Source organism: Nicotiana tomentosiformis, chromosome 3, assembly GCF_000390325.3.
Source record: "Nicotiana tomentosiformis chromosome 3, ASM39032v3, whole genome shotgun sequence".
In the NCBI taxonomy this organism is placed as follows: Eukaryota; Viridiplantae; Streptophyta; class Magnoliopsida; order Solanales; family Solanaceae; genus Nicotiana; species Nicotiana tomentosiformis.
The window spans coordinates 131,348,453-131,420,541 of record NC_090814.1 but is presented as its reverse complement, the minus strand read 5'-3'; the positions used below and the strand labels follow the sequence as shown (position 1 = coordinate 131,420,541).

General features: G+C 38.4%; 4 protein-coding genes and 1 long non-coding RNA gene across 8 annotated transcripts in view; 3 read left to right on the top strand and 2 right to left on the bottom strand.

Moving 5' to 3' along the window:
• Positions 1-690, top strand: part of LOC104106568 (probable N-acetyltransferase HLS1) — a 2,289-nt gene extending 1,599 nt beyond the window's left edge. Inside the window, exon 3 of the mRNA XM_009615138.4 lies at positions 1-690. This exon is cut by the window's left edge and continues 432 nt beyond it. Coding sequence (XP_009613433.1) covers positions 1-421 — 421 coding nt within the window. The 3' untranslated portion in view covers positions 422-690.
• A 22,850-nt stretch (positions 691-23,540) lies between these two features.
• LOC104090826 (putative cyclic nucleotide-gated ion channel 8) lies at positions 23,541-36,638 on the top strand. Of its 2 annotated transcripts, XM_070197610.1 has the most exons (8): positions 23,545-23,739; positions 24,581-24,727; positions 25,379-25,961; positions 26,335-26,547; positions 33,883-34,184; positions 34,387-34,498; positions 35,353-35,589; positions 35,764-36,638. In XM_070197610.1, exons 2-8 carry the CDS (start codon positions 24,672-24,674, stop codon positions 36,346-36,348), a joined length of 2,088 nt encoding a protein of 695 aa, XP_070053711.1. In that variant the 5' UTR covers positions 23,545-23,739; positions 24,581-24,671; the 3' UTR covers positions 36,349-36,638. The 2 variants fall into 2 exon arrangements, with proteins under 2 accessions (XP_070053712.1, XP_070053711.1); XM_070197611.1 differs by lacking the exons at positions 33,883-34,184; positions 34,387-34,498 and having other exon boundaries at positions 23,541-23,739.
• On the top strand, positions 30,578-33,454 carry LOC138907216 (uncharacterized). The gene is made up of 2 exons (XR_011414997.1): positions 30,578-33,024; positions 33,078-33,454. It is a non-coding gene; the product is annotated as an uncharacterized lncRNA (long non-coding RNA).
• A 235-nt stretch (positions 36,639-36,873) lies between the features above and the next one.
• On the bottom strand, positions 36,874-40,017 carry LOC104090828 (putative pentatricopeptide repeat-containing protein At3g15930). The gene is made up of 2 exons (XM_070197609.1): positions 39,895-40,017; positions 36,874-38,520 (listed from the first exon to the last, which is right to left on the bottom strand). The coding sequence occupies exon 2, from the start codon at positions 38,478-38,480 to the stop codon at positions 36,936-36,938; it is 1,545 nt and encodes a 514-aa protein (XP_070053710.1). The 5' UTR covers positions 38,481-38,520; positions 39,895-40,017; the 3' UTR covers positions 36,874-36,935.
• Positions 39,754-43,352, bottom strand: LOC104090827 (zinc finger BED domain-containing protein DAYSLEEPER-like). 3 transcript variants are annotated; one of them, XM_009596010.3, is made up of 3 exons: positions 43,100-43,352; positions 42,551-42,680; positions 39,754-41,936 (listed from the first exon to the last, which is right to left on the bottom strand). In XM_009596010.3, the coding sequence occupies exon 3, from the start codon at positions 41,924-41,926 to the stop codon at positions 39,899-39,901; it is 2,028 nt and encodes a 675-aa protein (XP_009594305.1). In that variant the 5' UTR covers positions 41,927-41,936; positions 42,551-42,680; positions 43,100-43,352; the 3' UTR covers positions 39,754-39,898. The 3 variants fall into 3 exon arrangements, with proteins under 3 accessions (XP_009594305.1, XP_018624512.1, XP_009594303.1); XM_018768996.2 differs by having other exon boundaries at positions 42,551-42,646; XM_009596008.4 differs by lacking the exon at positions 42,551-42,680 and having other exon boundaries at positions 43,100-43,351.
• Positions 43,353-72,089: the final 28,737 nt, after the last annotated feature.

Here is a 72,089-nt window from a genome sequence, read left to right as displayed (position 1 = left end):
CAAGCTACAAGTGAGCGGCATATCACCTTTAAAATATGCTTGTTGCCTAGGGACTAGGGTTTTGGATTCTTGGATGCCATGGTTAAGGGTGCCATCTATCCCGAATATTTTTAAGAGTTTTGGGTTTCATTTATTATATGGAATTCACATGGAAGGAAAAGAAGGTCCGAGACTAATGAAAAATCTTTGTGCATTCGCACACAACATGGGGAGAAATGATAGAGAGTGTAGTTTGTTGGTGGCTGAAGTTGGGGTTGATGATCCAGTAAGAGAGGCAATCCCACGTTGGAATAAATTTTCATGGGGAGATTTGTGGTGCATGAAAAACCTTGAATTCAAGAATGGTGAATCTGCGGATAATTGGGTGGAGTCTCCAGTTTCTTCTTCTTCGGTCATTTTCGTTGATCCACGTGACTTCTAACTACGTTAATTTGCAAGATTTTGCATGGACGAACTTTTGGATAAGCTCTCCAATTGTATAACAACCCAAACGAGAGAGAGAGAGAGGAAATGATTTGGTAGAATATTAACAAAATCCAATTAACTAGAAACAATATAGTAATGTTTTTTTTTCCTAAAGGGAAATTGCGGTTTTAGTCATGTAAATATCGGTAAATTCGGATTATGATTTTTGTGGCATCAGCACGTTTAACCTTCAAATTTCAATGAATTGAAGTGTGCCTTTTGATACTTTTGCTTGTGAATCTTTACAAATTAATGGCATTATTAATTGTTATATAATTTATTTATCTATGAGTTATCTTAAATTTATGTTAGTTACTCCATATTTGAGGGTGATATATACAGTTCTTAAACTAATCTAAATATAAAACACACACACACACATACATATATATATATATATGAATTTAGCCAGATAACACAATGACCAAAATCAATATTTATCAACACGAACTAGGGATCAAAAGGGATTATCCCTTTATTTTTTTTATTTTCATCTTATGGTTTAAGTTCTTGAGCAAAATATGGGAATATGGTCGTTTAACAAAAGAATAATATGGAATCACTAATGTGTCATATCCAGGAATGTTGTGTATGGTCCCCTCCCATTTGCGTACTGTATAAATAATAGTAGTGCGAGGGAGAAAAAGAGATGGACATTTGTAAAACTTTCGGCTGAATGACCAAAACCCAACGGCGCATGGATTAAAGAAGTAAAGAACAAAATTATACTAGTAATATAATGTTATTGAGTGATCACCAATTTATGTAATGACAGCAGGAATCTAGCCACGCGTTAGCTTTAGAGATTTGATCACACATATAATTATCATAAAATTAAAAAGCTAATTCGTAACTGTTAAAGCCTCAGCTTTAATTTAGCACTCATTGGGAATATTCATGAGGACCACAATGAACTAACGCATCACATTTATACTACGTCCAATGTGGTCCACAGATGAAAAATGTAAGTTTTACTTTAAGTTTGATTTAAACTAATCCCTAGTCTTACTTGTTTGTGACAAGAGTGGGTTGCTCTACTGGTAAACATCCTCCACTTCTAACCAAGAAGTTGTGAGTTCGAGTCACCCCAAGAGCAAGGAGGGGAGTTCTTGGAGGGTGGGGAGCCGAGGGTCTATCGGAAACAACCTCTCTACCTCAGGGTAGGGGTAAGGTCTGTGTACAAACTACCCTCCCCAGACCCAACTAGTGAGATTATACTGGGTTGTTGTTGTTGTTGTACTAGTCTTACTTGTTCCTTCCGTATTAATTACTGTTGGGATTAAAAGAATGGTGAATGAAAAATGAAGGGAAGAAAGTGGAGAGAAAGTGAGCTCCCTTTTGCTTTGGAAAAGAGCAAAGTGTCCATCATTGGTGGTGGAAAAAAAAGTGAATGTGCTTAACTGAGAAAGCAATTCTCTTGATGTTAAATGGGTTGGAAAGAAAGTAAGTCTCGCGCCGTCGTCGTCGCTCGCTCGGTTTCGGCTTCGGTCAAAGATCGATTGATTAATCATTTTGGACAAAATTTCTTTAAATTATTTAATTAATTAATTTAATTAATTCAACGCAAAATAACCCAGGACCCGCGACACGACCCGGTCCGGTTCTTTTCCGGATTATTTTAAATCCTTTTTTTCCCGAAATATTTCAAACGTGAAATGTTCCCACCTGTTCCAACAGCCATGGCTGTTTCTAAAAAGTTGCAAATCTTTTCAGAAACAGTGCTAGAAAATGGCTATAAATATGCCTTGATCCCAAAATATTTCCTTACGAAATTTTTTGAGCTTCTTCTTCTTCTTCTAAACAAAATTTTCTAATGTGTTTTACAACCAGTAAGTGGTTCGAAGTTCATAAGAGTTTTTGGTACCAATACGCTGATAAGTTAAATCGTTCTATCATGGGAGGATAATATTCCAAAACCTCGAATACTTGAGGGGAATAATTTTCTTAAGGACACACTATGCATTCGGTGGGCTCGATTTTTTCCGTATATATATATATATATATATATATATATATATATATATATATATATATATATATATATATCTGCTATACTACTGTTTTTCCTCTTTCTGTTTTTTCTTGTTACAAAAATATTATTGTTTCTTTATATTATAGCATTTTTTCTTTCTCAATCTTCTGAACAAAATTTTTTTAGTGTGGTTTACAACCAGTAAGTGGTTCGAAGTTCATCGGAGTTTTTGATACAAATACGCTAGTAAGTTAAATCGTTTTATCCTGAGAGGATAATATTCCAAAACCTCGAGTACTTGAGGGGAATAATTTCCTTAAGGGCATACTGTGCGTTCAGTGGGCTCGATTTTTTTCGAAATATATTTTCAGATTCTGCTTCTGATTTTATATATATATATATATATATATATATATATATATATATATATATATTCAAGATTGTTTTTCCTCTTTCTATTTTTCTTGTTACAAAAATATTATTGTTTTTTTATATTATAGCATTACAGTTTGACTAACAATCTTAAAGAAATTATTAATATATTGTAATCTATATTCTGCTTTGGAGATTAAAACCTTTATGGTTTTCTACTCCGTCTGAACTTTTTTATTTCTGATTTGAAGATATAAAAACTTTATCAGAGTATTAAAATTCAGAAACGATTTGAAAAATATAAAAACTTCATCGTTTTATTGTGAAACGGTATATACAAAACTTCAGTTTTTGTTTATTCAACGTACTGTTTAGCATTTATTACACTACTGTTTACTATTCTATCTTCTTCCATTAATTGAACTCTTCTGTTATGAACAGTGAGAAATGGCAATTGATAATGGAAATTGTTCTGCGACTGTTGCGGCAACAACGATAACCTCGTCAAGCCAAACTGTTGTACCACCGGTCGAGAAATCAGAGAAATTTTCTGAAGCCAACTTCAAAGGATGGCAGCAAAGGGTGTTTTTCTGGCTTACCACGCTTGGTAAGAAGAAGTTCACCAGTGAAGATCCTCCACTGCCTGCTGCCGACATTAAAGACAATGAGAAATTTATGATTGTTGAGGCATGGAAACATGCAGACTTTCTTTGCAAAGGCTACATCCTAAGTGCTTTGGAGGATGACTTATACAATGTCTATAGTGCTATAAAAACTTCGAAAGAATTATAGGACGCACTTGAGAAGAAGTACAAGACTAAAGATGCATGCTTGAAAAAGTTTGTGGTTGCCAAGTTTTTAGACTATAAAATAATAGACAGCAAAACTGTTGGAACCCAAGTTCAAGAGCTTCAACTTATTTTTTACGACCTTATTGCTGAAGGTATGGTCGTGAATGAAGCATTTCAAGTGGCTGCAATGATTGAAAAATTGCCTCCTCCGTGGAGAGATTTCAAAAACTATCTTAAGTACAAGCGCAAAGAAATGAAGTTGAAAGATCTTGTGATTCGTCTCAAGATTGAGGAAGACAACAAAATAGCCGAGAAGAAGTTTCGTGAAAAATATCGTTGAGGAGACTGCTCCAAAAATGTAAGAAGATCACAAAGAAATCTTCTCGTGTCACGACCCCAAATTTTCTCCGTAGGATGTCGTGATGGCACCTAGTCTCTAAAACTAGGTAAGCCTATCAATGCGGAATAATAATAAATATCTGAAATAATTAAACTACAATTCAAATAATTTCAACTCCCAAAACCCGGTAGAAATAAGTCACAAGCTTCTAAGAATTTATTCTCAATGTATCTATGTATCAAGGTCTAAAGAAAAATAAGGAAGCAACATAAAAATGATAGAAGGGGACTCCGGAGTCTGCGGACGCTGACAGATATACCTCGAAGTCTCCATGCGCAGGTAACTCACTGACGTCTAGGCTGGTAAGATATACCTGGATATGCACAAAAAGATGTGTAGAAGCTTAGTATGAGTACACCACAACGGTACCTAGTAAGTGCCAAGCCTAACCTCGATAAAGTAGTGACGAGGTCAGGTGAGGCCCTACTGGAATATAATAATGGCATGGTAAAATATTTAATAATATAGTAAAATAAAATGACATTGAAAATGAATCAAGTAGTGTGTCACCATTTAATTAAGTAAAATAATGGCAAATAATATCTCGCGGAAACAAAATAAAATTTCCTTTCAACTTTAAGAAAATCACAACAAATAATCAAGGCAATTGCGGCCATAAATCAATATCAACAAGGGCACTCCCGAGGTACCGCCTCGTAGTCCCAAATCATAATCAATTCACAATATCTCATTTTTTTATCTCACTGCGGGAGCCTTTACAATTTATTTGAAAGAAAATATTTTTTCTGAAATAGCATCCCGCATTTTAGCCATCCTTATCACACCGTATGACTTCTAGTAGTTCCCCCTACTAGCCACGAGTATCAAGCCACCCTTATCTCATCGCATGAGTTTCAATACCCAGACCTTATGCCACCGCATGCGTTTCAATACCCAGACCTTATACCACCGCATGCGTATCAATATCACAATATATCATAATTTGCACATCAAGTGCTCAAATAATGTAACTTGCCAAAATAATTCAACAATAATTTTTTTTCACAATAAAGAGCTCACGGCTCATGCCAAAATAAATCATCAATAATATTTTTCCACAATAAAGAGCTCACGGCTCCATCACAATGAGTACGAAAATCTTACAAAAATATTCAGGAACAAATAATTCAGGAAAATAATATTTTAAAATCTTTGATACGTTACTTCAATATCAAATTAGAAAAAAATGTCAAATATTTTAATAATATTTAATTTAAAGAAAATCAACCTTCAAATAATGCATAGAATAAAAAAAATCAAGTTTCAACTAAACAGGTAAAACAATTAGTAGGAAAAGGTCAAACAAATTTAAAGTATATATCTCAGATCAATGATGAAGAATATAACAAGATAAAATAATTTAATAAATGCGCAACAGTGATCTATACAATTTAAAATATAATCTTTCACATTTAGCCCGTGTACACACTCATCACTTTGTGTACATGACTTTCAACACATTTTAATAATCACATCAATATCAATCCTAGGGGAAATTTCCCCCACACAAGATTAGACAAGTCACTTACCTCGACTTGCTCTAATTTAACCAAGTATTATGCTTTTTTCTTGATTTTCCAACTCTGATCGACTCGTATCTAGTCATAATTAACTCGATACAATCAACAAAAATTATAGGAATCAATTTCATAAGAAAATACTATATTTCTCAATAAAATCCGAAATTAGCTCAAAAATCGTCCGTGGGGCCCATGCCTCGGAATCCGGCGAAACTCATAAAATCTGATAACTTATTCAATTATGAGTCCAACCATACTAGTTTCACTCAAATCCGACTCCGGATCGACACCGAAATCTCAAAAATTTGTTTCTACGAGATTTCTAAAAGTTTCTCAAATTTCTATTTCAAAACACTAATTAAATGGTGAAAATAATGATACATTCGTGTATACTGACCATATCCGAGTTAGAATCACTTAGCCCAATGTTTTTCCTTTAAAATATATCAAAATCACCTCTCCTCAAGCTCCAATTCGTCAAAAAGGCAAATGGGATGAAGTCCCCTATTTTTATAACTTACAGATTTGTCAGGGAGCTCGATTTGTCAGGGAGTCCGATTTATCAGGGAGCTCGATTTGTCAGGGGCTCGATTTGTCAGGGAGCTCGATTTGTCAGGGAGCCCGATTTGTCAGAGAGCTCGATTTATCAGGGAGTCCGATTTTGACAGAGAGCCCGATTTTTGACAGGCAGCCCGATTTTGACAGGCAGCCCAATTTTGACAGCATTTTCAGCAGAAAAATTGTAGCAGCTTTTGCAGTAGTTAAGTCCCACTTTTGATCTGTTAACCATCTGAAACTCACCCGAGGCCCTCGGGACCTCAACCCAATACACCAACAAGTTCTAAAACATCATACGAACTTATTTGAAACCTCAAATCACATCAAACAACGCTAAAATCACGAATCATGCTCCAATTCAAGCTTAATGAAACTTAGAATTTTCAACTTCTGCATTCGATGTCGAAACCTATCAAATCAAGTCCGATTGACCTTAAATTTTGCATCCAAGTCATAAATGACATAACAGAGCTGTTAAAATTTTCAAAACTGGATTCCGACCCCGATATCAAAAAGTCAACTACCCGGTCAAACTTCCAAACTTTAAAATCCTATTTTAGCCATTTCAAGCCTAATTTCACTACGGACTCCCAAATAAAATTCTGATCACGCTCCTAAGTCCAAAATCACCATACGGAGCTGTTGGAATCATCAAAACTCTATTCCGGGGTTGTTTGCACATAATTGGACATCCAGTCATTATTTGAACTTAAACTTTTAATTTTTTCATCAAATTCCGTATCTCGGGGCATACGTCCAAGTCTAAGTCCTAAATCACGATACGGACCTATCAAAACTATCAAAACACTAATCCGAGTCCGTTTGCTCAAAATATCGACCAAAGTCAACTCAGTTGAGTTTTAAAGCTCTAATTCACATTTTAATCCATTTTCACCTGAAAACTTTCCGGAAAATTTTACGGACTGTGCACGCAAGTCGAGGAATGATAAATAGTTCTTTTCAAGGTCTTAGAACACAGAATTAATTATTAAATTTAAAGATGACATTTTGGGTCATCACATCTGGACAGACTAAGGAGCAGAACAAAAAGAAATTCAAGGGTAACTGCTACAATTGTGGAAAAGCTAGTCACAAAACCCCTGATTATCGTCTCCCGAAAAGGATAAGAAAAAGGGACATGCCAACATAGTGGAGAAGAATGATGGCATTGATGATCTGTGTGCAATGCTTTCGGAATGCAACCTGGTTGGAAATCCGAAGGAATGGTGGATTGACTCTGGAGCCACTCGACATGTTTGTATTGTCAAAAAACCATTTGCGACTTAATCTATTGACGGTCCCGAAGAAGAGATTTCCATGGGAAATACTACAACAACCAAGATTGAAGGTTATGGGAAGATATTCCTTAAGATGACTTCCGGCAAGGTGTTAACGCTCAACAACATTCTTCATGTTCCTATGTAACGACTCGACCGGTCATTTTGAGCATTTACGCTCCTTTAAACTATTTGAAGTCTTGAATAATATCCTACTAGGTATTATGACTTGTGTGAATTGTCAGTTTTGATTTTTAAGGTATTTCGGAGTTAGCTTAGAAGAATGAATTTCATGTTGGAAGCTTAAGTTGAAATAGTTGACCGGATGTTGACTTATGTGTAAACGACTTCGGAATAGAGTTTTGATGATTCCAATAGCTCCGTATGGTGATTTTGGACTTAGTAGTGTGTCCGAAAAATTATTTGAAAGTCCGTAGTAGAATTTGGCTTGAAATGGCTAAAATAAAAAGTTATGTTTGGAAGTTTGACCGGGGAGTTGACTTTTTGATATCGGGCTCGAAATTTGATTCTGGAAATTTGAATAGCTTCGCTATATCATTTATGACTTGTGTGCAAAATTTGAAGTCATTCCGGATTGATTTGACATGTTTCGGCACAAGATATAGAATTTGAAAGTTTAAAGTTTATAGATTTTGATTTGAGGTTCGATTCATCGTCTTGATGTTGTTTGATATGATTTGAGTCCTCGAATAGGTCCGTGTTATGTTATGAAACGTGTTGGTATGTTTGGTTGAGGTTCCGGGGGCCTCAGGTGTGTTTCGGGATGAGTTTTGAGCGAGTTCGGGCATTTCCGGAACTGAGGTATGGTTCTGGTGCTTGGAATTTTGCGGACCGCGTCAGAATTTCGTGGACCGTGCTTGAAAGTTCTGCAGATCCGCTGGTTCGACTTCGGGAGCCTATATCTTTTGATCTACAAGGAATTTGAGATGATTCAAAAATAAAAGTTGTAGCCCTTCGTGTCTAGGTTCAAGAAAGGTAAAGAAATCATCATTTGGACATCTGTAGCGAAAGTTATGGCCAAAATACTAAAGCATGGCAGTGCAGCCACCAAAAGCGTGGCCGCGCTCAAAATTTCACGAACCGCGAAGTGGGAGGCCAGAGGTGCACTTTTTAAATGGGGTTTAGGGCATTATTTCACATTTTGGACCTAGGGAGCTCGGTTTATGGTGATGTTTCGTGGGTTTTTCAAGAAATTCATCGGGGTAAGTGATTCTAACTCAACTTTGGTTATTATACATGAATATATCAATGATTTCATCATCTGATTAGTACTTTGAGGTGAAAATTTGGGGAAAATTGTAGAAACTTCATAAAATGAATTGTTGGGATTTGAATGTCGATTCGAAATCGTATTTGAGTGCAACTAGTATGGTTGTACTCGTGAGTGAATGGGTGTTCGTAATTTGTGACTTTTACCCGATTCGGAGATGTAGGCCCGAGAGCCGGGTTTGAGCCAATTTCGGGTTTTGGGCTAATTTGATAGTTTTTCTTGTGGAATTCATTCCATTAGCATATATTGATGGTATTGTACTGATTGTGAATAGATTCGGAGCATTTGGAGGCCGAATCGAGGGGCAAGAGCATCGCGGAGTAGGGACTTGATTGGTTTGAGGTAAGTAACACTTCTAAACTTGGTTCAGAGGGTATGAATCCCCAAATTTTGTATGATATGAATTGTTGAAGGTGACACACACGATAGGTGACGAACATGTAGACGTGCACCACAGAAATTGTGTCTTGAATAAATCATGTGAAGTTGTAAAATTAAAGAATCGTGTCATTATTTGAACATGCGGCACGTGTTAGAGGAATTGAGCTGAGGCTTGTGATAAGGATCGTGTTTAGGCTACGTGCCGATATTTTAAGACCCATGGGGTCGTGTTGTTGTTGAATTAATTGTTCAAAAATATACATTTCACACTCAGTAATAGTTGTCCATTGTGAGGATATTTATGGGATTGAGCTGCGCAACGCAGCAGGCCATAATGACTTTATACATTATTATTGTTTTGGATCGGGGCTGCCCGCCTGCAGTAGGCCTTATTGGCTTTACTATTATATGGATCAGGGTTGCCCGCCTGCAACAGGCCTTATTGGCTTTACTATTTTATGGATCGGAGTTGCCCGCCTGCAGCAGGCCTTATAGGCTTTGTTATTATACTGATCGGGACTGCCCGCCTGCAGTAGGCCATATTGGCTTTGTATTACGCTTGGGCTGAAGGAGCCCCTTCAGAGTCTGTACACACCCCCAGTGAGCGTAGATGATCATCGACATTCAGGATGGACTTCCCAAGGCATGAACTTACCTTACTTACTGCTTTTATATATATATATATATATATGGGATGGATTTTCCCAAGGCATGGACTTGCCTTACTTATTTGTATTGTAATGAGTTATGTGGTCATGGATCTTGTCAGTATCATTTATATTTAGGGATAAATTATCCCAGGGCTGGATTGGCCTTATACGGTACTAGGTGACTGACTGTCAATCGATGTGCATATATATACGGGTTGGAACACCCCTGGGCTGGATTGGCCATAAACTGTACCGAGTGACCGGATAATTTGTGACCAGTATTTACATGAGGTCTTTCTATTGAGATGCCATATGCCTCATATCATGTAGTAATGATCTATTTCACTTGTACTGAGTTTAAATGTTGAACTTGAAAGCATGCCTATATTTCTGTACCATTATTTTTACTGGACTGTACCTGCAGAGCTCATCATTTCTTTCAGACCAGAGGTTAGTCTTGTTACTTATTGAGTTAGTTGTACTCATACTACACTCTGCACCTCGTGTGCAAATCCGGGTGCTCTCGGATACGACGACTGCTAGAATTCGGAGTTATTTCTGTTGGAGAGTATCAAGGTAGCTGCTTGACGACCGCAGACTTGATTCCCTTCCTGTTTAGTTATTGTACTGTTCTATACTTCAGACAGTGATGCTTATCAGTCAGACTTTGTATTCATTTAGATGTTCATGTACTCAGTGACACCGGGTTTTGGGAGTGATATATTTGAATTTTTGAGATTTCTTTTGCTGTATTTAATTATTTTGTTTTCAAATTTTAAAAAAATAGTGGTTTATTGGGATTTTTAGCTTGCCTAGTATTGAGATAGGCGCCATCACGACATGTGAGATTTTGGATTATGACAAGTTGGTATCAGAGCTTTAGGTGACATAGGTCTCACCAGTCATGAGCAAGTTTAGTAGAGTCTTACGGATTGGTACAGAGACATCTGTACTTATCTTCGAGAGGCTACTGAACCCTTAGGAAAATTTCCCTTTCTTGTATTCTATCGTGCGAAATTGATTCAGCTTGAAACATAACTCTTTGAATTCATTCCACGTATTCGTATACGCATATGAGTGCTCAGTATCAGTTGTGCATCGCTGGCTTATGATTTTATGAACGAGATTCAAGATGTGTATTCTGTGTTTTGGCGATGGGCCAGTCTGGAGGACTTGAGGCCAGGTTTATACCGCAGCTTAGGCTTGATAGATTTAGTTATAATCTATACATTTGGACTCATATGTCCGGTAATGTCCCTACGGGTGGAATTTGTGGCTCGATGAACGATGGAATGGTTTTGAGATGAGAATGATGTAACTGCAGGATATATTAAGACGATTTGAATATGGCGAGAAGTGTTTCCTTGAAATGTAAAGGGAGGCCATTGGGTGCTTTATTTTCGTTTTGATGTGACGTACAATCTCGAGTGTAAATATTTTGAAAGATCTTTCACGTTGTTAAATTTTGGAGAAAATTAAATTTTCGTGTGTGATTAATGAGTTTGGACTCAGAAAGATTAAGTGATTTCATAGTAATTATGGCTGCGAAAGGGTATAACAATATGCCAATTTGAGACTAAGTAGGTGGGTTATCCCATGCACAGTAATTTATGTAAGTGTGTTTCTTATGATGTGAATAGAGAGTTTCTTTTCTGCCAGCGGGGTGTATGTGTTGAGACTTGAATTTGAATCTGGTTGAGAAAATTGACTTGAGTGTTAAGAGAATGAATGTGAGATTAACGGATGATTGAGGTATTTTATGGTTGGTGTGTCTTGAGCTTGAGAAGAATTTTTGTTTAATTGACTGCGGTATTAAGGCAGTAATAAAGTATGGGTATTGTGAGTTATCAAGTATTTTAATCTATGCCTTTGTGCCAAGTGGGGGAGTCTTCTATTGACAATTCAATTTCATGGATATATGTTAAATTTTAGTTTTTGTTTGAGGCATACTTCTGGGTAGGTTACGACTTGCAGAGGTTGAGATCGGGGATGACTTGAGTAAGAAAATTTCTTGAATGCGGGTTATATTGCACTTTATGAGATGATTAAATTGTTATTTTGAAGGATGTAGTACGCACGAAGTATGAATTCGATTGGTCGTGTTAAGACATGGTTACTTCTTTGAGTGTTGATCATGTTAAAGGAGCACATATCTTTCGGCCCATTTGGGGCGGAGTAAATTAGATTTGAGCAGAGTGGATGACTCTCGAGAGAGGTTTCTAACTAATAGGCTATGTAATTTGCTGGTGACTCAGAGTTTATAATGAGATTCTCGTGCCATTCACATGATAGATGTGATATGTTGTGCCGGATTTAGATTTACATGTACAAGGTGGTAATTCATTCTTGAAAGGAAGATCACGAATTTTGGACAGAATGGTCAGTTTTAGATATTTAGATGAATGTTATAACTGCTCGATAATCCCTGAGAAGGTTGCGCATTTCAAAAGGCGTATTGTGTTTTGACTTACGGATGTTCATTGGTATTGCAGTACTCACCTGGTTGATAGACTGCTGGTATTCAAATTATTGCTATGTGGCATGAAAGAATTATAAAAGTATTCCTTATGGGAAGATCGTGAATGGAAGATGTGTTAGTCATTCTAGTGTTGGAGTTGGGATCAGTTACAGTGATTCATGTGTTTGATGAATTTGGAGACTAGGAGTTCTCAGAAGTATATTGTTTCGGGTTGCGGCCTGTTTGAGGTGAGTATTTTATTTTAACTCAGTGGAGGCACTAGTTGCGCTAATTATTTGTGATGGCTACGCGCTATAAGTGTGCAGATATGTGAGGTTTGAGCCAATGTGCGGGCATCAGGGCAAGTATTCATATTCGAAAGAATGCTTAGGCTATGATATGCCTAGAGTTGACTGTTAAGCATAAAGTTATAATGTTTCTCATGTTCGTACCTTTGTTGAGAACTACCTGGGCTACATTTGATGTTACAAAGAGGCTAATTCCCCTAAATAAATGGGGTAGTTACTATTTCTGCGTTAACTTGCCGATTTGAAGTGTGATAGCAGACTTTGCATATGCTTACGCTATGGCATGTTATTTATACCAGTCCAGGAGCATGAGAATCTTATTTCATTATCATATACATGTGTACTTTTAATTGCTCTTGTATGATATGCTGGGACTGGAGGCCTATGACCATGCCAGGCGATTTATATTATTGGAACGTGAGTTGTCCGTACGGATCCATATACTGATATTATTAGCACGTGAGTTGTCCGTGTGGATCCATATACTGATATTATTGGCACGTGAGTTGTCCGTGAGGGTATAGATATTGATACTATAGTACATGAGTTGTCCGTGCGACTGATGATAATGTGAGCTCTAGAAGAGCTGGTTACTCTTATTAAGTTCGTGTGTCTTAGTTCTACTATATATAATGAGCTTATAGCATTGAAGTTGTGGTGGCGCTTGTTGAACTTGCAATACGGTTCTTTACTTTGAGACATCTTCCATTTTGGGTACAAGTTGCGCAGTTATGGCTTGAGTTGTATTGGTATGGCATGTTAGTGGGATAGTTGTGTTTAATAATGTAAGGTCATTGGACCCAGAATGGGTACTATCAGGTTTGATTATAGTATATTTGGAAGGATAATATCGAAAGTCGGCTTAGAAAGTGATTATGGTTCGGGTTGGGGCGAGAGAGCTCCATGACTTGTTGATCTAATAATTGATTATGAGATTCCATATGTTTCTTTAAATATCAGCAGTGTACGAAGGTTTTGGAATGAGGTTTGTCTTGATATGGAGTTTAATACTATTACCGGGTTAGTTTGTAGTAGTTATTGTGATCGAAAATGGTATTGCGAGCATGCGAGTTGCGTAGTATGTTACGTGATTATATCTTGGGTTATGGCTATGGCTTGGTACAGCATGTTCAAAGTCATACAACGTGTGTTGATGTGAGATTCAGGTCTTGAAAAGAAATTCTGAATGTTGGAAATTGAAGTACAAAGTTTCTGGGCTAAGGTTAAATTAATGATTTTCAGTTATGTTGTGTTGTCAAGCCTATACAATTTATATAGAATAGGGTGATGTGAGATCACCCCGGATATGTACGTGGTAGATGGAATAGTGATGTGATGGCTTGAAAACAACTCTTGGCACGTTCGAGGACGAACGTATGTTTAAGTGGGGGAGATTGTAATGACCCGACCGGTCGTTTTGAGTATTTATGCTCCTTTAAACTATTTGAAGTCTTGAATAACTTCCTACGAGGTATTATGACTTGTGTGAATTATCGGTTTTGGTTTTAAAGTATTTCGGAGTTAGCATAGAAGAATGAATTTCATGTTGGAAGCTTAAGTTGAAATAGTTGACCGGATATTGACTTATAAGTAAACGATCCCGGAATAGAGTTTTGATAATTCCAATAGCTCCGTATGGTGATTTTAGACTTAGGAGCGTGTCCGAAAAATTATTTGGAAGTCCGTAGTAGAATTTGGCTTGAAATAGCTAAAATAGAAAGTTAAATTTGGAAGTTTGACCGGGGAGCTGACTTTTTGATGTCGGGCTCGAAATTTGATTTTGAAAATTTGAATAGCTTCGTTATGTCATTTATGACTTATGTGCAAAATTTGAAGTCATTACGGATTGATTTGATATGTTTCGGTACAAGATATAGAATTTAAAAGTTCAAAGTTCATAGATTTTGATTTGAGGTACGATTCATCGTCTTGATGTTGTTTGATATGATTTGAGGCCTCGAGTTGGTCCATGTTATGTTATGGAACGTGTTGGTATGTTTGGTTGAGGTCCCGGGGGCCTCGGGTGTGTTTCGGGATGAGTTTTGAGCGAGTCTGGGCATTTCCGAAACTCAGGTATGGTTCTGGTGCTTGGAATTTTGCGGACCGCGGCAGAATTTCGCTGACCGCGTCAGAATTTCGCGGGCCGCGCTTGGAAGTTCTGCAGATCCGCTGGTCCCACTTCGGAAGCCTATATCGTTTGATCTACAAGGAATTTTGAGATGATTCAAAAACGACAGTTGTTGCCCTTCGTGTCCAGTTTTCAGAAAGGTAAAGAAATCATCATTTAGACATCTGTAGCGAAAGTTATGGACAAAATACTAAAGCCTGATAATGCAGCCACCAAAAGCGCGGCCGCGCTCAAAATTTCGCGGACCGCGAAGTGGGAGGCCAGAGGTGCACTTTATAAACGGGGTTTAGGGCATTATTTCACATTTTGGACCTAGGGAGCTCGGTTTGTGGCGATTTTTGTGGGTTTTTCAAGAAATTCATTGGGGTAAGTGATTCTAACTCAAATTTGGTTATTATACATGAATATATCAATGATTTCATCATCTGATTAGTACTTTGAGGTGAAAATTTGGGAAAAATTGTAGAAACTTCATAAAATGAATTGTTGGGATTTGAATGTCGATTCGAAATTGGATTTGAGTGAAACTAGTATGGTTGTACTCGTGAGTGAATGGGTGTTCGTAATTTGTGACTTTTACCCGATTCGGAGACGTAGGCCTGAGGGCCGGGTTTGAGCCAATTTCGGGTTTTGGGCTAATTTGATAGTTTTTCTTGTGGAATTTATTCCATTAGCATGTATTGATGGTATTGTACTGATTGTGAATAGATTCGGAGCATTTGGAGGCCGAATCGAGGGGCAAGAGCATCGCGGAGTAGGGACTTGATTGGTTTGAGGTAAGTAACACTTCTAAACTTGGTTCAGAGGGTATGAATCCCCGAATTTTGTATGATATGAATTGTTGAAGGTGACACACACGATAGGTGACGAACATGTAGACGTGCACCACAGAAATTTTGTCTTGAATAAATCATGTGAAGTTGTAAAATTAAAGAATCGTGTCATTATTTGAACATGCGGCACGTGTTAGAGGAATTGAGCTGAGGCTTGTGATAAGGATCGTGTTTAGGCTATGTGCCGATATTTTAGGACCCATGGAGTCGTGTTGTTGTTGAATTAATTGTTCAAAAATATACATTTCACACACAGTAATAATTGTCCATTGTGAGGATATTTATGAGATTGAACTGCGCAACGCAGCAGGCCATAATGGCTTTATATATTATTATTGTTTTGCATCGGGGCTGCCCGTATACAGCAGGCCTTATTGGCTTTAATATTATATGGATCGGGACTGCCCGCCTGCAGCAGGCCTTATTGGCTTTACTATTTTATGGATTGGGGTTGCCTGCCATTATACAGATCGGGACTTCCCGCCTGCAGTACGACATATTGGCTTTGTATTACGCTTGGGCTGAAGGAGCCCCTCCGGAGTCTGTACACACCCCCAGTGAGTGTAGATGATCATCGATATTCGGGATGGACTTCCCAGGGCATGGACTTGCCTTACTTACTGCTTATATACATATTTGGGATGGATTTTCCCAGGGCATGGACTTGCCTTACTTATTTGTATTGTAATGAGTTACGTGGACATGGATCTTGTCAGTATCATTTATATTTAGGGATAAATTATCCTAGGGCTGGATTGGCCTTATACAGTACTGGGTGACTGACTGTCAATCGATGTGCATATATATATATATATATATATATATATATATACGGGTTGGAACACCCCTGGGCTGGATTGGCCATAAACAGTACCGAGTGACCGGATAATTTATGACCAGTATTTATATGAGGTCTTTCTACTGAGATTCCATATGCCTCATATCATGCAGTAATGATCTATTTCACTTGTACTGAGTTTAACTGTTGAACTTGAAAGCATGCCTATATTTCTGTATCATTATTTTTACTGGACTGTACCTGGAAAGCTCATCATTTCTTTCAGCCCAGAGGTTAGTCTTGTTACTTATTAAGTTAGTTGTACTCATACTACACTCTGCACCTCGTGTGCAGATTCAGGTGCTCCCGAATATGACGACTACTAGAATTCTGAGTTATTTCTATTGGAGAGTATCAAGGTAGCTGCTTGACGACCGCAGACTTGATTTCCTTCCTGTTTAGTTATTGTACTGTTCTATACTTCAGACAGTGATGCTTATCAGTCAGACTTTGTATTCATTTAGATGCTCATGTATTTAGTGACACCGGGTTTTGGGAGTGATATATTTGAAAATTTGAGATTTCTTTTGCTGAATTTAATTATTTTATTTTCAAATTTAAAAGAAATAGTGGTTTATTGGGATTTTTGGCTTGCCTAGTATTGAGATAGGCGCCATCACAACATGTGAGATTTTGTGTCGTGATATCCTACTATTAGGAAGAATTTAGTTTCTACTTCTTTACTTGTTAAGAATGGATTCAAATGTGTATTTGTATCTGATAAAGTTGTTGTAAGCAAGAATGAAATGTATGTTGGAAAGGGCTACCTCAAAGAGGGCCTTTTCAAACTCAATGTAATGGTTATTGACATTATTAATAAAATTTCAGCTTCTTCATATTTATTGGAGTCAAATGATTTATGGCATATTCGTTTAGGACATGTCAATTACAAAACCTTGTGGAAGTTAATTAATTTAGAAGTATTGCCTGAATTCTAGTGTAATAAATTAAAATGTCAAATATGTGTTGAATTTAAGTTTGTAAAACATCCTTATAAGTCTGTTGAAAAGAATTCAAATCTTTTAGATTTAATTCATACTAACATTTGTGATATGAAGTCGACACCATCTCGAGGTGGGAAAAAGTATTTTATAACTTTTATTGACGATTGTACTCGATATTGTTATGTTTATTTGCTTAATAGTAAGGATGAAGCAATTGAAGCATTTAAGCAATACAAGAATAAAGTGGAGAATCAATTGAATAAAAAGATCAAAATGATTAGAAGTGATATGGGTGGAGAATATGAATCTCCGTTTGCAGAAATATGTTCGGAATATGGAATTATCCATCAAACTAGTGCCCTCTACACACCTCAATCCAATAGAATTGCAGAAAGAAAAAACCAGACATTAAAAAAAATGATGAATTCTTTATTAATAAGTTCCGGATTACCGCAGAGTTTGTGGGAGGAGGCTATCCTTACAGCTAACCGAATACTCAATAAAGTACCCCCACAGCAAAACGCAATCTATTCCATATGAAAAAATGGAAGAAAACCCAACTTGAAATATTTCAAAGTGTGGGGGTGTTTAGCAAATGTACAAGTACCTTTACCCAAAAGGGTAAAAATCGGACCAAAAATTATGGATTGTGTTTTCATTGGATATGCTACAAAATAGTAAAGCATGTCGGTTGGTTCATAAATCTGATAATCCCGAAATTCATGTTAATACGGTAATTGAATCAGATAATGCTGAAATTTTTGAAAGCATTTATCCGTTTAAAACTGAATGCGAGTCGTTAAGTGAAAGAACTAAACGACCAAGGTAAGAACCAAAGGAAAATACTCCAAGTAAAGAAGATCCAAGGCGTAGTAAAAGTCAAAGAACATCTACTTCCTTTGGACCAGATTTTGTGACATTCTTGCTTGAAAATGAGCCTCAAACTTTCAAAGCAGCTATGTCATCTTCTGATTTAGCATTTTGAAAAGAGGCAGTCAATAGTGAGATTCAATCAATTTTGGATAACCATACATGGGAATTGGTTGATCTTCCTCCAGGAAATAAGCCTTTAGGTTCGAAATGGATCTTTAAACGAAAAATGAAAGCTGATGGCACTATTGACAAATATAAGGCAAGACTTGTTGTCAAAGGTTATAGATAAAAGGAAGGCCTTGATTACTTTGACACTTACTAGCCAGTAACGAGGATAACATCTATTAGGGTGTTAGCGGCACTGACGGTCATGTATGGTCTTCAAAATCCATTAAATGGATATTAAAACAGCTTTCTTAAATGAAGAATTAGAGAAGATATTTACATGGAACAACCTGAGGGTTTTGTGGTTCGGGTAAAGAAAAGAAAGTGTGCAAACTTGTTAAGTCGCTTTATGGACTTAAACAAGCACCCAAACAATGACATGCCAAATTTGACCAAACAATGTTGGCAAGTGGGTTTGAAATCAACGAGTGTGATAAATGTGTTTACATTAAAAACACTATAGGTCATGAAGTCATTGTTTATTTATATGTTGATGACATGGTTATAATGAGCAAAAATATGGCAGATATAAATGCTACTAAGCGCATGTTGGCGAGAAAATTCGAAATGAAAGACTTAGAAGTTGTCGATGTGATCTTAGGAATCAGAATTCACAAGACTCCACAAGGTCTAGCATTATCACAGTCTCACTACATTGAAAAAGTACTTGACAAGTTCAAGTATTTGGATTTCAAAATTGCCAAGACTCCAACTGACGCGACTTATGCACTTCAAAAGAATGAAGGTGAAAATGACTCATAATTGAACTATGCAAGAGTATTGGGAAGTTTGATGTATGTCATAAATTGTACGTGACCAGATATAGCATGTGCTATTAGCAAACTGAGTCGGTTTACAAGTAATCCCAATCAAATACATTGGATGGCAATGAAACGAGTTTTGGGGTATCTGAAACATACCCAAAATTATGCTTTATATTATAACAAATATCCCCCCGTGATCGAGGGATATAGTGATGCAAATTAGATTACCGGATCATCTAAAGTTAAATCCACAAGTGGATATATTTTCATAATTGGGGGTGGAGCAGTGTCTTGAAAATCATCCAAACAAACGTGCATCGCCCGTTCTACAATGGAATCTGAATTCATAGCTTTAGGCAAGGACGGTGAAGAAGCTGAATGGCTCCGGAATTACTTGGAAGATATTCTATTTTGGCCCAAACCTTTGGCACCTATATGTATATATTGTGATGGTCAAGCGGCAATTGGCAGGGCACGGAGCGTTATGTATAACGGAAAATCTCGCCACATACGACGAAGACACAATACCGTTAGACAACTACTCTCTAGTGGTATTGTCACTATTGACTACGTAAATTCAAGAGATAATGTGTCAGATCCACTTACAAAAGTCCTATCTAGAGAGGCAGTTGAAAGATCATCAAAGGGAATGGGGTTAAGACATAGGACAAGTCATCATGGCGGTAACTCTACCTAGCAGACTGGAGATCCCAAGAGCTAGGTTCAAAGAGATCATACAAAGTTATGAATGACGGTTCAACATTGTCAAATAACTCAACCCATTCTCGTGATAAAGATAATGTTCAGAAATCAGGGTAAAGCATTAAGGTTTTTTGATGAGTCAATAAAGCTTAAAGCTTTTTAGTGATTTGCTAAGTCTGGCAGGAAATGTTCAGATAGTGTGTCTATAGGATTACACGTTTAGAAATCACCAATGTGAGTGTGAAGTGTAAGCCGCTTCGAGGGGAATGAAAGTAAAGGCTCATTCTCTAAGAACTCATGAAATCAGACGGTGTTCATGGCTACAACGAACACAACCGTGAGAACCATAGATGGTTAAGGGTTGATTATGTGACTTATGTTGTCTAGGTATACAACAAATCTTGACGGTTCAAAGATATCAAATCTACCGATTAACCCAGTATATCCGATATAAGTTCACTACGGAAAGTTCAAAGGGGAACCTACTTATCCAGATGCAATTAATCCTTGTATGTAAATCACACACTCGTCCGTGCATTTCTTTGTCTTATAGCCATTTTTCATTCATGTGAGGGATTGTTGGGATTAAAAGATTGGTGAATGAGAAATGGAGGGAAAAAAGTGGAGGAAAAGTGAGCTCCATTTTGCTTTGAAAAAGAGCAAAGTGTCCCTCATTAGTGGTGAAAAGGAAAGTAAATGTGCTTATATTGAGAAAGCACTTCTCTTGGTGTTAAATGGGTTGGAAAGAAAGTAAGCCTCGCGCCGGCTTCGGCTTCGGATTCGTATTCGGATTCGAATTAGGTCAAAGATTGATTGATTAATCTTTTTGGACAAAATTTCTTTAAATTATTTAATTAATTAATTTAATTAATTCAACCCGGAATAACTCAGGACCCGCAAAATGACCCTGTCCGTTTCTTTCCCAGATTATTTTATATCCTTTTTTTTTCTCGGAATATTTCAAACGTGAAATGTTCCCACCTGTTCCAACAGCCATGGGTGTTTCTGAAAGGTTGCAAACCTTTTCAGATACAGTGCTAGAAAATGGCTATAAATATGCCTTGATCCCAAAATCTTTTCTTACGAAATTTTTTAATCTTCTTCTTCTTCTGCACAAAATTTTCGAGTGTGTTTTACAACCATTAAGTGGTTCGAAGTTCATTAGAGTTTTTGGTACCAATACGATGGTGAGTTAAATCGTTCTATCCTAGAAGGATAATATTCCAAAACCTCGAGTACTTGAGGGAAATAATTTCCTTAAGGACACATTGTGCATTCAGTGGGTTCGATTTTTTCCAAAATATATTTTCAGATTCTGCTTCTGATATATATATATATATATATATATATATATATATATATATATATATATATATATATATATATATTCCTGTTTATGTTTTTCCTTGTTACAGTAATATTACTATTTTTTTATATTATAGCATTACAGTTTGACTAATAATTACGACTTCATATATTCAAAATTATATACTCCATTATGTTATTTCAGTCAATGCACAAATGCACTCCATAACAATTAAGAAAACATATATATAACTTGTCTCTAATTGATGGTGTAAATGTAAATTATAAAGTCCTGGCCACTTGGGTAAAAGTAGAGGTTTTGGAGTTCAAGTGAACGAGGAGGATTAGCCAGAGAGAGTTTGTAAAACTGTATAAGTAGGCTATTTATACTTGTATCCCACATAAAATGAAAGGTGAGAGCAAGTTGTTTGGATCCTAATCCCAAGTGAATTGCCAAATTTGACAAAGAAGTTTTTACCGATGATAAATTAGACAATAACGAGTGAAATACTAAAGGAGCTAGACACAAAAATTTTAAGTGGTTCAAATTAAGACATACGTTTACTGAGCCAACACGGAGGTGAAGATCTTATCATTCCAAAAATAACATAGATGAGAGTACGAAAATATAAAAAGAATAACCTTATAAAGTTCACTTTTGAAGAAATCACATATGAAGCTAGTTAATAGTGATGTCCCAAAAAATTTCTCCCTAAATATTGAAACGTATATCACTGCACTACTGCAGTATGCTACCAAATGAGAAAAGGAGTCTCAATTTATAAAAAGTTTGTTGTTTTACCACACCAACTATAGTAGATTTATATTCTCTCTTTTAGGATTAAAAAAAAAACTAATTGTATACGGTAAATATATATGTCATATTCTCCCTTTAAAGAAGAGAGAAAATCCAATATGATAAGAAGTACAAACACACAACATGATTTCAAATGTGTCAATTGATAACATTTGGAGTTGACCATGTGTAATGTTCAGTAAGTGCGTGATGGTACCTTTAGGATTTGCATGCACAAAAAACTAAATCAGATCTAATTCGAATTAAACAGTATAAGATGCTTATTGCTCAAAATATTCCTGATTGAAATTCCTTACTAGAGAAAAAAAGAAGAAAATAAAAAGGTTCACCCTTGTGGCTACGGTGCTAAAATGTCATGTTCAACTTAATATAATCTCAGTGACTTTTTTCTTTTAAAGTTTACCTTACATATACCGCACTTAAAAAAATAATCTATATTATCAGGTCCATTTTACTTGTCGTCGTAGGAAACATTGGTTTTCAAATTATAAATTTCACTTTTTAAGAAGAGTAAACGAGTTTTTGACTAATATTGTCCCTTATCTTTGAGGGTAGGTCTATTTTGGTCCCTCAAATATAATCCTGAGCATATTTAGTCCCTTAAGTATGTTAAAGTGGAGCACCTTTAGTCTCACTGATACAATAAAAACTAACGGTGTTACCCAACTCTGATTCATGAAGTAAATCTTCTGCTTTGAAGCAAAATGTTTCCTCTCCTTTTATTGGATAACGTAAATTATCACTTTAATTCCTCAATTTTAAATAATGTCTTCTAAAATTTTGACCTTCAAAATATCCCCTTATGTGCCAGTTTTCAATGAAAAAATGACATTGTATAGCCGCTGTAAAAATAATAGCTGAAAAACATATAAAATTTGTATATTTTTTTGTATATATATACATTTTAAAAGTTCGGTTGACTTTTCCAAAAAGAAAAGTTAAAATTTAAAAAAAGTAGAGCTGCCAGGATCACTTCTAGGCATATTATTGAAGCAAACGAATAACCAGGTTGTATTATTATTTTTAACCCGTGCCAAAAATTATTTACATCTGGTAGCGAAAAAAAAATAAAATTGTATAATTTTTGTATATTAACATACAGAATGTGTGTGTGTGTGTGTGTATATATATATATATATATATATATATATATATATATATACAAAAAATGTACAAATTGTATATATTTTTCGGCTATTATTTTTACAGCGGTTATACAGTGTCATTTTCTCATTGAAAACTGGCACAGAAGGGGATATTTTCAAGGTTAAAATTTTAAAAGACATTATCTAAAAATGAGGAATTAAAGTGATGATTTGCGTTATCCAATAAAAGGAGAGGAAACTTTTGCTTCATGAATCAGAATTGAGTAACACCGTTAGTTTTTGAACACATTGTATCAGTGAAACTAAAAGTGCTTCACTTTAGCATACTAAAGGACTAAATTCAAAGTTATAATTGAGGAACTAAAATAGATCTACCCTCAAAGATAAGGAACAATATTGGCCAAAAATTAAAGAGTAAACACACACACACACATATATATATAAGTTAATCTCTTATTTATTTTATCACTATATTATTGTCCAGTTAGACTTTGTGTTACTTTTTCCAGTTCTTTTAACTACCCTATTTTCCCGTTAACTAGGTGGAGAAACAATAAAATTATGAAACTGAACGTCGTTACGACAACTGTTGACCCAAAATCCGTTATAACAAATCCTTCAAAAGTTTCTTTCCTATTTGGTATACCGGAAAAACTTCTTCCCTTAATTCCCTGTCCTTCTTCTTCTTCTTCTTCTTCTCCTTTTCACTTTCCTCTCATCCCTCCGCCTCTCCGAAAAGCTATTCTTTGATGTAATTCTCCAGCAATTTGATGCAGTTTGTAAATTAGAATCGTGAAGATTCAACGTTAAAGGACGTTCAGGTAAGTTCTATTTTTAGCCTTTTTTGTCTCAATTTTCCAATATCTTTCTCGTTTTCCTGAGACAACAAATTTGAGGTTGTAAATTGATCCCTTTTGAAAAAAATTGAGGGCTTGCTCCTTTTACCCTTTTTTATGTGCTTCAATTTGGTGATGATCGTCGTTTGTTGCTGTCTATCAGAGCGAGAAAATTAAGGGTTTTTTTTAATTTCTCTCACTTATCGATACATACTGATATTATCGTACGATTGCCTTTGAAACTTCAAATTTCAAGAAATTGCATTTTATTGAATTTTTGTATGTTGCCTTGTTACGCATGCATGCATGCATGCATAACGAGTTTTGAGGCTATTTCTCGTTGCCATTAATTAATTATCTAGCTAGCTATCTTTTACCACCAATAGGTTGTATCCCTCCGCCCTCTAAATCATAGGTCACGGGTTGAGCCCTGAAAATGAAAAAATTCTTGGTAGAAAGCAGTGCTTTCCCCTTTAATCGGCCTTATACGGTGCAAATCCGCATTAGTCCGGCTTCAAAGCGGGTATCGGACACCGGGTGAGAAACCAAACAAAATTAATATCTAGCGACCTGTTTCTTCCCCCTCACGTTTCATTTTAATTTTTTTGTTGGTTGAGGAAATGGGAAGGCATAGACTACAAAGAAAATACAATTCTGAAATTTCTAGGTGTTGTATTTTACTCTTTTGAGTAACATGGCTTTGGAACAATTGGAATTGGTTAAATGTTGTGGAGGGTTATATGCCGATTTACAGACTGTTGTACGGTTTGCAATGACTACAATCTGCTGACTCCTTATTTAATTTTGCCTCAAAATTGAATTGCAGTAACAGTGGTCAATACATAAGTAGTTGATGTGAATGGCCATATGCCTGATGTTTTGATGAACTCCACTCTCTATGCAAGTGATTTAATACAATGTTTGGTAATTACAAGTCTCAGCTTATTGGAGGACAAAAAGAAAAGTTTGTAAGGTATGCGTTTATTTGAAGCATTTCTTTTTCCCTATCTGTATATTCCCATATTTCTTCTCTATTCGGTCTATATCTGTGTCTGTATTTGTGCAAACTCTAAATGCTAAATTTCTTCTCCTGTCATCTTTGTACATCTGCCAGTTACACAATACAGAACATACCCCCATTTCGTTGCATTCTGAACTATGACCGATACATTTTGGCAAAATTACATCTTCCCGACTATGTAGAGGAGGAACTTTAACCATTAGCTTCAAAAGAAATTTGCTTAAGACCTCTCAATACCAAAGAGGACTTCCAAGAGGTTGAACAAAGTGCTAAAACATAATCATTGTGTATTATATTGGATTGTTATCTTATCCTAAAAAATTTAACCTTATCAAAAACCAAACAATTAAATTGCTGCATTAGGCAACTAGTGGATTCTTTATGCTCTTTCTTGTCTTTAAACACATTTTGCATACCGATACTTCTCTAATTGTGTCGCAGAATGTCAAGTACTGGGCATGCATATTTTATCACTTCAATTGTTTTGTCCTATATTGAAGCATATGCTTGTAATTGTTCAGACAGCCTCTAACCCCTAAATTCCTGGAGTGAACTAGTTGTCTATTATAAGTCAAAAAAAGCTTTCCTTGTTGTTTCTTGCAGGTTGGAAGACGCTAACTCTGACTTATCATTTAAGTCCGATATGGCTGGAAGGACAAAGTTTGGCTTTAATATAGAGGGGATGACTACTGGTGGGCGTCCAAACAACCCATCCAAGTCGATAAAACTAGGAGTAAAAAGAGGATCTGAGGGACTAATGACATTTGGCCGAACACTGAAATCTGGTGTTACCCGTGCAGTTTTTCCAGAAGATCTTAAAGTTTCTGATAGAAAGATATTTGATCCTCAAGACAAGTCTCTCCTGTTCTGGAATAGGCTATTGGTCATATCATGTATTTTTGCAGTATCTGTTGATCCTCTATTTCTCTTCCTTCCTGTTTTTAAGAGTGAAGGGATGTGTCTCCATATAGATGAAAGTTTAGCAAAAGTAGTAATCAGTATGCGGACAATACTTGATTTGTTTTACGTCATCCGCATGGTTCTCCAATTTCGAACGGCTTACATTGCTCCCTCTTCCCGTGTTTTTGGGCGAGGCGAACTTGTTATAGATCCCAAACAAATAGCAAGCAGATATATCCAGCGTTATTTTGTGGTGGATCTTCTTTCTGTTCTTCCTTTACCGCAGGTTCCTACTATTCCTTTGACCACTCTAATGTGCACATTCAGCATTCAGTTACCTTTCGGATCTACTGTTTTCTATTTGGAACTCTCTCTCTCAGACATGCATATAACCTATTTTACTAGTTGTACACAGCATTATACAAATGATACCTCTTTTTTCTATGCACCTTTTGTTCCAGCAATAGACAATCAAAAACAGAAAGTTAGAGGGGCACATATGCCTATAGCCTATTTTAGTACTAGTAGCCACAATAGACAGATAATATAAAAACATCTGGATTTCCTCAGGAAGCTTCAACTATAACTTTACCATTGTTTCTTTCTCCATAAGGTGGTATTTGCTTGATTTATGTCTTCAGTGCTTTTTTCTTCTTCAGCTTGCGGTAGCGAGATATCTTGATGGATCAAAAGGTTCGGATGTATTGGGTACAAAGAGAGCGTTAGTGGTCATCATCATCCTTCAATATATTCCTAGATTTTTGCGATTTGTTCCATTAAGTTCGGATTTGAAAAAGACTGCGGGGGTATTTGCAGAAACTGCTTGGGCTGGTGCTGCATATTATCTGTTGTGGTTTGTGCTGGCTAGTCACGTAAGTAACTTCTCAAGTCTGTTCATTATTGCATTTGGTAGTACTGTTAATTGCTTTTGTTTTTCCATTCTGGGACAAGAAGAATTACCAACTCATGTTGCTACAATTTATCGTGAATTCTTTTGCCTGATAAGGTTCTGACATAAAGTGACCAGTCATTACATAAAATAAGAATGTATATAATTAAAAAGATAAAACATCAGGCTACCATACTCTTAAGGAATCACTTTAGTATTTAGTGAAGCTTAGTTTTTTATCAAAATGCTTACTAAAAGACCCTTTATAAGTAGTTGGTTTTCCACTCTGCTTTTTTCTGGTTCTCGGACTAGAATATGGAAATTCTGTGATAGCTGTTCCTTTTTCTAGATTTCATAGTACAAATGTTATCCCCGCCAATATTGTTGTATTTGTAAATAATAATTCTGCAAAATATAAGTTAACGTAATGAAACAATAATAAATTCGAGCCCACTGAATTCACAGTGTTTCCTTAAGGAATTTAATCCCCTCCTAGTACCCAAGGTAATGGATTATTTCCTCCCAGGATAGAACGAATAACACACTGGTGTAGCGGTACTTCAAACCCCAGTGTTTCAGCGAACACAAAGTTCGGTAGCAAATCACACTTACAGTTGCTTTGTTTGAAGTTAAAAACAATGCAGAACGAAGGAGTATAAACTCAGAAAATCGTATGGAAATGCTGAGAGGAAGGAGTGCAAATGTATAGCCAATTTGTTGAGCGAATTGTGTGTTGTGTGTCTTTCTTCAACATCTGCTGCACATATATATAGCAGCAAAATGTTGAAGAAGACCAAACGTCCACCCTCCATGGTGGAGCAAGCATTACATGTTTGTGGAGCAAGCACTTCATGTTTGTGGAGCAAGCACTTCATGGTGGGAAGAGCATTAGGCGGCTGCCAAATGGTCAATACACGGATTGGAAAATATCCGTTACAAATGCGGATAATCTTACGTTAATATTTACTATTAACAAATAAATTTGGTCCAAAAAATTAATCAATCAATCGATCATTTGACCAAATCCAAATCCAAAGCCGAAGCCGAAGCCGAAGCCGAAGCCGAAGCCGAAGCCGTAGCCGAAGCCGAGCCGAGCGAGCGACGACGACGACGGCGCGAGGCTTGCTTTCTTCTTAACTCTTTAAGAGCTACAAGAAGAGCAATTATATATATACCCACCAAAAATGTCTTCCTCTTCCAATATGGGACAATGTCTCATTGTCAAGAGGGAAACTTAAAATTTTACTCAAAATTTTATTTTTCCTCCATTTCCCATTCACCCTCATTTTAAGAATATTTCATCTTAAAAACAAAAACCTCAACAATCCCCCACATGAATGGGGAATGGCTATATCACGGAAGTATGCATGAAAAAACTGTGTGATTTACAAGTAAGGATTAATCGCATCTGGATAAGTAGGTTTCCCTTTGAACTTTCCGTAGTAAACTTATGTCGGATATACTCGGTCAATCGGTAGATTTGATATCTTTGAACCGTCGATCTTTGGTGTATACCTAGACAACCATAAGTCACACAATCAACCCTTAACCGTCTTTGGTTCTCATTGTTGTGTTCGTTTCAGCCATGAACACCGCCTGGTTTCATAAGTGCGTAGAGAACTGGCCTTACAAAGTTCTCCTTGAAGCGGCTAACACTTCACACTTACATAGGTGATTCCTAAACGTGTCATCCTGTAGATACACTATTTGATATACCCCGTATCAAATTTAGAAATCATTAAAAAGCCTTAATGCTTTATCCTTGGTACTGAACATTGTCTCATCACGAGAACGGACTAAAATTTTATTTGACAATGTTGAACCGTCATTAATGACTTTGTTTGATCTCCTTGAACCTATATCTTGGGATCTCCAGTCTTTTAGGTAGAGTTACCGCCACAATGACTTGTTCTCGGCCATAGCCCCATTCCTCTTGATGATTTCTCAACTACCTCTCTAGTTAGGCCTTTTGTAAGTGGATCCGACACATTATCACTTGACTTTACATAGTCAATCGTGATAATTCCTCTAGAGAGTAATTGCCTAACGGTTTTATGTCTTCGTCGTATATGACGAGATTTACCGTTATACATAACGCTCCCAGCCCTTCCAATTGCCGCTTGACTATCACAATGTATGCATATTGGTGCCAACGGTTTGGGCCAAAATGGAATGTCTTCCAAGAAATTCCGGAGCCATTCAGCTTCTTCACCGGCTTTATCTAAGGCTATGAATTCAGCCTCCATTGTAGAGCGGGCAATACATGTTTGTTTGGACGACTTCCAAGATACCGCTCCTCCACCAATAGTGAATACATATCCACTCGTGGACTTAGAATCAGTTGAACCGGTGATCCAATTTGCATCACAGTATCCCTCAATCACCGCAGGGAAATTACTGTAGTGCAATTCAAAGTTCTGGGTATGTTCTAAATATCCCAAAACTCGTTTCATTGCCATCCAATGAGATTGGCCTGGATTGCTCGTATATCGACTCAGTTTACTTATAGCACAAGCTATATCTGGTCGTGTACAATTCATGATATACATTAAGCATCCCAACACACGAGCATAATCCAATTGTGATATGCTTTGGCCTTTGTTCTTTGCTAATGCAAGATTCACGTCAATTGGAGTCTTTGCAACTTTAAAGCCCAAGTGCTTGAATTTTTCAAGTACTGTCTTAATATAATGAGATTGTGACAATGCCAGACCTTGAGGAGTCTTATGGATCTTAATTCCCAGAATTAAATCAGCAACTCCCAAGTCTTTCATATCAAACTTGCTATTGAGCATACGCTTAGTAGCATTTATGTTGGCAATGTCATTACTCATTATCAGCATATCATCCACATATAGGCAAACAATGACTATGTGATTTGGAACATTTTTAATGTACACACATTTATCACATTCATTTATCTTAAAACCATTTGACAACATTGTTTGGTCAAATTTCGCATGCCATTGTTTGGGTGCTTGTTTTAGTCCGTAAAGAGACTTAACAAGTCTACATACCTTCTTTTCTTTACCTGGAACCACAACCCCTTCAGGTTGTTCCATGTAAATTTCTTCCTCCAACTCTCCATTTAAGAAGGCAGTCTTAACATCCATTTGATGAATTTCAAGACCATACACTGCAGCTAATGCTACTAACATCCGTATGGACGTAATTCTTGTAACTGGAGAGTATGTATCAAAGTAGTCTAGACCTTCTCGTTGTCTATACCCTTTGACTACGAGCCTTGCCTTGAATTTATCAATAGTGCCATCATCTTTGATTTTTCTCTTAAAAATCCATTTAGAACCCAAAGGTTTATTTCCAGGAGGAAGATCAACCAATTCCCATGTATGGTTGTTCAATATGGATTCTATTTCACTATTGACTGCCTCTTTCCAAAATAATGATTCCGAAGAAGTCATAGCTTCTTTAAATGTTTGAGGCTCATTCTCCAATAAGAAAGTCACAAAATCCGGTCCAAATGAAGTAGACGTTCTTTGACGTTTACTACGTCTTGGATCCTCCTGGTTACATGTACTTTCTTTTGTTTCTTCCCGAGGTCGTTTAGATCCTTCACCAAATGACTCACATTCCTTTTTATACGGATATATATTTTCAAAGAACTCAGCATTATCTGATTCTATAACCGTATTATTATGAATGTCGGAATTTTCTGATTTATGAACCAGAAATCGATATGCTTTACTATTTGTCGCATATCCTATGAAAACACAATCAACGGTTTTCGGTCCTATCTTTACCCTTTTGGGTTTAGGAACTTGCACTTTTGCCAAACACCCCCACACTTTAAAGTAATTCAAGTTGGGCTTCCTTCCTTTCCATTTTTCATATGGAATGGATTGTGTTTTGCTATGGGGCACTCGATTTAATATTCGATTAGCCGTAAGAATGGCTTCCCCCACAAGTTCTGTGGCAAACCAGAACTTATCAACAACGCATTCATCATCTCCTTTAATGTGCGATTCTTTCTTTCCGCAATCCCATTAGATTGGGGCGTGTAAGGGGCTGTTGTTTGATGAATAATTCCATATTCTAAACATATTTCTTCAAAAGGAGATTCATATTCACCACCCCTATCACTTCTTATCATTTTTACTTTCTTGTTAAGTTGCGTTTCAACTTCATTTTTGTATTGCCTGAATGCGTCTATTGCTTCATCTTTACTATTCAGTAAGTAAACATAGCAATATCGAGTACCATCGTCAATAAAAGTTATGAAATACTTCTTTCCACCGCGAGATGGTATTGACTTCATGTCACAAATATCTGTGTGAATTAAGTCTAAAGGATTTGAATTCCTTTCAACTGACTTATAAGGATGTTTAACATACTTAGATTCCACACATGTTTGACATTTTGATTTTTCGCATTCAAACTTGGGCAGTACTTCCAAGTTAATCATTTTCCGCAAGGTTTTATAATTGACATGACCCAAACGTACATGCCATAAATCATTTGACTCAAGTAAGTAAGAAGAAGCTGAAATATTATTATTATTTTCCACAACCATTACATTTAGGTTGAAAAGGCCCTCGGTGAGGTAACCTTTTCCTACAAATATTTCATTCTTACTAATTACGCACTTAAAACCGTGCTTAACAAGAAGTCCAGTAGAGACTAAATCCTTTCTCATTTCGGGAACATGAAGGACATTGTTCAAAGTCATGACCTTGCCAGAAGTCATTTTCAGAAATATCTTTCCATATCCTTCAACTTTTGCTGTTGAAGCATTTCCCATATAAACTGTCTCTCCGGGTTCAGCAAGAGCATAGGTAGCAAAAGCCTCTCTAACTGCACAAACATGGCGAGTGGCTCCTGAATCAAACCACCACAGTTTAGGATTTCCCACCAAGTTACATTCAGAAAGCATGGCACACAAGTTATCAACATCATCATGGTTTACTACCATGTTTGCTTGACCTCTTTTCTTGTCTTTCTTCGAAGCACGACACTCCGTAGACTTGTGTCCAGTTTTCTCACAGTTGTAGCAGTTTCCACTGAACCGCTTCTTGCTTGGGTTGTATTTCGGACCAGAAGCCTTCTTCCTCTTTTTGTTAGCTTCAACAATATTTGCTCCCATTATTGTTGAATTTCCACGGCCTCTCCTTTCAGCAGCTTTATTGTCCTCTTCGATTCTCAACCGAACAATGAGATCTTCAAGGGACATTTCCTTTCGTTTGTGTTTCAAATAATTTTTGAAGTCCTTCCACAATGGAGGCAACTTCTCAATCATTGCTGCTACTTGGAATGCTTCGTTGATTACAAGACCTTCAGCAAGTAGATCATGAATAATCACTTGCAATTCCTGGACTTGGGTAATAACAGATTTGCTATCTACCATTTTGTAGTCCAAAAATTTTGCGGCAATGAATTTCTTCATCTCGGCATCTTCAGTTTTATATTTCTTTTCAAGCGCATTCCACAATTCTTTTGAGGTCTCCATGCTACTGTATACATTATACAGATTATCATCCAGCCCGCTAAGAATATAATTCTTGCATAAAAAATCAGAATGCTTCCACGCTTCAATCACGAGAAAGCGTTCATTATCTGGAGTTTTATCTGGCAGATCAGGAACATCTTCCTTGATGAACTTCTGTAGACATAACGTAGTTAAGTAGAAGAACATCTTCTGCTGCCAGCGCTTGAAATCAATCCCGGAAAATTTTCCGGGTTTTTCTGCCGGTGCCAACGCCGGTGTTCGGCTTGTCGATGCGTTGGCAGTTACCATCGGAACAGCTTGGTTTTCGCTTTCAGTCATCATTTTTTCTGTAAAAGAATGACACAAACAAACGTTTAATACACGTTTTCAAACTAGAGTAAAAATCACGTAGATTTTAATATCCAACAAAACGCCACGAAGGCTTAACTCTCCAAAACGGGAGTACACAAACCACAAAGGTTTTAGTTTGCAGAATAATAAGAATAACACAAATACAGAAATTAATATTAAATTCCTTAAGATTGTTATCCCCGCCAATATTGCTGTATTTGTAAATAATAATTCTGCAAAATATAAGTTAACGTAATGAAACAATAATAAATTCGAGCCCACTGAATTCACAGTGTTTCCTTAAGGAATTTAATCCCCTCCTAGTACCCAAGGTAATGGATTATTTCCTCCCAGGATAGAACGAATAACACACTGGTGTAGCGGTACTTCAAACCCCAGTGTTTCAGCGAACACAAAGTTCGGTAGCAAATCACACTTACAGTTGCTTTGTTTGAAGTTAAAAACAATGCAGAACGAAGGAGTATAAACTCAGAAAATCGTATGGAAATGCTGAGAGGAAGGAGTGCAAATGTATAGCCAATTTGTTGAGCGAATTGTGTGTTGTGTGTTGAGTGTCTTTCTTCAACATCTGCTGCACATATATATAGCAGCAAAATGTTGAAGAAGACCAAACGTCCACCCTCCATGGTGGAGCAAGCATTACATGTTTGTGGAGCAAGCACTTCATGTTTGTGGAGCAAGCACTTCATGGTGGGAAGAGCATTAGGCGGCTGCCAAATGGTCAATACATGGATTGGAAAATATCCGTTACAAATGCGGATAATCTTACGTTAATATTTACTATTAACAAATAAATTTGGTCCAAAAAATCAATCGATCATTTGACCAAATCCAAATCCGAAGCCGAAGCCGAAGCCGAAGCCGAAGCCGTAGCCGAAGCCGAGCCGAGCGAGCGACGACGACGACGGCGCGAGGCTTGCTTTCTTCTTAACTCTTTAAGAGCTACAAGAAGAGCAATTATATATATACCCACCAAAAATGTCTTCCTCTTCCAATATGGGACAATGTCTCATTGTCAAGAGGGGGAAACTTAAAATTTTACTCAAAATTTCATTTTCCCTCCATTTCCCATTCACCCTCATTTTAAGAATATTTCATCTTAAAAACAAAAACCTCAACAACAAATAGCTTTGTGCGTTGGACTACTTCTTTAATGTGACTCATAGGATGCATTTGTTAAGGGCCACCGTTTGGGACACTGCATTACATTCTTTTCATCCTCCTTATCGAACACAAGTTGTACACTACTCCTAGCTATTTTGCCCGACCTCGATTGGTAGACTGGATTCTTTTTTTTTTTTTTTCCTTTCGGCATACTTTGTTATCATCCTAACCTGAGCTGCTAACTAGAATTCCATCAGTTATTAGTATTTGATTGTTTATGGTACTAGGAGAAGCTAAGTTATCTCCAGTTAAATAACCAATGCGGAATCCCAAACATGATGAGAAGGCCATCGTTCAAGAGTCCAGAAATGCTTAAAGTCTGTTGTTTGTGATATGCAGATCTTCGGGGCCTTTTGGTACCTGTTATCTGTCGAACGCAAAGATACATGTTGGAATGAAGCATGTAGTGAAAATGAGCAGTGCAATGAAAAATTATCTTATCTGTATTGTTCACGTGAAGGAAACTTTAATGTGACAGAATGGCAAGAAATTGGTAAGAGTGTTCTTGACGAGAAATGTTCTGAGGAGGAAAACTTTCAGTATGGAATATATGCAAGAGCTGTAACATCTGGTGTTCTTAACTCTGAGGATTTCGTTGTCAAATATTGTTTTTGTTTGTGGTGGGGATTGCAGAATTTGAGGTAAAACTTCAAATATATGATGCCTCTAATAATATTGTTATTTTCCCTCCTTTGCACACTCTGTCTTTGGTCAACATTTGTCTGCCTCATAATTTTCCCTGTACATGTGTGGTGTTCACCAAAGTCAGAAAATCACCCTTTGGTCAATGCTGCCTTACAAGGCCTCCTGAGCTCAACTAGTTTGATATTTCATTTTTTACAGCACACTTGGTCAGGGGCTTGAAACCAGTACCTATACTCTGGAAAATCTCTTTTCAATAATATTGGCCATTTCTGGACTCCTACTATTTGCTCTTCTCATTGGAAACATGCAGGTGCGTTGATTAAAGAGGCCTTTATGTTTTGGTTTTTCTGGGAACATTTTTCTTAAGGTTGAACTTGTCAGATTCTTTAGAAGATGATGCAGAATAGTACCAAGCTTTTCAGTGTCATACTTCTTTTATTCTTTTAGTTTCTTTTCAAGGGTCAAAGCTGGCAATATCTTGAACAGGACTTATAGCCACTATTGCCTGGATACTTGGCGTTAAAGTTAAATACAACTGCATATTTGTTTGACAGTCTAGTATTGAGAAAATTGACCCAAGGAATTCAAAATCGGATAAGCACCATAGGAATTTTATCAGATCTTATTTCTCTTTGCGTCAAATTGGCCTTTAAAGGACTTGTGGCTTTTGCTTAATATTAGTTCAATAATGATAAAACTGCCTTCTCATATTGCTAACATTTTAAACATATGGCTCCTTCGGTTCCTCTAACTGCTTGATGTAGGAGACGGAAGGTGAAGCGGAAAAAGAAGGAGATTTTCCTCCTATTTTAGTATTTATCCTTCTCTGATGTTGTTTAATCAGATCAGAGTGGAAGAAAAAGTAAGGAATTAGGTCTTTCTTGTTCCATATTATTCCTAATACAGATTGGTTCGAACAATAAAAATGGAGGGATTGCATAACCTACCTTATTACGTCCTAAACAAATGGGAGAAATGTCTTCTAACAACTGCTAATTGCCTGATTATGGGGAATGCTTGATTGTATTACACTATACTACTATTAAACTTTAGAAACATGGAAATTCTTTAACAGATAAAGGTAGTACTTGTTGTATTAGGAAAGCGTTTAAGTTCATACATTCCAATAATGTTGAAACTTGAGGAATCTTTTGTTCCCTACAGACCTATCTTCAGTCTCTGACGGTACGCCTTGAGGAAATGAGGGTCAAAAGGCGTGACTCAGAGCAGTGGATGCATCACAGAGTACTTCCTCCTGAGCTAAGGGAGAGAGTTCGGCGTTATGATCAGTACAAATGGCTGGAAACTAGAGGAGTAGATGAAGAGAGTTTGGTGCAAAATCTGCCAAAAGATCTTAGGAGGGATATTAAGCGGCATCTTTGTTTGAATTTGGTCAGAAGGGTAAGTACTCTTTTCTTGTTGATAACCCTGTTTCAGTATCTTAAAGAGTTTTGAGAAATTTGATAAGTGTGCATAGAAATGAAACGAAAGCTTACACTTTTGGGCATGATAATATTTATATGTTGAATCCTTAATGTGAATTTGTTGTAATATTGTGAATGACCTATTTTGTAGGTGCCCTTGTTTGAGAACATGGACGAGAGGTTGCTTGATGCAATCTGTGAGCGGTTGAAACCAAGTTTATGCACAGAAAATACGTACATAGTTAGGGAAGGGGACCCGGTTGGTGAAATGTTGTTTATAATCCGTGGTCACCTAGAGAGTGTAACAACTGATGGTGGAAGAAGTGGTTTCTTCAACAGAGGTATTCTGAAAGAAAATGACTTCTGCGGGGAGGAACTGCTGACATGGGCATTGGATCCTAAATCCGGTTCAAACTTGCCGCCATCCACTAGGACTGTAAAGGCACTCACAGAAGTAGAGGCATTTGCCTTAGAAGCAGAGGAAGTGAAGTACATTACATCTCAGTTCAGACGGCTGCAGAGTCGACAGGTACAGCACACTTTTAGATTTTACTCGCAGCAATGGAGAACGTGGGCTGCCAGCTTTATACAAGCTGCATGGCGCCGTCATATGCGGAGAAAAATTGCAGAACTTCGTCACAATGAAGAATTGGAAGAAGACGACTATAATGAGAACGATGATGGAGAAACGGAGTTGACACCAATGTTGCATAAAGCTCCAGAGCGACCACGTTAGTCTCTGAAATTTTGCAGCTAATGCTATGTGTGGAGTTCATAGGCTTCAAAATTCTGAGTTCTAGAGGGTATATAAAACTCATGAAGCCTTCTAAGCCTCGCTTTAGTGTCCATAATTTAGACATATTACTTGGTCAAGAAAACGTTTTGTTTTGTTTTTTGTGAGTGTTTGAATTTTAATTATGACAGAGTTGTTTTTGGATTGCCGTAAGAGAATTAGTTTTGTGTATTGAAAGTGTCTAAATTTTGTAAAAACAACAGTTAATACAAACAAAAGTATTTTATTTCCTAGTCCAAGCGGAGAACGTATTTTCCCTATGGGAAGGGAGAAAGTGTTATACGTTTTCCTCAAACTAAAAGCTATAAAACAAATTAAATATTACGAGAAATTTGTGTCCAATTTTTACATTTATCAATCAACTTCCTCAGCGTCTGACAGGTTGGAAGTCTGAGTTGTAATTAAAATTAATCACACTCGCCTTAACTACGAAACTTTGCTTATCCAGAAAAATGTAAGACAGAGATGAAAGAGAAAAGAAAACGAGAGTAGTGACTTGGACTACTGCAACTTATCCTTGTGTAAAGAGATCACCAATAATCTTTACAGGAACATGAACCTTGTACAAAATGGTGGAACCGGGTTCTGTCTCTAACTACTAGTTTTCTATTGTAAAGTTTTGATATTAACTTTGCTACATGGTGGCAATCAGCACAGATTCTAAGGTTTTTCACTATCCTAATAGTGGATCCAAGTTCAGAATGAATTAAAGCAAATGCAATCGCCAACTTTTCACTGTGCCGAATAAGGGAGTTCTCTTTCTCCTCTTCTCCTGTGTCAAGAGAAACCTCTGAAGTATCAGGAACATAGCCTGCCAATTTCAATTCTTCAATCAACTCAGCCAACTTTAAATAGATGCTTTTAGATTGAGGATGAGACTGATCCCCTGCAACAAATTCATGAACAATTCCATGCATCTCTATCAGACTACAACCTGGCGTCTTCTTGATTCCCTGATCCATCATTATTCTTCGTATCTCGCGCAAGTTTTCCCATTTCTTACAAGCTGCATATATATTACACAAGAGAACGTAGACTGCCCCATTTCCAGGCTCTAGCCGAAGAAGTTGTTGAGCTGCTATTTCAGCCATTTGGGCATCCTTGTGAACTCTGCAAGCACCGAGAAGAGCTCCCCAAACAATTGAATTTGGTTTCATTGGCATATTCTTTATAAACTCATAAGCTTCCCCCAAGAGCCCTGCTCGACCAAGAAGATCAACCATACAGCCATAATGTGTGACATTAGGTTGAATGCCGTGCTGAGAGGTCATGCTAGCAAAAAACCTTTTTCCTTCCTCTGCCATACCCATATGAGTACAAGCACTAAGAACACCAATGTAAGTCACCTCATCAGGTGTTTCTGAAGCACTCAACATATCAAAAAACATATCTAGAGCTTCTCTCCCGTTTCCATTAGTTGCAAGACCGACAATCATGGCCGTCCATGTGAATTTGTCCTTGCAAGGCATTTCAGAAAACACCATCAGTGCCTTTTCCACATTCCCACACTTAAAGTACATGTCTATGACAGCGTTCCCCAAATGTCTATCAACCTTAATCTTGTGCTTGTCAATGTAAGCCTTGATCCACTCTCCAAGTTCAAGAGCCCCAAGATGTGCACATGTGGTAAGGATGCTAACCATAGTGAACTCATCTGGTCGTATCTTTGCTGCTTGCATTTCACGGAAGAGCATTAAGACATCTTTAAATCGGTTTTCTTTGACATATCCATCAATCATAGCTGTCCAAGAAATGGAGTCTCTCTCTGGCATCTGATCAAAATACTTCCTAGCTACATCAACTTGTCCAATGTTCACGAAACCTTTGAAAACTGTGGTCCATGATATAACATCTCTATGCTTCATGCTCTGAAATAGGCCAAGTGCAACATCCATCTTTCCAGAACCCGCATACAGGTCAATCAAAGCATTGTCCAACACCAAATTAGACTCTACCTTACAGTCCTTAACATATTGATGAACTCGGTTGCCAGTATCTAAATCCTTAAGCTGCGAGAGAGCTGATATTACTGAGACAAGAGTCACAAAAGTGGGCTGCAATCGCTTCTCCTCCATTGCATAAAAGAGTTTCCTTGACTCCCCGAATTGGCTGAACCTGTTGTACCCGGAAATCATAGCATTCCAAATTAGTATATCACTTTTACAACTCAAATCAAATACACCACGAGCCATATCAACTTGCCCACTTAAACAGTACATATGAATCAAAGAATGCTGAACAAACTCATTTAACTCAAACCCGAATTTACATATATGAGCATGCATACTTTTCCCTGTGTTTAACGATATTTCAGGAGTAAAACCCTTAAGCAAGAAGGGGAACGTATAATTGTCCGGTTGAACATTGTCATTTAACATCTCTCTGTAAATGGACACTGCATTATTTGGACTATTTTCTCTTGAATAGCCCTTGATCATTGTATTCCAAACGAAGACTCCTGGTTCATGCATTATGTCAAACACAGAACGAGCATATTTCATATCACCCAATACACAAGTAGAACAAAAAGCTACGATCTTGGAGCAGAGTGTGGGATCAGAAGCAAGGCCATTTTGGATCATTACTGAGTGAATCTGCCTAAGTTGGTCCAAAGATTTGCAGCTTTCTATGATCGCGTGTGGGGATAAATAGACATGTGGAGAAAAGTGAAGATGAGCAAGTTGGGAGACTTGGTTGGGACATAGTGAAGCTATGAACAACACACTTTTTTCTTCGTGGAAAGCCGAATTTAAATTATATGACAAGTTTGAGAGTCTCCTGAGAGAGCTTGAGACTACCATGTGATGCTAATCTAAGGTTTTTTGAGCTCTTGCAGATAGAATGAAGACAGCGAAATGAGCAGTAGTGCCCTTCTGCACCACAAGTTCCAAGGCAAAAATTCGGTATCAAAGCCTAAACAAGTACTACCAAGTTTACAGGTACAGTAAGAGTGAGAGTTTTAATGTGTAACTTGTGAATAAATTTAATGTTCCCTCCATCGTTTTACTTGTCATGCTTACTAAAAGTAGCAAAAAGGAGAATTAGTTCTTTTGTTTTTAGTCTTAATAAATGTGAAGAGAAATTAACATGGTGAAGCAAAAGGATGGAAATGACAATTAAAAGGGAACGGAGGTAGCATTCAAATTTCGCTAACACTTCTAATGTGTATTCACTTGATGCGTTCAATCTTTAAGTGTTGAAACTAATTTATTTGAGTTTTATCAGATCAATGGTAATGATAGCCTTACAGCCTTCAATCTTATGCACAATCGAGAACAATCAAACCAGCAGATTTTTTTTTTCAATCACTAGCTTCCGTATATATTGCTACTTTTTCCCGAAAAGCTGAAAGAGTGAATCTTCTTTTTGTAAAGTTGGTGAAAGAATATGAATTTCATTGACCTATAAGCTTGTGTGCACAAAAATGTTATATAAAGGCGGAGCAAAAGAAAACAAAAAAGAAACTAAAAGAAAAAAATCTTTACTAACAAAGCTAATACTCCATTTTAACCATTGATGCTGGCACTCCGGATGGGAGCTCCCAAGATTCATATTGGAGCCAATCCTTTGCACAACTGAGAGCCTCAAGAGTTATGGGTCTCAAAGAACTACGGTGGCTGTCCAAATTTCGCGGTGTAGTGTCGAATACAGAATCTGGAGTAACTGTGCAGACAGGGATGGATAAAATATCAGATGCCATTTTGGAGAGAGTGGGGTACTTGGATCTGTTTATTCTCCACCAACCCAAAACATCAAAATCTTGTGAACGGGGCATGAGAGATTCTTCAAGATACTGATCTAACTCTGTTTTCATCTGCTGATTGTTCATAATGTCATGGAGATAGACATCAAAATCTGCAAATGTATCACCATTAGGAAGGAAACTATCTTCCTGACAGAACTCTGATTTTATAATATTCTCATTTGCTTCATCCACAAAATTAGGCGGAGGCGGAGGAAGTGATTGCACGATGTAATCACAAAACACTTCGTGCACTCCCTCATCAACAATCTTGATCCAAGTTTCAGCTTCTTCACCATAGATCTTGTTAAAGGTGAACTCGACTATCTTCATCTTGAACCTAGGATCCATAACAACAGCAACTGCTAAAACCAGGTTGCAATCATTCCAGTATTTGTCAAACTTCTCCTGCAATGGTTTAGTCAAATTGCTTACGAAATGATCCTGGCTATGGGCTGCCAGCATCAGGTCGAGCTGAATTTTCCACACTTCATGAAATAACACATCAGCCGTTGCGTATGTCGAGGAAGTTAAAATGTTGGCTGCATCAAAGAAAAGCTTCAGGTATGCACAGAGAATTTCAACCTGCTTCCACTCAGCCATTGTAGGAGTCACCTTATAATCAGGATCAGAAGTATCCAAGCAAGAAAATACTTGTTTCAGCTCAGAAGCGTTCATCAGCATTTGATATGTAGTATCCCATTTTGTTTGGTCATCCACAATAAGTTCCTTTGCACTGGGAACTTGAAGTTGTCTCTTCAGCTCCAGAAACTTTTCTTCGTGGGCATCTGCGGTTTTAACAAACTTAACACTTTGGCGGACCTTCTCAACAATTGCTCTCATGGAATCTAACACATCCTGTGCAAGATGGCTCAGAACATGAGCACAACAACTACCAATTATTAGCTGACCATTGAGAATATTTCCACCCTTGATCGACAGTAGATGTCCTAGGTTTTTTCTAACATTGTCATTTGCGAAGGATCGATCCAGAGTGAGAGTGAATAGCTTAGACTCTAAACACCAATCTGTCAAACATGCGGCAACAGCATGATTGAAGGCAACTTCTGAATCAGGAAAAGGTATCATGATAACATTGAGAAGTCGCCGCTGCAATTTCCAATCACAGTCAACAAAATATCCTGTTAAGAAGACATAGCCTAAACTCTGATCTGAAGTTCTTAAATCCAGTGTCAGGCTAACATGTCCAGGAATTGCACTAATAATGTTCAGAAGGCTTTGCTTTTCTCTCAGGTAAATGTTAAAAATGTGGTCTTGGATGGTATTGACACTCACTGAACTAAATAACGGCTGAAGACTTCGAACAAACTTATTAAATCCTGAGTGTTCCACCATCTCAAGTGGGTAGTCATGCTGAATTATCATTTTTGCAATCTCATAGCAGCAACGTGTCTGATCAAATGGGATACTTGTTGGTCCTGGAGTAGCTCTGTAGCGCTTTCTTGATTTAAGAGTAGCACTTGCAGAACCATTAGTTTGCACAGCTGGGTTATATGGGGTTTGATTCTTCTCCTGGTTGATTCGATTCACCGGGCAAATACCCAAGGCAATATGTCGTTTGAGATGGCTGGTGCCTGCTAACTTTGAGCCACTAATATACGCAAAGGACTTTTTGCACTGCTTACAACAAGCCCTGGTACAGTCCGCATCAATTGTTTCAATTGTGAAATGTTCCCAAACTATGGACTTCTTCCGCCTGCGCTTATTCGGTTGTGCCTCTGAATCAGCTATCTCATTATGACTAGTTAGGGCGTCCATAGTGAGCACCCTGCCAGCAAAGCAAACAAAAGATCAATGAAGATACTTTTTTCGCCAATTAAAATAATTTCATCAACTAACTACATGCATGCATTGTCAAAAACACCAACTAGCTGCAATTCTTCATTGAGCTATACCATTAGTTCATATAGAAATAGAAAAACATGTTACTTTATCGATGACATTTACTCTACTGCAAAAATAACAAAATCAGGTAGAAAGTTCATAACCTAATTCTGGCATACAAATGTTTTAAAGTAAACATATGAAGCAATACTGCAATATTTCGTCTTTCTCAGGCATAAAGAATGAAGGCATTTGAATTGGACAAATAAATGAACCTATGCAGCAGTAATGCAATATAGCTTAAGGGCTTAGACGTGTATTTTTCGAGCATAAACCATGGAACATCACTGAAAATTAATGAAAGGTGATGCCCTTGAAATTATCCAACAATGATTTGTCAACATCACTAACATAGTAAATTAATGGCCCCGAAGGCGTTATTTGTGTAGCCTCGAAGGCATCATTTGTGCAATACACTATTTGTATGGCCTCAGAGGCATTATTTGCATGGCCTCAAAGGATTTATCTGTATTGCCTTTAAGGTGTTAGCTTTATTACCTCAAAGGCGTTATTTGTAAAGCTTTGAAGGTGTCATCTGTATTGCCTCGAAGGAACCTTCTTCTGACAACAGATTTTCCTAATTCCCACCAAGAACTGTCAATCACATGCAAAGCACCATCGGAAAAACCTAGAACAAAGATGATTCTTTCTAGTTAACTCGATGATACATACTCTTCTAAATTTTCTTTTCACAACTCTTTCAAACTCAATGCTTCTTTACAGACAACTAACGTTGAACACAAGTGGGATACATCCCTACAGACTTGCAAGACATGACTAGGAGGAGTATCCATTCCCTAATTCACATCATGATTGTTAAGCAGCACAGAAACACGCTTCCCATAATCAAAAAATTCTCAAAAAAGTTAACAGGAAATCTAAGAATAAATACAAAAGGTGAATTCTTAAACGATACGAATGCAAGGAAAAATCAATTCTAACGAATATATAAATGCAGGAAAAGCTTGAATGCTATTTACATAAGAATCCATGAAACAACAGACACATGAACAAAAGCAATTAATTCCGCGCAAAAAAGGTACTTACTATTTAGAACAACTGACGTCGCAAACCAATGGTGAAATAAAAACCTCTGTATCTAAAGCAGGGTTTAGGGTTTATACTTTATCGTTTATGATTATTTTTTTAATCGTAATTCAAGAAAGTTTTCTGGAGGGAGAAGGAGAAGAAGATGGGCTTAGGCTTGAACTTTGAGGTTCAGAGCTCAAAACCCTAATGGACTGCGGCCGATATGAGGTTTAAGGCCAAGGAAGACTGGGTTTGGACTTTTGAGGCTTTTAAAGTCCATTATATATAGATTTCCTTCTAATTACCCCCTGCGCCGCCTGACGTGGAGCCCGCCGCATTTCAGCCAATCAGAGCCGTTTATTTGTTGGTCCCATTCCTTCTTCCGATTCAGCTACGGAGAGATTTTTTTTGGTTACGTATATGATCCATTTAACATTATTCCTTTTTTAAAGAACAAGTCTAATTGGAATTCACATTTTTCTCCTTTTTTTCCGCTACACTCAGAAATTGTACGAGTGGCTATTAGATATTTTACCAATATTTAACTTTGGAGTCTCAGATTAAAGTTGTAATTATCTATTTTTCTTCCCAACTCTTTTACGTTTCACCAGTTCCACCCAAAATAAGAAGAAAAAAAGTTGTATCAAATGTATACAACAAGGCATTTCAAAACAAAGAAAATAATGAGTACTAAATCTTTGAATTGTTCAACATAATTAATTTCTGAATGTGTTATTATTCCCATAAGAATACAAACACTATGTATAGGGTAAAATATGTTATATGAAATGATCGCATAAGGAAGTGTCACGTGGAGCCGAATGCAGAGGATAACTAAAACTGAGGGCAACTATTCCGTTTGTGACCGGGAAGAATGGTACTCATAAAGATGAAATAAATGCATGTCACGCGGTAGCATTTAATGAAGAATATTCTACAAGCATTAAGTACACGGCCCGTTACAAGGAATATGGCATTCACTGCCTGCCGTTACACATTCTTCAATGACTCTCATAATTGACATTAAAAAGGGGCTTGATCTTAAGACTTTGTTCCCTAGGTGCAACTATAAATAGTGAGCTCTATTATCATTGTAAACGAGACGAATTTTCTTACACTATAATCTATTCAAAGCTTAATACAATTTTATCTTCTTGTTTTTTGATTTCATTATTGTTGTGCCCGGAACCCCTGCTCCAGGAACTACTGTTTCTGCGATTTCATCTTCATCTAAAGGCTAAGTATTGCATATTTATTCAATTCTTCTATTATTTCACGATCAAATTAATTCACTTGTCTAGAAATCACGTATAAATTCAACTGTATCATTTTACGGATAAACAGTTTGGCGCCCACCGTGGGGCCTAGACAGTCGTGTAATTAAGTTGGTCCTTGCCTCTTTTACTAACGTGTTTTGATTATTTGTTCTTAGCAAAAATCATATAAGTGTTAACAACACACACAATCATGAGACCTAAGGAAACCAGCTTCTGCATGAGGATTCAATCAGTGATACCTGTAATAAGGGGAACGACGCCATGCCGGTCCACGGCAGACGGTACCCGCGACATGTTCGGGAGGCGACTCCCGATGATGCTGAAGAGGAATATGTCGTTGAAGCGGTAAGGGTCGTGCAAGAGCAACAAGAAGTCATTTTAGGCTATCTCACACGGCAGGATAAGGTTATGTAACGACCTAACTTGTCGTTTTAAGGATTAACATCCCGTTCAGTGATTTAAGGTCTCGAGCAGCTTTATAATATGTATTATGACCCGCGGGTATGGTCGAGTTTGATTTTCGAAAGATTTAAAATTAAATTGAAAGAACAATTCCTATTTAGAAGCTTAAAATGGAAAGAGTTGACCGGAGAGCTGACTTTTGATCAAACGATCCCGAAATGAAATTTTGATGATGCCAATAGTTTCGTATGATGATTTCGGACTTAGGTGTATGTTCGGAATTGGATTTGGAAGTCCATAGGACAATTCGACCTATTTTGGCGAAAGTTGGATAATGGAAGATTTTTGAAAAGTCCGACCGAAGGGTGAAATTTTGATAACGAGGTCGGATTTCGATTCCGAAAATTTGAATAGCTCTATTTCGTCATTTATGACTTGTGTGTAAAATTTAAAGTCACTCCGGATTGATTTGATATGTTTCGGCGCAAAATATAGAAGTTGGAAGATTTGAAAACTCAAAACTTGATTCGATGCGCAATTCGTAATTTCGGCGTTATTTGATGTGGTTTGAAGTCTTGACTAAGTTCGTATTGTATTTTGGGACATGTTGGTATAATTGGTTGAGGTCCCGGGGGCCTCGGGCGAGTTTCGAATGTTTAAACAGACCAAATTTTTGCTTGAAGGAATTCTGGAATTTTTTCAGTTCTGGTACCATCGCACCTGTGATAAAAATGGTCGCAGGTGCGAGACCGCAAAAGCGACAAAATGGTCGCAGATGCGGCCTGGAGTGAGAAGGGCAAGGGTCGCAGGTGTGATGCATTTTCCGCACCTGCGTGAGCGCAGAAGCGGAAGCTCTTCCGCATGTGCGAGGGCAGTGCCAGTGGACGTCGCAGAAGCGAGAATTTGCTCGCAAAAGCGAGCTCGCATGTGCGTGAAATTAGTCCGCAGAAGCGGAATCTGGGCAGAACATTTAGGACCAAAAATAGTCATGTCGCCATTTTTCGTTTTGGATTTTTGGAGCTCGGATTTGGGCGATTTTGGAGGGATTTTTCACAAGCTTGGTTGGGGTAAGTGTTCTATATCCTAAAGTGTTTATATTTCATGAATCCATGATTATATTCATAATTTAATTTGGATTTAAATGGAAGAAATCAAAATTTTGCTAAAATCTTCCCAAAACAAAAATGTAAGATTTGGAGGTCGAGTTGTTATTGGAATTCGATAAAATTGGTATGGTTGAACTCGTATCGAAATGAGTGTTCGGATTTCGTAAAAATTATGTCGGGTTCCGAGAAGCGGGTCCTGCATTGACTTTTGTTGACTTTTTAGAATAAATTTTTAAGTCGACGTATTATTATCCGAAATTGTTTCCGATGAATTTTAACGAAGTTATACAATAATTTTTGGATAGATTTGAGCTATCCGGAGGTCAATTCAAGCAAGAAGGCGATTTTGGAATATCGGCATAACTTCAAAAAGGTAAGTGTCTTGCTTAACCTCGAGTGGGGGAATTTTCCCTTAGGAAATGAGTCTTATGTGCAAATTGTGTAATTGAAAACCATGTACGCGAGGTGACGAGTACGTATTTGGTTTATATGTGCAAATTTTATTGATTAAAAATCATTAGACGCCCTTATGTATTAAATTGGAAATTATTGGCACTTATTAAATCCTCTATTTTGTCATGCCTAGATTCTTGTTTGTTGAAATTATTTTTACATGATGATTTAGTGTGATTGCCACCTTGATTTTTATATGAATTATTATTTTGTTGAGTTATTCACTTCCGAATATTTTGTAAGATTTTTGTGCACATTATGGTCAAGCCATGGGCTCCTTATTGTGGAAAATAAGGTATTGTTGATTTTTTTGGCAAGTTATGATATTTGAGTACTTGATGTGCAATTTGTGATAAGTTGTAATATTTGAGCACTTGATGTGCAATATGTGATAAGTTGTAATAATTGAGCATTTGATGGGTAATCTGTGATATGTTGTAATATTTGAGCACTTGAGATGCAGTTTATGAGATGTGATTTTGGCACGTTATATTGTGGGAGTTATGTTCGGGTGTTTGCACGAGGTTTCTGTCGTGCTATTATTACTATTGATTTATGCACATGCGGCGTGACAAGGCGGGCTCTATATATATATATATATATATATATATATATATATATATGGGGAGGGGGGGGGAGGGATTGCGCATGTGGCTAGACAAAGTGGGAACATTATTGTGCGCGTGTGGCAAGACAAGGCGGGCATTCACTTTACTATTGCACACGTGGCGAGACAAGGTGGGCTATATCGGGGATTGAATTGTGATGACTTGTGATGGCCTGGGGGCATTGTTATTGTTGCATATTTACTTTTGGGACTACGAGACGGTATCTCGGGAGTGCCTTTGTTGACATTCTCTGTGGTTGCATTTGTCTTCGGTTATTTTTGTATTTCCGTGATAGGTAAATTGTTGTGTTCTTCTGTGATATAATATTTGATTCTATTATGTGTTTGTATCCCTTGTTGTAATGTGTTTGTTTTGGCTCTTGTACGAGACTCTGAGGATTTGTGGTTCTAGTCTTTATTAATTTTTAAGGTTAAGTTGTTTTGAATAAAAAAAATTGTTGTGTGTTTTTAGTTCTTATAAGTTTTGCATCCAAATCAGCAACTATTGGGTGCTTCATTCTAATTGAAATGTTATTTTTCGCACCCAAATGATTTCTAAAATAAATTTATTTCTTTGTTGATTTTCTTACTTGATTTAAAAAATTTAAACTTACTTTATCGGAAATAAATTGACCGTGTGGATCTTATATGCATTTGTAATGATATTTGGCACGTGAATTGTCCGTGCAGTTGTGATATGAAAGGAGGGCACGACGTGCCGGGAAAATATGATGATTTAATTATAGGCATGAAGTGCCGTGGAAATATAAAAATGGGTTGAGACCTGTAGTTGTATGATTATGAAATGAAGTGTCACATGGTGACTTTTTAATTGAAAGAATTATATTCAAAATATTAATTTGGAAGGTTTTTTATTCAAAAAGATTTATTTGAAAGAATTACATTCGAAAGGTATTTATTTGAATAAATTATATTTGAAAGATATTTATTCGAAAGAATTATATGTGAAAGATATTTATTTGAAACACTTGATTTTATCGGGTATACTTATATTCATAAATTATTGAGCATTATTAATGGTGTTCTTGTTGCCCTTATTGTTATTTGTCTCATATTATTTTGTATATCTTATTGCACAGGCTATTAGACTAGTGAGTGTCTTGACTGTACCTCGTCTCTACTCCACTGAGGTTAGTCTTGATACTTACTGGGCACCGCTGTGGTGTGTTCATTCTACACTTCTGCATATTTTTGTGCAGATCCAGGTATTTCGAAGTCAGTTGATCATTAGCTAGTTGTGCGGACTGTTGCTGTGGAGACTCAAGGTAAACCTGCTGCTACGTTCGCAGACTTTGGAGTCACCTTCTAATTTGTATTCATACTGTTTACTTTATTTCAAACAGTTGTATTTAGAAAAGTTTAGCAAAACTTTGTAGAGCTTAAGACTCGTACTACCGATTTTGGAAATTTTAAGAGATTTCTATTTAACTTGTTACATGTTATTTAAAAAAATATTGTTGTTTCCATTAATGTTAGGCTTACCTAGTCCCTAAGACTAGGTGCCATCACGACACCAAACGGAGGAAAAATTTGGTCGTGATAAGTTGGTATCAGAGCTCTAGGTTCATAGGTTCTACGAGTCACGAACGAGTTTAGTAGAGTTTTGTGGATCGGTACAGAGACGTCTGTACTTATCTTCGAGAGGCTACAGAGCTAGTAGGAAAACATTTTCACCCATTTCATTGTGATGACCCAAAATATCATATTTAAATTTAATAAGTAATTCTGTGTTCTAAGACCTTGAAAAGTAACATTTATCATTCCTCGACTTGCGTGCGCAGTCCGTAAAATTTTCCGAAAATTTTTCATGTGAAAAATGAATTAAAATATGAAATAGAGCTTTAAAATTCAAGTGAGTTGACTTTGGTCAACATTTTTAGAAATCAGACCCGAATCAGTGTTTTGACAGTTCCGATAGCTCCGTATCGTGATTTGGGACTTGGGCGTATGCCCGGAATTTAATTTGGAGGTCCCTAGCTCAAGTTATGACCATTTAACGGAACTAGCAATTTAAAGGCTATAGATTTCCAAGTTTGACCACATGGTTGACATTTTGATATCGGATGCGGAATCCGATTCTGAAAATTTGAACAGCTCTGTTATGTCATTTATGACTTGTGTGCCAAATTTGAAGTCATTTCGGATTCGTTTAATATATTTTGCACGAGATTTGCAAATTGAAAGTTTAAAACTCAAAGTTCGAATCGGGGTGTGAATTGTAATTTCAGTGTTGTTTGACGTGATTTTAGACCCCAAGTTAGTCCATATTATGTTACGGGACTTGTTGGTATATTCGGACGGGGTCCCGAGTACCCCCGAGTGTGATTCGAATCGAAATCGGAACAAGAATTGGACTTAAGCAAAATCTGCATTTTTGCCTTCTGTTATAATCGCACCTGCGGATTTTTGACCGCAGGTGCGAGCTCGCAGAAACGAAACATCCATCGCAGATGCGGGACTGGGCTGGCCTGGGGTCTTCGCAGGTGCGGCCTTTTTGCGCAGATGCGGATGTCGCAGGTGCGACGGGGGTGTCCGCAGATGCGGAACTTCACCTGGTAGCCTAGCATCGCAAATGCGAGCTTTGTCTCGCAAATGCGAGTCCGCAAATGCGGAACTTTTATCTGCAGATGCGAAATGACTGGGCAGAGCTCATAATTTCGGAAGTCGCCATTTTTACTCATTTTTGAGTTTTAAGTCTCGGATTTGGGCGATTTCAAGGAGAATTTTCACAACTTTGAATTGGGTAAGTGTTCTTTAACCAAAAGTGATTATATTTCACAAATCCATGTCTATATTCATCATTTATTTCGGATTTAGATGGAAGAAATTAGACTTTTTATAAAATCTTTCAAAAACGAAAATTTAAGATTTGAAGGTCCATTTGATATCGGAATTGGACAAATTTTATATGGTTGAACTCGTATTGGAACGGGTGTTCGGATTTCGCGAGTTTTTTCAAAATTTGAGATATGGGTCCCACTGCCTAATATTTTAATAAATTTTGGATTTTTATTTGAAAAAAATATAAATTCATATGGAATTAATTCCTATGATTCGTATTGAATATATCGAATTGTTTGTGAATAGATTTGAAGCTGTCGGAGGCAAATTTAAAAGGAAAAGCTGTGGTTGAATAATTGATTGGAATTTGCAAAGCGAGGTAAGTGTCGTGGTTAACCTTGACTTGAGGGAATAGAACCCTTAAATTATTTGTTATGTGAATTGCATGTGAACGACGTATATGCGAGGTGACGAGTGTCTATACGTCGTCAAATTAATTGTTTGCCTGCTTACTTGAAAAATCATAAATTATTTTAAATCATAAATTAATTATTATAATAATTATTTCTCTCCTATTCTTTATCAAACATTAATTCTTGAATTCCTGCATTAATTGTTACATGCTATTTGAATTATGTGTTTTAATTGTTATTTGACATTTAGCATATTAAATATTAAACTGCCTATTTCTCCCTGATTTTCATAATAATTTGCTATTTGTCATTGTTTGTTTCATAATTAAATCATAATTATTGTATGCTTGTTGTCTTATAATTTTATATTAATTGTTACATTTATTGGGAAAATTTCTCCTATAAGAATTGGTAAATGAATATGTTGGAGGAGCGTGTTGCATGCCGCAATAGGATTATTTATAATGAATATATTGGAGGATCGGGTTGCACGCTGCAACAGACTTATTAAAAGTTCATATTGGAGGATCGGGTTGCACGCCGCAACAGACTTATTAAAAAGTCCATATTGGAGGATCGGGTTGCACGCCGCAACAGACTTATATTGGAGGATCGGGTTGCACGCCGCAACAGACTTATTTAAAAGTCGACATACATTTATATATATATATATATATATATATATATATATATATATATATATATATATATATGTGGATCGGGTTGCACGCCGCAACAGAATTGATTAAAATGAATATATTAGAGGAGCGGGTTGCACGCCGCAACAGAACCGAATGTGAATATATTGTGAGAGCGGGTTACACGCTGCAACAGAACCGATTATGAATATATTGTGAGAGCGGGTTTCACGCTGCAATAGAACCGAATGTGAATATATTGTGAGAGTGGGTTGCACGCTGCAACAAAATTGAATGTAAATATATTGTGAGAGCGGGTTGCACGCTACAACAGAATTGACGTAAATGATAATTGGTTATGACTGCTGAGTTGGCTTCAATTATTATAAATGAGTTACCTGATTTATTTCTATTATTGTTGTTGTTACTAATATTACGTACAGGTAATGTAAGTGACCCGCCTTAGCCTCGTCACTACTTCATCGAGGTTAGGCTCAGCACTTACCAGTACATGGGGTCGGTTGCACTGATACTACACTCTGCACTTCTTGTGCAGATTTTGGAGTTGGTCCTAGCGGCGTACCGTAGACTTGCTAGGATTTCAGCTACCAGAGGAGACTTGAGGTATAACTGCATGGCGTCCGCAGTTCTGAAGTCCCCGTCTATTTTACTTTAGCTGTGTGTTTATTTCCAGACAGCTTTATTTTATTCAGACCTTTATTTGTATTTATTTTAGAAGTCTGTGCACTTGTGACACCAATTCTGGGATGGTATTTAGATACCGTTGCATTTATGGATTATTTCACTATATTTTAAACTTTGCTTCCTCTTTTGTTTCCTTGATTATTAATAATGTAAGGATTGTTTAAAAATTGATTAATATTATTCTAATGTTGGCTTGCCTAGCAAGTGAAATGTTAGGTGCCATCACGGTCTGAATGTGGGAATTTCGGGACGTGACAGTTGGTATCAGAGCACTAGGTTACATAGGTCTCACGAGTCACGAGCAAGCTTAGTAGAGTCTGAAAGATCGGTACAGAGATGTCTGTACTTATCTTTCAGAGGCTATGATATTTAGGAATAAAATCACTCTTTCTTATTCTGTCGTGCGAATTTATCCTATCATCGATGATTGAACTATTCTACTCTTATTCTCTCGCAGATGGTGAGAACACGTAATACCTCTACCGATGGACAGGGACCAGATACCCCAGTGGCAATTATGGCCAGGGGTAGAGGTCGAGGCCGAGGCCGAGGTAGAGCTCAGTCCAGAGCTCGAGCAGCTGCACCTATTATAGAACCCCAGGTGGATCTTCAGGAGGAAGTTCCAGTTCAGAATGTACCAGTTGGACCAGTTCAGGTCCCGGAAGTATACATAGCCACTCCAGTACTTCAGGACTCTCTAGTCCGTTTGGTAAGTCTTATGGAGTGCGTGGCCCAGAATGGTACATTTTCAGTGGCACCAGCCGTCTCACAGGCTAGGGGAGGAGCACAAACTCCCACTACTCCCGCTCCGGAGCAAATGGCTCCCCAGAATCAGGCTCCAGCAGCCCCGCCAGTTGGGGTAGTTCAGCCAGTTGTTGCGGCACAGATCGGTGATAGGCCTGCCATGTCTTTTGAAGCCTTATTGAGACTGGATAATTTTACTAAGCTCTTTCCAGTTCACTTCAGTGGTACACCTTCTGAGGACCCACAGGATTATCTTGAACGCTGCCACGAGGTGCTGCAGAACATGGGTATAGTTGAGACCAATGGAGTTGATTTTGCTGTATTTCAGATGACAGGTTCCACCAAGAGGTGGTGGAGAGATTATACATTGACCCGACCAGTCGGATCGCCTGCACTTACCTGGGAGAAGTTCTCTCAGCTATTTCTAGAGAAGTTCCTCCCTATCACACTAAGAGAGGAGTTCCGCAAGCAATTTGAGCGTCTACAATACGGCAGTATGACTGTTACTCAGTATGAGTCCCGTTTTGTGGATTTGGCCCGTCATGCTCTCCTCTTACTACCTACGGAGGGTGAGAGAGTGAGGAGGTTTATTGAGGGACTCACTCACCCTATCAGACTTCAGATGGCCAAGGAGACCGGAAGTGAGATTTCTTTTCAGGCGGCTGCTAATGTCGCAAGGAGGATCGAGATGGTTCTTGCACAGGAGAGAGGGAAGAGGTCTGATAAGAGGCCTCGTCAGTTCGGTGGTTATAGTGGTGCCTCGTCTGGAGGCAGAGGTAATTTTGGTAGGGGTCAGGCAGCTAGAGGTGGAGGTCAGGCCATTAGAGGTGGAGGTCAGGCCATTAGAGGTGGAGGTCAGACCGTTAGAGGTGGAGGCCAACCAGTTAGAGTCCGTCCCAGAGACGTAGTTCAGAGTGGTGGGGCCCAGCCCCAATTTTATGCTTTTCCAACTAGTCCTGAGGCCGAGTCGTCTGATGCTGCGATCGCATGTATTATTCCAGTTTGCCATAAAGATGCTTCAGTTCTATTTGATCCAAGATTTACTTATTCCTATGTGTCCTCCTATTTTGCTTCATATTTGGTTGTGCCTTGTGATTCTCTGAGTGCTTCTGTGTGTGTATCTACACTGGTGGGAGACTCTGTGGTAGTAGATCATGTCTATCATTCGTGTGTGGTTACTATTGGTAATCTTGAAACTAGTGTGGATCTTCTACTTCTTGATATGGTAGATTTTGATGTCATCTTGGGTATGGATTGGTTGTCTCTTTATCATGCTATATTGGATTGTCATGCCAAGACAGTGACCCTAGCTATGCCGGGGTTACCTCGGTTAGAGTGGAAAGGAACTCCTGGCCATTCTGCCAGCAGGGTTATTTCTTATATGAAAGCTCAGCGTATGGTAGAGAAAGGGTGTCTAGCCTATTTGGCTTATATTCGCGATCCCAGTACGGATGTCCCTTCTATGGACTCAGTACCAGTTGTTCGTGAATTTTTAGAAGTATTTCCTGCAGATCTGCTGGGGATGCCACCCGACAGAGATATTGACTTCTGTATTGATTTGGCTCCGGGCACTCAACCCATTTCTATTCCACCATACCGTATGGCCCCGCCAGAGTTGAAAGAATTGAAAGAGAATTTACAAGACTTGCTTGATCAGGGATTCATTAGACCTAGTGTCTCCCTCTGGGGTGCACCGGTATTATTTGTAAAGAAGTAAGATGGCTCTATGAGGATGTGTATAGACTATCGGCAGTTGAACAAGGCCATTATCAAAAACAAATATCCGCTGCCAAGAATTTATGACTTATTTGATCAGCTTCAGGGTGCCAAGGTATTTTCGAAGATTTATTTGAGATCTGGTTACCATTAGTTGAAGATTAGGGCATCTGATGTCCCTAAGACAGCTTTTCGGACTCGGTATGGGCATTACGAGTTCCTAGTAATGTCATTTGGGTTGACAAATGCTCTAGCAACATTTATGGATTTGATGAATCGGGTGTTCAAGCCTTATTTGGATTCTTTTGTGGTTGTATTCATTGATGATATCTTGATTTACTCTAGTAGTCGAGAGGAACATGAGCAGCATCTTCGAAGTGTGCTTCACACCTTAAAGAATAATCAGTTATATGCCAAGTTTTCAAAATGTGAGTTTTGGTTAGACTCAGTTGCCTTTTGGGGGCATGTTATATCGGCAGAAGGCATAAAAGTGGATCCTAAGAAGATTGAGGCTATTCAGAATTGGCCTAGACCTACTTCAGTTATAGAGATCCAGAGTTTCTTGGGTTTAGCAGGTTATTATCGTCGGTTCGTGGAAAGGTTTTCATCTATAGCAAGCACATTGACCAGACTAACCCAGAAGGGTGTCACATTCAGATGGTCAGATGAGTGTGAGTTGAGCTTTCAGAAGCTCAAGACCCCTTTAACTACGGCGCCAGTGTTGGTATTACCCACAGGTTTAGGATTGTATACGGTATATTGTGATGCATCTCACATTAGGCTTGGTGCAGTATTAATGCAAGATGGCAAGGTAATTGTATATGCGTCGCGGCAGTTGAAAGTTCACAAGAAGAAATATCATGTTCATGACTTAGAATTGGTAGCCATTTTTCATGCGTTGAAGATTTGGAGGCATTACCTTTACGGTGTCTCGTGTGAGGTATTTACTGATCATCGTAGCCTTCAGTATCTGTTCAAACAAAAAGATCTTAATCTGAGGCAGAGAAGATGGTTGAAGTTGTTGAAAGACTATGATATCACCATTTTGTATCACCCCGGAAAGGCCAATGTGGTGGCTGATGCTTTGAGTAGAAAGGTTGTGAGTATGGACAGTCTTGCGTATATTTCGGTTGGTGAGAGGCCAATAACTGCAGATGTTCAGACTTTGGCTAATCAGTTTGTGAGATTAGATGTTTCAGAACCCAGTCGGGTTCTAGCTTGCACAATCGCTCGGTCTTCTTTATATGAGCGTATCAGAGAGAGACAGTATGATGATCCTCATTTACTTGTCTTGAAGGAAACGGTGTGGCACAGTGATACCAAACAGGTTATTGTAGGGGAATATGGAGTTCTGCAAATGCAAGGTCGTATTTGTGTGCCTAATATGGATGGGCTTCGTGAATTAATTCTTGAAGAGGCACACAGTTTCAGGTATTCTATTCATCCAGGTACCGCTAAAATGTATCAAGATTTGTGGCAACATTATTGGTGGGAGAGAATGAAAAAGGATATAGTTGCATATATAGCTTGGTGTCTGAATTGTCAGCAAGTTAAGTACGATCATCAGAGACCTGGTGGTTTGCTTCAGAAGTTAGAAATTCCTGAGTGGAAGTGGGAGTGTATCAGTATGAATTTTGTTGTTGGGCTCCCACAGACTCAGAGAAAATTTGACGCAGTTTGGGTCATTGTGGACAGGTTGACCGAGTCAGCACATTTCATTCCAGTGGCAGTTACCTATTCTTCAGAGAGGTTAGCTGAAATTTACATTCGTGAGATTGTCCGCCTACACGGTGTGCCCGTGTCTATTATTTCAGATCGAGGAATGCAATTTACCTCACACTTTTGGAGGGTTGTACAACGTGCGTTAGGCACGCGAGTTGAGTTGAGTACAGCATTTCATCCACAGAAAGACGGACAGTTAGAGCGCACTATTCAGATATTGGAAGATATGCTCCGCGCTTGTGTTATAGACTTTGGAGGTTCTTGGGATCATTTCTTGCCACTTGCGGAGTTTGCTTATAATAATAGCTACCAATCGAGAATTCAGATGGTTCCATGTGAGGCATTATACGGAAGGTGATGCCGATCACCAGTTGGTTGGTTTGAACCGGGAGAGGCTCGGTTGTTGGGTACCGATTTGGTACAAGATGCCTTGGATAAGGTCAAGATTATTCAGGATCGACTTCGCACAGCTCAGTCTAGACAAAAGAGTTATGCCGACCGAAAACTTAGTGATATTGCATTCATGGTTGGAGAAAGAATATTGCTCCGGGTTTCACCTATGAAAGGTGTAATGAGGTTCGAAAAGAAGGGCAAGTTGAGCCCTAGGTATATCAGACCCTTTGAAATTCTTGAAAGGGTGGGTGAAGTAGCCTACAGGCTTGTATTACCACCTAGTTTATTAGTGATTCATCCAGTGTTCTATGTGTCTATGCTCCGAAAATATCATGCTGATCCGTCCCATGTGTTAGATTTCAGTCAGTTCAATTGGACAAATATTTGACTTACGAGGTGAAATCGGTGGCTATTCTAGCCCGGTAGGTCCGACAGTTGAGGTCTAAGAGTTATCCTTCAGTTCGGGTGTAATGGTGGGTCAACCGGTAGAGGCATCTACCTGGGAGTCCGAGTCGGACATGCGGAGTAAATATCCACACCTTTTCTCCAGCTCAGGTACTTTTTCTAACTCCGTTCGAGGACGAACGTTTGTTTTAGAGGTGGAGAATGTGATGACCCAAAATATCAAATTTAAATTTAATAAGTAATTCTATGTTCTAAGACCTCGAAAAGCAACATTTATCATTCCTCGACTTGCGTGCACAGTCCGTAAAATTTTTCGAAAAGTTTTCATGTGAAAAATGAATTAAAATGTGAAATAGAGCTTTAAAATTCAAGTGAGTTGACTTTGGTCAATATTTTTAGAAAACGGACCCGAATCAGTATTTTGACAGTTTCGGTAGCTCCGTATCGTGATTTGAGACTTGGGCGTATGCCCGGAATTTAATTTGGAGGTCCCTAGCTCAAGTTATGACTATTTAACGGAACTAGCAATTTAAAGGCTATAGATTTCCAAGTTTGACCACAGGGTTGACTTTTTGATATCGGAGCCGGAATCCGATTCTGAAAATTTGAACAGCTCCGTTATATCATTTATGACTAGTGTGCCAAATTTGAAGTCATTCCGGATTCGTTTAATATGTTTTGGCACGAGATTTGCAAATTGAAAGTTTAAAACTCAAAGTTCGAATCGGGGTGTGAATTGTAATTTCAGTGTTGTTTGACGTGATTTTAGACCCCGAGTCAGTCCGTATTATGTTACGGGACTTGTTGATATATTCGAACGGGGTCCCGAGTACCCCGAGTATGATTCGAATCGAAATCGGAACAAGAATTGGACTTAAGCAAAATCTGCATTTTTGCCTTCTGTTATAATCGCACCTGTGGATTTTTGACCGCAGGTGCGAGCTCGTAGAAGCGAGACATCCATCGCAGATGCGGGATTGGGCTGGCCTTGGATCTTCGCAGGTGCGGCCTTTTTGCACAGATGCGGATGTCGCAGGTGCGACGGGGGTGTCCGCAGATGCGGAACTTCACTTGGTAGCCTAGCATCGCAAATGCGAGCTTTGTCTCACAAATGCGGAACTTTTATCCGGAGATGCGAAATGACTGGGCAGAGCCCATAAATTCGGAAGTCGCCATTTTTACACATTTTTGAGTTTTAAGTCTCGGATTTGGGCGATTTCAAGGGAAATTTTCACAACTTTGAATTGGGTAAGTGTTGTTTAACCAAAAGTGATTATATTTCACAAATCCATATCTATATTAATCATTTATTTCGGATTTAGATGGAAGAAATTGGACTTTTTATAAAATCTTTCAAAAATAAAAATTTAAGATTTGAAGGTCCATTTGATATCGGAATTAGACAAATTTTGTATGGTTGAACTCGTATCGGAACGGGTGTTCGAATTTCGTGAGTTTTTCCGGAATTTGAGATATGGGTCCCACTGCCTAATATTTTAATAAATTTCGGATTTTTATCCGGAAAATTTATAAATTCATATGGAATTAATTCCTATGATTCATATTGAATATATCGAATTGTTTGTGAATAGATTTGAAGCCTTCAGAGGAAAATTTAAAAGGAAAAGCTGTGGTTGAATAGTTGATTGGAATTTGCAAAGCGAGGTAAGTGTTGTGGTTAACCTTGACTTGAGGGAATAGAACCCTTAAATTATTTGTTATGTGAATTGCATGTGAACGACGTATAGGCGAGGTGGCGAGTGTCTATACGTCGTCAAATTAATTGTTTGCCTGCTTACTTGAAAAATCATAAATTGTTTTAAATCATAAATTAATTATTATAATAATTATTTCTCTCCTATTCTTTGCCAAACATCAATTCTTGAATTCCTGCATTAATTGTTACATGCTATTTGAATTATGTGTTTTAATTGTTATTTGACATTTAGCATATTAAATATTAAACTGCCTATTTTCTCCCTGATTTCTATAATAATTTGCTATTTGTCATTGTTTGTTTCATAATTAAATCATAATTATTGTATGCTTGTTGTCTTATAATTTTATATTAATTGTTACATTTATTGGAAAAATTTCTCCTATAAGAATTGGTAAATGAATATGTTAGAAGAGCGGGTTGCACGCCGCAACAGGATTGTTTATAATGAATATAGGAGGATCGTGTTGCACGCTGCAACAGACTTATTAAAAGTCCATATTGGAGGATCGGGTTGCACGCCGCAACAGACTTATTTAAAAGTCGACATACATATATATATATTGGTGGATCGGGTTGCACGCCGCAACAGACTTGATTAAAATGAATATATTGGAGGAGCGGGTTGCACGCCGCAACAGAACCGAATGTGAATATATTGTGAGAGCGGGTTGCACGCTGCAACAGAATCGAATATGAATATATTGTGAGAGCGGGTTGATTGTGAGAGCGGGTTGCACGCTGCAACAGAATTGAATGTGAATATATTATGAGAGCGGGTTGCACGCTACAACAGAATTGACATAAATGATAATTGGTTATGACTGCTGAGTTGGCTTCAATTATTATAAATGAGTTACCTGATTTATTTCTATTATTGTTGTTGTTACTAATATTACGTACAGGTAATGTAAGTGACCCGCCTTAGCCTCGTCACTACTTCGTCGAGGTTAGGCTCAACACTTACCAGTACATGGGGTCGGTTGTACTTATACTACACTCTGCACTTTTTGTGCAGATTTTGGAGTTGGTCCCAGCGGCGTACCGTAGACTTGCTCGGATTTCAGCTACCAGAGGAGACTTGAGGTATAACTGCATGGCGTCCGCAGTTTTGAAGGCCCCGTCTATTTTACTTTAGCTGTGTGTTTATTTCCAGACAGCTTTATTTTATTCAGACCTTTATTTGTATTTATTCTAGAAGCTCGTGCACTTGTGACACCAATTCTGGGATGGTATTTAGACACCGTTGCATATATGGATTATTTCACTATATTTCAAACTTTGCTTCCGCTTTTGTTTCCTTGATTATTAATAATGTAAGGATTGTTTAAAAGTTGATTAATATTATTCTAACATTGGCTTGCCTAGCAAGTGAAATGTTAGGTGCCATCACGGTCCGAATGTGGCAATTTCGGGTCGTGACATTCATTCCTCATCGTGCGACATTTATTCATCTTGAAGCATATATCTTATGTTCTTTTGCATCCACTCGTGTATGAAATTGCACACTCGATATCAACTATGCGCCAACGGTTCGTGATACTACAGATGGGTTATAAGGGAGCCAGGGTTGCTCAACCATTGTTACAATATGTCATCCAGATCGAGGATGCGGAAGTATTGAGAGATCATTCAGTTGTGCACATTGTGGTGCAGCAGGTTCTGACATCTAGGTGATAAGTATGATATTAAGAAGGTTAAATTGATTACCTAATCACCACAATTGTGGTAGGGTCAGGAGGTGGATGTAGATCTGAAATAGCCGGTGGTATTAAAGACTATGTAGTTCTTATGAGATTTCTATTTAACAAAGGGTACGTACGCAACCAAGGCACTAGAGGAAGCGAGTTTAACTGTCACGAGGATGAAATGCACCAAATAAATGGCTTGAGGCATCTTATGACCGGTGTCATACGAGCGATGAAGGTTAGTATTATGGATCATGGGAATGTGTCTTGTGGCTTCGCGCCAAGTAAGGGGAGTCCACTATCAACAATCAGATTACAGGGTCATGTGCTATATCAGTTGGGACCTGAGATGTATTTATGTGGTATTGAAAGGTTCTCCAAAACTTGTGTATGATTAAGAGGTGGGATTCAAGCTACAAGCTTTATTCCAGTTAATACTCCACATGCACAGTCAGTTAGAGGTGGAGGATAGGCGGGTAGTAGGCGTCTAAGAGGTGGAGACCCGACCCGTTGATATAATCGCTATGTTTTGGCAGAGACCGATACACCCGATGGTGTCGTTACAGGTACGATCCCAATTTGTTATAAAAGGATATTTTCCTTTAATTTGATTCGATTCTGAATATTGAGGTGAGTCCTCCTATTATGCTCCGCTTATGGGTGAGTTTCATAATTTGGTGACCCACTTATATGTTTATCCCTGTTGGGAGATTTGAAGATGTGAGCCCGTGTCTGTCATTTTTATTTTTGGGCACCATTAAAGACTATAAGTCCAAAAGTAACTTTTATTATTCATTATAGTGGGTTTGATGTGTTTCGGAATAATTGATTCCAATTTTATAAATTATATGCCCTACCGGTATGAGGGTTCATTATGTGTTATGAAAAATGTTTACGAAAATTATTGAAAAGAAGAAAGAAAGGAAATTGAAATTTCAGTTGGCACAATGTGCAAAATACTTGTGATTCAGAGTTGAGTACGAGATCCTCGCATTTTATATATGATGTGAAATATTTAAACCGGGCTACAATCCACGGTGGAAGTTATATAAGGACGAGATCCTTGAGGTGAAATATTTATGAGTTTAAAATTCTCCCTTTATGAAATTTAATTTGTACAATAATATTAATAGGGAGTCATGCCTGATATGCTTATGTGATAATTCTTTTATGTGTTTCTGTGCCATAATTGTGCTGTAATTATTGAGTTTTAGCCTACGAGGTGAGTGCCCAGATGGCGTTAAATGTGACTCGTTAATTCGGGTAAATAATTATGAGGTATTCATGCCTCACATTCTGTTGGCAGTGTTGTAAAAATTTGAAACTAGATTTTGGTTAATATGAGGTTAATTGGCTATGTTGTAATCGATTATGAACAATTATTAAGACCAGAGATGTGATGATGGGCATACATATGATGTACTTCATGTCCTGATATCATTACGATAATGCAATGCTTGTAATGCTGAGATTAGTATTATTGATATATACATTGTGGTGTTTTGTTGGGCTGTAGATGTGTTGTTAAGAGTTGTTTTGGTGTTACTCTGGCAGATAGATAGGCCCAATTACGGGGGAGATTCTGCTGAAAATTCTGAAAAATTTGGGAGTTAGTAAAAAATTTGGGGGATTGGGACGTGCAAAAGAAGAGATAAATTATATTATGTGTTTGAAGGCGAATGATCCTAAACGGGGAAGAATGTAACACCCTGGAAAAAAAAATTTGAACTACTTCAACACTATCAAGAAAGTTGATGTGTGTGTAGGCACGAGTTGCTATAGCCAGTTGAGACTAATACCGTGTGTGGTTGTAAAAAAAATCAGGCCATTTGAAAATGTTTGGAGTGTAAGAAATTGGTCTTAAAGTTTACAAATATGTATAAAAGAAATAAACTCAAATGACATGGTGTTGTTGGGCTTATCTTAAATGCGATAACATGGAATCAACCGTGAGTATATGGGTAAAAGTAAAATCATCAATTTGGTAACCTCAGAATAATTCTTAGCACGTTCGAGGACGAACGTTTGTTTAAGAGGTGGAGAATGTAACGACCCGACTTGTTGTTTTAAGGATTAACATCCCGTTCAGTGATTTAAGGTCTTGAGAAGCTTCATAATATGTATTATGACCCGCGGGTATGGTCGAGTTTGATTTTCGGAAGATTTAGAATTAAATTGAAAGAACAATTCCTATTTAGAAGCTTAAAATGGAAAGAGTTGGCCGAAGAGTTGACTTTTGATCAAACGACCCCGGAATGGAATTTTGATGATGTCAATAGCTTCGTATGATAATTTCGGACTTAGGCGTATGTTCGGATTTGGATTTGGAAGTCCGTAGGACAATTCGACGTATTTTGGCGAAAGTTGAAAAATGGAAGATTTTTGGAAAGTCCGACCGAAGGTTGAAATTTTGATAACGAGGTCGGATTCCGATTCTGGAAATTTGAATAGCTCCATTTCGTCATTTATGACTTGTGTGCAAAATTTGAAGTCATTCCGGATTGATTTGATACGTTTCGGCGCAAAATATAGAAGTTGGAAGATTTGAAAATTCAAAATTTGATTTGATGCGCGATTCGTAATTTCGGCATTATTTGATGTGGTTTGAAGCCTCAACTAAGTTCATATTGTATTTTGGAACATGTTGGTATAATTGGTTGAAGTCCCGGGGGCCTTGGGCGAGTTTCGAATAGTTAAACAGACCAAAATTTTGCTTGAAGAAATTCTGGAATTTTTCCAGTTCTGGTACCATCGCACCTGCGATGGAAATGGTCGCAGGTGCGATACCGTAAAAGCGACAAAATGGTCGCAGATGCAGCCTGGAGTGAGAAGGGCAAGGGTTGCAGGTGCGATGCATTTTCTGCACCTGCGTGAGCGCAGAAGCGGAAGCTCTTCCGCAGGTGCGAGGGCAGTGCCAGTGGACGTCGCAGAAGCGAGAATTTGCTCGCAAAAGCGAGCTCGCAGGTGCGTGAAATTAGTTCGCAGAAGCGGAATCTGGGCAGAACATTTAGGACCCAAAATGGTCATTTCGCCATTTTTCGTTTTGGATTTTTGGAGCTCGGATTTGGGCGATTTTGGAGGGAGTTTTCACAAGCTTGGTTGGGATAAGTGTTCTATTTCCTAAAGTATTTATATTTCATGAATCCATGATTATATTCATCATTTAATTCGGATTTAAATGGAAGAAATCAAGATTTTTGTAAAATTTTCCAAAAACAAAAATTTAAGATTTGGAGGTCGAGTTGTTATTGGAATTCGATAAAATTGGAATGATTGAACTCGTATCGTAATGGGTGTTCGGATTTCGTAAAAATTATATCGGGTTCCGAGAAGCGGGCCCCGCATTGACTTTGTTGACTTTTTGGAATAAATTTTTAAGTCGACGTATTATTATCCGGAATTATTTTCGATGAATTTGAATGAAGTTATACAATTAATTTGGATAGATTTGAGCTGTTCGGAGGTTAATTCAAGCAAGAAGGCGATTTTGGAATATCGGCATAACTTAAAAAAGGTAAGTGTCTTGCTTAACCTCGAGTCGGGAAATTTCCCTTAGGAATTTAGTCTTATGTGCAAATTGTGTAATTGAAAATCATGTAGGTGACGAGTACGTACTTGGTTTATATGTGAAAATTTCATTGATTAAAAATCCTTAGACGCCCTTATGTATTAAATTGGAAATTATTGACACTTATTAAATCCTCTATTTTGTCATGCCTAGATTCTTGTTTGTTGAAATTATTTTTACATGATGATTTGGTGTGATTGCCACCTTGATTTTTATGTGAATTATTATTTTGTTGAGTTGTTCACTTCCGGATATTTTATAAGATTTTTGTGCATATTATGGTCGAGCCATAGGCTCCTTATTGTGGAAAATAAGGTATTGTTGATATTTGTGGCAAGTTGTGATATTTGAGTACTTGATGTGCAATCTGTGATAATTTGTAATATTTGAGCACTTGATGTGCAATTTGTGATAAGTTGTAATATTTGAGCACTTGATGTGCAATATGTGATAAGTTGTAATAATTGAGCATTTGATGGGTAATATGTGATATGTTGTAATATTTGAGCACTTGAGATGCAGTTTATGAGATGTGATTTTGGCACGTTATATTGTGGGAGCTATGTTCGGGTATTTGCACGAGGTTTCTGCCGTGCTATTATTACTATTAATTTATGCACATGCGACGCGAGAAGGCGGGCTATATATATGGGTTTGCGTATGTAGCGAGACAAGGTGGGAAAATTATTGTGCGTGTGTGGCGAGACAAGGAGGGCATTCACTTTACTATTGCACACATAGCGAGACAATGTGGGCTATGTCGGGGATTGAATTGTGATGACTTGTGATGGCCTGGGGGCATTGTTGTTGTTGCATATTTACTTTTGGGGTTACGAGACGGTATCTCGGGAGTGCCTTTGTTGATATTCTCTGTGGTTGCATTTGTCTTCGGTTATTTTTATATTTCCGTGATAGGTAAATTGTTATGTTCTTTTGTGATGTAATATTTGATTCTATTATGTGTTTGTATCCCTTGTTGTAATGTGTTGGTTTTGGCTCTTGTACGAGACTCTGAGGATTTGTGGTTCTAGTCTTTATTAATTTTTAAGGTTAAGTTGTTTTGAATAAAAGAAATTGCTATGTATTTTTAGTTCTTAAGAGTTTTACATCTAGATCAGCAACTATTGGGTGCTTCATTCTAATTGAAATGTTATTTTCTGCACCAAAATAATTTTTAAAATAAATTCATTTCTTTATTGATTTTCTTACTTGATTTAAAAATTTTAAACTTACTTTATCGGAAATAAATTGATCGTGTGGATCTTATATGCATTGATAATGATATTTGGCACATGAATTGTCCGTGCAGTTGTGATATAAAAGGAGGGCACGACGTGCCGGGAAAATATGATGATTTAATTATAGGCATGAAGTGCCGTGGAAATATGAAAATGGGCTGAGACTTGTAGTTGTGTGATTATGAAATGAAGTGTCACATGGTGACTTTTTATTTGAAAGAATTATATTCAAAATATTTATTTAGAAGGATTTTTATTCAAAAAGATTTATTTAAAAGAATTACATTCGTAAGGTATTTATTTGAATAAATTATATTTGAAAGAGATTTATTCGGAAGCATTATATGTGAAAGATATTTATTTGAAATACTTGATTTTATTGGGTGTACTTATATTCATAAATTGTTGAGCATTATTAATGGTGTTCTTGTTGCCCTTATTGTTATTTGTCTCCTATTATTTTGTATATCTTATTGAATAGGCTATTGGACCAGTGAGTGTCTTGACTGTACCTCGTCTCTACTCCACTGAAGTTAGTCTTGATACTTACTGGGCACCGCTGTGGTGTGCTCATTCTACACTTCTGCATATTTTTGTGCAGATTGTAACGACCCGGCCGGTCGTTTTAAGAGTAATAGCCCCGATCCCCTATTTACTGCTTCTCCCATATCTATTTCTGCTATTGTGACTTGCCGGGAGGTTTCGTTTTAGTTTTTGGAATGTTTTGGGACACTTAGTCCCTAAATGGAGGTTTAAGCTTTAGGATTTGGACTGTAGTCAGAACTGTGTGAAGACGACTTTAGAATGGAGTTTTTTCGGTTCCGTTAGCTCCGTTGGGTTATTTTGGACTTAGGAGCGTGTCCGGATTGTGTTTTGGAGGTCCGTAGCTTATTTAGGCTTGAAATGGCGAAAGTTGAATTTTTGGAGATTTGGACCGGTAGTGTAAATTTTGATATCGGGCTCGAATTCCGATTCCGGAAGTTGGAGTAGGTCCGTAATGTTAATTATGACTTATGTGCAAAATTTGAGGTAAATCGGACGTGATTTGATAGGTTTCAGCATTGGTTGTAGAAGTTTATAGTTTCAAGTTCATTAAGTTTGAATCGGAGGGTGATTTGTGATTTTAGCGTTGTTTGATGTAATTTGAGGGCTCGACTAAGTTTGCATAGTGTTTCAGGACTTGTGGGTGTATTGGGTTGAGGTCCCGGGGGCCTCGGGTGTATTTCGGATGGTTAATAGATCAAATTTGGTTTTGGAAGAATAGCTGAAGCTGCTGCACTTGGTGTAATCGCACCTGCGCAACATTGACCGCAAGTGAGAGCCCGCAGAAGCGAGCCAATGGACGCAGGTGCGGTTTGGAAGGAAGAGGCCATAGGTTGCAGGTGTGGAGGTATAACCGCATCTGCGCATCCGCAGATATGGAAGATGGAGCGCAGAAGCGGAAGGGGCTAGAGCGTGAAGGATCGCAGAAGCGGAAATATTCCGCAGGAGCGGGCGCGCAGGTGCGGCCCATTTCTCGTAGATGCGGACCCAGTCCCTTTAAGTCATTTCTGCACCTGCGATGGAAATTTTGCAGGTGCAGCGTCGCAGGTGCGAGATTTCTTGACAGAACACTTAAATGCAAGGGTTCGCGATTTTTGCTCATTTTTAATATTTTGAGCTCGGATTTTGGGATTTCTTAAGAGCATTTCTGAGGGGTTTCTTGAGGTAAGTCCCTTGTGCTTATTGTTGATTAATAATCTTGCTTCCCCATTTATTTTTCCACCTAGTTAGTGTGTATTTAAGGTGGAATTCGGGAGTTTGAGACTAGGGATTTGGAAAGTTTGATTTGAGGATTTGAAGGACCATTTCCTGTCGGATTTTAGTAAATTTGATATGGTTAGACTCGTGAGTGAATGGACTTTCGGATTTTGTGACTTTTACCCGATTCTGAGACATGGACCCGATTAGACTTTTTAGGGAATTTTTGTTAAAGTATTGATTTAATTAATTAGATGAGTCTATTATGGTTGTATTTATGATATGTAATTGCTTTTGGCTAGATTTGGGCCATTCGGAGCCGGATATTCATGGGAAAGGCATTCTTACCGATTGATTGAACTTGGTTCGAGGTAAGTGGCTTGCCTAACTTTGTTTGGGGGGGGGGATCTCTTTATGATTTGGAACTATTGTGATATGTGAGCGCCGTGTACATGAAGTGACGAGTACGTACACAGGCTAGTTGTGGTAAAACCCGATTTTCTTATTGAGCAGCAACATATTTTCCTTTTATTTTGAGTTATACCATTTTAATGAGTATTAATCTATTTTCATTCTTAATTGAGCGATTCCAATATATGTAGCTATACTGTTTAGTCTAATACAACATATCTACGTGTCTTAATTGTTTATGTGAATTCTGTACAACATGCTTAGTGAATTTCCTGCTTCTTCCTTGACTGGTACTTAGTTTAAATCGTAAGATTTCGTGATGTAGTTGTATTTCTATTGTTTGTACTGTATATTTATTTTGGGACTATGGAACGGTATTCCGGGAGATCCCCCTATACTGAATATTTACTTTGGGACTATGGAACGGTATTCCGGGAGATCTCCCTGTACTGCATATTTACTTTAGGAGTACGGAACGGTATTCCGGGAGATCCCCCTATACTGCATATTTACTTTGGGACTATGGAACGGTATTCCGGGAGATCCCCCTGTCTTGCATATTTACTTTGGGACTACGGAACGGTATTCCGGGAGATCCCCCTGCACATTTACGTTGGGACTACGAGACGGTATCTCGGGAGATCCCCTGTTGTGTTTCTGTACTGAGTTATTACCTTCTATGATTTCATTGTTGTTAAATTTCAGCCTTTATTTTATTGAGGTATTTCACTCTATATTGTTTTATTATATATTTACTAGTAGAGCCCTAACATGACCTCGTCACTACTTGACCGAGGTTAGGCTTGGCACTTACTGGGTACCGATTGTAGTGTACTCATGCTACTCTCTGCATATGTTTTTCGTGTGCAGATCCAGGTGCACCTTATCAGTCGCACTATCAGTGAGCTGGGACAGCTTTGGAGACTTTAAGGTATATCTGCCGTGTCCGCAGACTTCGGAGTCCCCTTCCACTCTTTCTCATGTCCATTATCTTCTGTATTTTTTCTTGTTAGACTCTGATGTATAGAGATACTAGATTTTTCCTTCTGTAGTTTGTGATTCACGATGTTCCTGGTTTTGGGATTTGTTGTGTATTTTTGAACAGTTGGTTAAATTTATATTTTTATTTCACTATTTCGCAAAATTGTTAGGCTTACCTATTTGTAGAGACTAGGTGCCGTCACGACGTCACACAAAGGGGAAATTGGGTCGTGACAAGTTGGTACGAGAGCACTAGGTTCATAGGTGTCGTGAGTCACAAGCCGGTTTATTAGAGTCTCGCGGATCAGTTCGGAGACGTCTGTACTTATCTTCAGGAGGCTATGGAACTGTTAGGAAAATTTCACTACCTTTATTACTTGTCGTGCGATAATTGTTGACTTCAAAGATTCTAAACTTCTGTATTCTATTCACTCACAGATGGTGAGGACACGTACAAGAGGATCCGATGACCAGGAACCCGCACCCTCTACTAGAGCCACGAGAGGCCGGGGCCGGGGTCGGGGTAGAGGCCGAGGACGTCCACGTGGTGCAACCAGAGCACCCGCACGAGCTGCTACAAAGGAGCCCCCAGTAGCTCCAGCTGGAGGGCAGACACGTGAGGTACCTGTTTCTGCACCAGCCCTTCAGGAGACTCTAGCCCAGTTTCTGAGCATGTTCAGCACCTTAGCTCAAGTTGGATTGATTTCACTTGCTCCTGCCACATCTCAGGCCGGGGAAGGAGCACAGACTCCCGTCGCCCGTACTCCAGAGCAGCGGGTTCAGGTCGACCAGGTTCTAGAGGTTGTACCAATGCAGCCAGTAGCTCCAGCTCAGCCCGAGGTTAGGGCAGCAGTTTCTGAGGTAGAGCAGCTCAGACTTGCGAGGTACAAGAAGTACTACCCACCTACTTTCAGCAGATTGGCTACAGATGATGCTCAAGGTTTTCTGGAGGAGTGTCATCGTATTCTCCGTACTATGGGCGTAGCGGAGATGAGCGGGGTTTCTTTTACTACATTCCAGCTTAGAGGAGCAGCCTATCAGTGGTGGCATGCTTATGAGCTGAGTAGTCCGGCTGAGGTAGCTTCACTTACATGGACTCAGTTCTCGGACATAGTTTTGAGAGAGTATGTCCCTCAGAGCCTCAGGGACTCATGGCATGCGAAGTTTGAGGAGCTGCGCCAGGGTGATATTACTGTGTCAGAGTATGCAGTTCGCTTCAGTGATTTGACTCTACATACACCGACCTTAGTTGCCACAGTTCGAGAGACGATTTATTGAGGGACTCTATCCCAGCATCCGGAGTAGTATGGCCAGTGAATTAGAGATGGATATTTCCTATTAGCAGGTTGTGAGTATTGCTAGGAGATTTGAGGGCATGTTTGCCCGGGATAGAGAGGAGAGAGAGACCAAGAGGTCTCGAGAGACTGGTTATTATTCTGGGGCTCATGCCCTAGCAGCTCGCCATGGTAGGGGTTATGTGAGCCGCCCCGTTCATTCAGCTCTTCCAGCCGCCAGCGGTGTTCCAGCTCCCTCTAGACCCCATGAGCTTTATTATGCACCGCCAATATCTAGTGTGCCTCCTGCACAGGGTGTTCCTAGCAGCCAGTCCAGCAGACCTGGCCCGAGCCAGTCACAGCAGCCACACCCTCTCAGAGCTTGTTTTGAGTGTGGCGACACTCACCATGTGGTGAGGGATTGCCCCAGGATTAGGAGGGGTGCACCTCCACAGACTTCTCAGCCACAGCGTGCTCCACCGGGTCCTCAGGCTATGATTACAGTGCCAGCTGCCACCCTACCTACTCAGCCAGCACGAGGTGGAGGTCGGGGAGGTAGAGGTCGCCCTAGAGGGCCAGGCCAGGCCAGATATTATGCACTTCCTACTCATACAAAGGCAGTTACTTCTGATTCTATCATTACAGGTATTGTTCCGGTCTGTCATAGAGATGCGTCGGTATTATTTGACCCAGGCTCTACATATTCTTATGTGTCCTCTTATTTTGCCTCATATTTGGGCATATCTCAGGATTCTTTGAGTTTCCCTATTTATGTGTCTACTTCCGCGGGAGATTCTCTTGTTGTGGACCACGTGTATCGGTCGTGTTTGATTGCTCTTAGTGGTTTTGAGACCAGAGCCAATTTATTATTGCTCATCATGGTGGACTTTGATATTATTTTGGGCAAGGACTGGTTGTCGCCCTATTATGCTATTCTTGATTGTCACGCTAAGACCGTGACGCTAGCTATACTAGGTTTACCATGATTAGAGTGGAGAGGTACCTTAGAGTATACTCCCAGCAGAGTTATTTCTTTTCTTAAAGCTCAACGAATGGTTGAGAAGGGGTGTGACGCATATCTAGCTTATGCGAGAGATGTCAGTGTTGATACCCCTACAGTTGAGTCAGTTCCAGTAGTGGGGGACATTCCAGATGTGTTTCCAGCTGATCTTTCGGGCATGCCGCCCGACAGAGATATTGATTTTGGCATTGATTTGTTGGCGGGCACTCAGTCCATCTCAATTCCTCCATATCATATGGCTCCTCCTGAGTTAAAAGAGTTGAAGGAGCAATTACAGGAATTGCTTGATAAGGGCTTCATTCGGCCCGGTGTGTCACCTTGGGGTGCTCCTGTCTTATTTGTGAAGAAGAAGGATGGTTCTATGCGGATGTGTATTGATTACCGCCAGTTGAACAAAGTCACAGTGAAGAACATGTATCCATTGCCTCGTATTGAAGACTTATTTGATCAATTACAGGATGCCAGAGTGTTTTCCAAGATTGACTTACGTTCAGGTTATCATCAGTTGAAGATTCGAGAGCCAGATATCCCAAAGACTGCTTTCAGGAACAGATATGGTCTCTATGAGTTTCTTGTGATGTCTTTTGGGCTGACCAATGCCCCAGTAGCTTTTATGCACTTGATGCACAGTGTGTTCCGGCCCTATCTTGACTCATTTGTCATTGTGTTTATTGATGACATTCTGGTATACTGTCGGGAGGATCATGAGCAGCACCTGAGGACTGCACTTCAGACCTTGAGAGAAAAGAAATTATATGCAAAATTTTCAAAGTGTGAGTGTTGGCTAGACTTAGTGGCATTCTTGGGTCATATAGTATCGAGTGATGGGATCCAGGTAGATCCAAGGAAGATTGAAGCAGTGCAGAGTTGGCCCAGATAGTCCTCAGCTACAGAGATCCGGAGTTTTCTTGGTTTGGTGGGGTATTACCGTCGATTTGTAGAGGGTTTCTAGTCTATTGCAGCACCTATGACCAGGCTGACCCAGACGGGTGCTCCGTTTAGGTGGACAGAGGAATGTGAGGAGAGCTTTCAGAAGCTCAAGAAAGCTTTGACTACAGCCCCAATATTGGTATTACCTACAGGTTCGGGGTCTTATACTGTATATTGTAATGCATCACGGATTGGTCTAGGCGTGGTGTTGATGTAGGACGGTAGGGTGATTGCCTACGCATCCAGACAACTGAATGTGCACGAAAAGAACTATCCCATCCACGACCTTGAGTTAGCAGCTATTGTTCATGCCTTGAAGATATGGCGACATTATTTGTACGGTGTTCCTTGTGAGATTTACACCGATCATCGGAGTTTGCAGCATTTGTTTAAGTAGAAAGATCTTAACTTACGTCAGCGGAGGTCGTTGGAGCTGCTTAAGGATTATTATATCACTCTTTTGTACCACCCTGGGAAGGCCAATGTGGTGGCCGATGCTTTGAGTCGCCAGGCAGAGAGTTTGGGGATTTTAGCATATCTACCAATAGCAGAGAGGCCATTGGCGTTGGATGTTCAGGCCTTAGCCAGCCAGTTTGTGAGATTGGATATTTCTGAGCCGAGTCGAGTATTGGCTTGTGTGGTCTCTCAGTCTTCTCTTTATAATCGTATCAGGGAGTGTCAGTATGATGACCCCCATCTGCTTGTCCTTAAGGACACGGTCCAGCACGATGATGATAAGGAGGTCACTATTGGAGATGATGGTGCATTCAGGATGCATGGCAGGCTATGTGTGCCCAATGTAGATGGTTTGCGTGAGTTAATTCTCCAGAAGGCTCACAGTTCGCGGTACTCTATTCATCTGGGCGCCACGAATATGTACCAGGACTTGAGGCAGCATTACTGGTGGAGGAGAATGAAGAAAGACATAGTGGAATATGTGGCTCGGTGCCTAAATTGCCAGCAGGTGAAGTATGAGCATCAGCGACCAGGTGGGTTGCTTCAGAAATTGGAGATTCCGGAATGGAAATGGGAGCGGATCACTATGGATTTCGTTGTT

Coding starts and splice junctions, on each gene's coding strand:
- LOC104090826 (XM_070197610.1), top strand. CDS start 24,672: ATGTTTGGTAATTACAAGTCTCAGCTTATTGGAGGACAAAAAGAAAAG. Junction 34,185..34,386: donor TGGGGATTGCAGAATTTGAG/GTAAAACTTCAA, acceptor CATTTTTTACAG/CACACTTGGTCAGGGGCTTG. Junction 34,499..35,352: donor TTCTCATTGGAAACATGCAG/GTGCGTTGATTA, acceptor TGTTCCCTACAG/ACCTATCTTCAGTCTCTGAC.
- LOC104090828 (XM_070197609.1), bottom strand. CDS start 38,480: ATGGAGGAGAAGCGATTGCAGCCCACTTTTGTGACTCTTGTCTCAGTA.
- LOC104090827 (XM_009596010.3), bottom strand. CDS start 41,926: ATGGACGCCCTAACTAGTCATAATGAGATAGCTGATTCAGAGGCACAA.